Below are 72,089 nucleotides of genomic sequence, written 5' to 3'. Positions count from 1 at the left end.
TTGGCAAACTATTACCAAATAACAATCATCCAATTGAAACTAATGTATCCATTGCAAATGATAGAGCAAGAATCACCGACAAGATATTTTTTAACCTGTAGGCTTATCATTGATCCCTTCACCAATATAAGCATAGATAGAAAATGGAATAATCCCTCTTGTTCTCAAAAACTAAAGCTTAAAGAGAGTAAGAGACGGTATATAATGGTAGAAACCTAAAAAAGCTATCAAAACAAACAGAAATGAAGAATACCCAGATACCTCTAGGTCCTAAGGTGAGAGAGACAGCATCAGCCAGCTTATCAATCCCATCATTCTTTACCAAAAGATACCTCTAGGTCCTAAGGCCTCCCTGCATTCTTTACCAAAAGATACCCTCTTTGGGCCTGCCTTAGCAGCAATACTCCTCACAAAATTTGTGCTTCTCCACAACCCAGTTGCCCTTTGGTTCCAATAAAGGCTCTGCAACAATAACCCATTACTTCAAACACAAAATAATACAAAGAGAAAGACATACATACAGAGAGAGAGAGAGAGAGAGAGTACTTACAGAAAAGAGAGGTTTTTGACGGAAGAGCTGAAGGGAAGAGAAGGAAACAGACATATCCCTATAATAGTTGAAGAAATGGTTTTGCTTTGGGGCTTTGGTTTTGGGTTAGAGGGGTTTTGGTATACGACTCGGACCAGATAACGTGACTCAACTCAACTCAACTCAACTGAGTCAACTCATGAACTAGCTGCATCGTTGGAGCGGGCTTGGGCTTGGGCTTGGGCTTGGACCCAATTACCTTTTTGGGCCATCCTATAAAACCTAGCACAAACCAGCCTTTCACTTTTCCTCCAAATTATGGATATATATTTTTTAATCTCATTCTCAGTAAGTTATAAAATTCAGCAATCAACTATCGATTGGTAATAGAAAAATTAGTGAATTATTTTTCGAACCATCTCGATCAATATCTAATTTTCTAACAAATAAATCTTATTTTCTTGAATATATATGCTATATAATGTATTCCAATTATAAAAAATTTAGGGATGAATCTCGCCTATAAAAAAAAAAAAATCATTAGTATTTTGAATTAACGATAAAAAAAACAATAATTATGAATCAGTTATCATATATTCTAATCCTATTGTTTCTATATAAAAATTATTCACCATACAGATACTATAAAATGCCAAATAAAATCCGGTCTAAAAAATGAAAAACAAAAGTACAAGAATGAATTTTTAAACAATATGCTAAAAGACTGTTGAGATAACCATTTGTTGTATGCGCCACCAAATAATTATGAGACAAATATCCTCAAGACTGGACAATTATTTATATCGCGTAACAAACATTTTCAAGGAATAATCAAAATTATGTACTGATGATGGCCCAACGTCGTGAGGCACCTAGTACATTAAGAGCATTCACATCAATCTACGTATAATAGAAAATAATATGTAGAATTTATACAGTTTTGCTTAAAAATGACTTATATCAGTTTATGTATAATTATGTAAATTTACAAGTTTGTTACAATAACTATGTCAATTTACACTAACACTATTCATTTTGCATTTAGTTGTTTATTATTTTTTTATGTATCTCGAGAATAAAGGAATAGAGTGGATATTGGTTGCTGTGTGTGAATAAAGAGAAACAATTAAAAAATATTAAGGAAAATTGATATTTTAATAAAATATAGTTTAAAATAAACAATCTGATGTGAGGTGTTTTGAAAAATGAGTATGTAAAATAAAAAAAGCAAGTTCTTATGCCAAAATAAACTGAAATTTTTGCACAAGCTAATGCGAATGCTCTTAACGCACAACTAAACTCCTTAAACTTTTTTATGGTTCAAAACATGATTTTATTTAATTTAAGCTTAGAGGAACTACATTTATAGTAATAAAAAAAAACCATCATTGTTTTAAAAAATTCACATAACCAATCACATTTTTAGAAATCCCAATAATTGTTGATGATTCCACACTTTCTCATACCCCACACACAAGTACCATGAGCATAGCCAGTGCAAGCAACACAACCATGTGATGCATCGTGAGGAGGGATTGTCATCCTATCTTCCCCAGAAACACTGTCTCACCTTAAGGGTGTGTTTGTTTGGAAGTGAAATAGGATGGATGGAAAACTTTGGAGAGAAAATTGGAAGAAGAACTTTTTTGAGTATATTTGGTTGGGTGGAGAGGAAGAAAAATAAATGATGGGATCCGAGTGTTTTCTCCCCGGACCCACCAAAAAGTTTTCTCCCCAAAATGGAGAGAAAACTACAGGGAGAAAATGGGGTTGCTTAATGGACAAAAATGCCCATGTTCAATTCCTTTTCCTTTTTTTTTTCTTTTTTTTTGGTGTGTGTGTGCGTGTGCGTGTGCGTGCTGGGCACGTTGCCTCTTTTTCTTTTTTCTTTTTTTTTTCATGGACATTGCTTTCTTCTTCTTTTTTTTTTTTTTTTTCATTTTTTTGATTTCCTATGGGTGGGCACGTTGCCCTTTTTTTTTTTTTTTTTTTTTTTTTTTTTTTTTTTTTTTTTTTTTGTTTAACTAGACATGATTTTTTTTTTTAATAAATTGGGTGATTGCTTTTTTTTTTTTTTTTTTTTGGTTATTTGTCACTTTTTTGTTTTAATTGGCCTTCATTTTTTAACAAGGGTGTATGAGTAAACTTATCCAAATTTACTTTTTCCATCCCTCCACTTTTCCACTCCCTACCAAACAAAAATGATAGAAATTAAAATCTTTTCTATCCTCCCACTTTTCCATCCTCCCACCATTTTCTATCATTCTACTTTTCCACCCCTCCTACCAAACAACCCTAAAATTCATCATTGAAATCTTATAGGTATGCTAACTAGCAGGGTTCCAGTCCTAGGGTGATCAACAGGGGTCCCCCCCCCCCCTCTCCCTCCCTAAAACTTGGCCCCATGTTATAAGTATATTAGACATATTATATAATATAATGTTCAGCAACTGAATTCGTATAGTTTCGAACTTTTGTTGTTGTATTTTTCTACTTGGAAATAATAATTATTTATTTAATTAAAATAATGTTGGATGTATATTGATATAATATGTTTGTCTGCTTAGACCCCTTAATACAGATTGTTTAATTTAATGAATTAGCCAAGTGTTTACTTAGGTTAAGTATGAGATCTAGGTTAATCAACAAAATATCATATCATCCAGTGTGGAAAAATAAATAAGACAACGATATGATTACCTAGGAAAACTTATGAAATTGTTAGTTTCAGGGTAAAAAACATGGGGAGGATTTAACCTGACCTATCCTCAAGACAAACAAATCCACTATGATAGAATGGAAGTTTACAATAAATTTTCTCCCTAAAATCTAAAGCTACCTTATGTAGAACTTACTCACACGATCACATGCAGTTCCAAATCCACAGACACTTTTATCTTGAATCTGTTGCTCACAAATACCCACGTTTGTGACTTTGAAATCTCACTCAAAGATTTTAGATCATTAGCAATTGTTGATCTTGTTGCAACAACTTTAAATCTACTGGTTCTAATGGTATAAGAATGATATCTGGTAAGTGACTTTGAAAGGAGAAGGCACAGCACCTTAGAGTTTCCTTAAAAATACTATGTGAAATTGATTTGAAACCCTAATTTACTTATTTATAACCCCAAAATCCTGTGAGAGTAACCTGTGGAAGTGTACATACCTGTCATCTCTAATTTACTTAATTTGGGAGGCCATCTATCCTTTTGTGCATGGGTTTTTGACTACGTACACATATAGGGCCATGACCTTTCAATTTGTGAGAAAAAATCTTCCAAGTTCCATATCAACCACAATTTTATTGCGATAAGTTACATATGCTCACATAATTCTAAAATGTTAGATAAATATCGTTATAAAGCTTTATAGTTGTGGACCATGATGTGGTTAATGTAAGATACCTATTAAGGTGGATGAAAAAGATTTCAAGAGAGAGAAAGTGACTAAATTTTTGTTTTTTTGTTTTAAAAGAAAAAGAAATTAAGGAGAGATTGAAACTCATAAGAATATTATTGCCATTTATTTTTGTCGTTAACTTGATACAGTTGTTCTGAGATTACTAGATGAAAATTAGGTTGTAGTTTTCCTTTCTTTTCCAATATTTAAAAGGCCAAAAATGTATTGACTCCTTGTGATGAATTAATTGATTAATTAGCCAAGTTTATTAATTAATCAAATTAATATGCAAACGCGTGGTAGCACAAACAAATCACCAATTAAACTAAGTGCAGCGGAAAATAAATTAACACGGTGATTTGTTTACGAATGAAGAAAACCAACAAGGCAAAAACCCCACCAGGTGATTTTAAGGTCACCACTACCGAAATTCCACTATTATCACAATAAGCAGCTACAAGTAAAGGCTTAAGCCAACTACTCCTTATCTACACCCCCAAAATGCTGTGAGAGTCACCTGTGGAAGTGTACATACTTGTCATCTCTGATTTTGCTTAATTTGGGAGGTCATCAGTCCTTTTGTGCATGGGTTTCTGTCTATGTACACATATAGGGCCATGACCTTTCAATTTGTGAGAAAAAATCTTCCAAGTTCCATATCGACCACAATTTTATTGCGATAAGTTACATATGCTCACATAATTCTAAAATGTTAGGTAAATATCGTTATAAAGCTTTATAGTTGTGGACCATGCTATGGTTAATGCAGGTACCTATTAAGGTGGATGAAAAAGATTTCAAGAGAGCGAAAATGACTAAATTTTTGTTTTTTGTTTTTGTTTTAAAAGAAAAGGAAATTAAGGAGAGATTGAAACTCATAAGAATATTATTGCCATTTATTTTTGTCGTTAACTTGATACAGTTGTTCTGAGATTACTAGATGAAAATTAGGTTATAGTTTTCCTTTCTTTTCCAATATTTAATAGGCCAAAAACGTATTGACTCCTTGTGATGAATTAATTGATTAAGTAGCCAAGTTTATTAATTAATCAAATTAATATGCAAACGCGTGGTAGCACAAACAAATCACCAATTAAACTAAGTGCAGCTGAAAATAAATTAACACGGTGATTTGTTTACGAATGAAGAAAACCAACACGGCAAAAACCCCACCAGGTAATTTTAAGGTCACCACTACCGAAATTCCACTATTATCACAATAAGCAGCTACAAGTAAAGGCTTAAGCCAACTGCTCCTTATCTACACCCCCAAAATGCTGTGAGAGTCACCTGTGGAAGTGTACATACTTGTCATCTCTGATTTACTTAATTTGGGAGGCCATCTGTCCTTTTGTGCATGGGTTTTTGTCTATGTACACATATAGGGCCATGACCTTTCAATTTGTGAGAAAAAATCTTCCAAGTTCCATATCGACCACAATTTTATTGCGATAAGTTACATATGCTCACATAATTCTAAAATGTTAGGTAAATATCGTTATAAATCTTTATAGTTGTGGACCATGCTATGGTTAATGCAGGTACCTATTAAGGTGGATGAAAAAGATTTCAAGAGAGAGAAAATGACTAAATTTTTGTTTTTTTTTTTGTTTTAAAAGAAAAGGAAATTAAGGAGAGATTGAAACTCATAAGAATATTATTGCCATTTATTTTTGTCGTTAACTTGATACAGTTGTTCTGAGATTACTAGATGAAAATTAGGTTATAGTTTTCCTTTCTTTTCCAATATTTAATAGGCCAAAAACGTATTGACTCCTTGTGATGAATTAATTGATTAATTAGCCAAGTTTATTAATTAATCAAATTAATATGCAAACGCGTGGTAGCACAAACAAATCACCAATTAAACTAAGTGCAGCGGAAAATAAATTAACACGGTGATTTGTTTACGAATGAAGAAAACCAACACGGCAAAAACCCCACCAAGTGATTTTAAGGTCACCACTACCGAAATTTCACTATTATCACAATAAGCAGCTACAAGTAAAGGCTTAAGCCAACTGCTCCTTATCTACACCCCCAAAATGCTGTGAGAGTCACCTGTGGAAGTGTACATACTTGTCATCTCTTATTTACTTAATTTAGGAGGCCATCTGTCCTTTTGTGCATGGGTTTTTGTCTATGTACACATATAGGGCCATGACCTTTCAATTTGTGAGAAAAAATCTTCCAAGTTCCATATCGACCACAATTTTATTGTGATAAGTTACATATGCTCACATAATTCTAAAATTTTAGATAAATATCGTTATAAATCTTTATAGTTGTGGACCATGCTGTGGTTAATGCAAGATACCTATTAAGGTGGATGAAAATGATTTCAAGAGAGAGAAAATGACTAAATTTTTGTTTTAAAAGAAAAAGAAATTAAGGAGAGATTGAAACTCATAAGAATATTATTGCCATTTATTTTTGTCGTTAACTTGATACAGTTGTTCTGAGATTACTAGATGAAAATTAGGTTATAGTTTTCCTTTCTTTTCCAATATTTAATAGGACAAAAATGTATTGACTCCTTGTGATGAATTAATTGATTAATTAGCCAAGTTTATTAATTAATCAAATTAATATACAAACGTGTGGTAGCACAAACAAATTACCAATTAAATTAAGTGCAGTGAAAAATGAATTGACACGGTGATTTGTTTACAAATGAGGAAAACCAACACGGAAAAAACCCCACTAAATGATTTTAAGGTCACAACTCCCGAAATTCCTCTATTATCACAACAAGCGGTTACAAGTAAAGGGTTAAGCCAACTGCTCCTTATCTACACCCCCAAAATGCTGTGAGAGTCACCTGTGGAAGTGTACATACTTGTCATCTTTGATTTACTTAATTTGGGAGACCATCTGTCCTTTTGTGCATGGGTTTTTGTCTATGTACACATATAGGGCCATGACCTTTCAATTTGTGAGAAAAATCTTCCAAGTTCCATATCGACCACAATTTTATTGCGATAAGTTACATATGCTCACATAATTCTAAAATGTTAGGTAAATATCGTTATAAAGCTTTATAGTTGTGGACCATGTTGTGGTTAATGCAAGATGCCTATTAAGGTGGATGAAAAGGATTTCAAGAGAGAGAAAATGACTAAATTTTTGTTTTTTTGTTTTAAAAGAAAAAGAAATTAAGGAGAGATTGAAACTCATAAGAATATTATTGCCATTTATTTTTGTCGTTAACTTGATACAGTTGTTTTGAGATTACTAGATGAAAATTAGGTTATAGTTTTCCTTTCTTTTCCAATATTTGATAGGCCAAAAACGTATTGACTCCTTGTGATAAATTAATTGATTAATTAGCCAAGTTTATTAATTAATCAAATTAATATGCAAACGCGTGGTAGCACAAACAAATCACCAATTAAACTAAGTGCAGCGGAAAATGAATTGACACGGTGATTTGTTTACGAGTGAGGAAAACCAATATGGCAATAACCCTACCAGGTGATTTTAAGGTCACCATTACCGAAATTCGACTATTATCACAACAAGCGGTTACAAGTAAAGGCTTAAGCCAACTGCTCCTTATCTACACCCCCAAAATGCTGTGAGAGTCACCTGTGGAAGTGTACATACTTGTCATCTCTGATTTACTTAATTTGGGAGGCCATCTGTCCTTTTGTGCATGGGTTTTTGTCTATGTACACATATAGGGCCATGACCTTTCAATTTGTGAGAAAAAATCTTCCAAGTTCCATATCGACCACAATTTTATTGCGATAAGTTACATATGCTCACATAATTCTAAAATGTTAGGTAAATATCGTTATAAAGCTTTATAGTTATGGACCATGCTGTGGTTAAAGCAAGATGCCTATTAAGGTGGATGAAAAAGATTTCAAGAGAGAGAAAATGACTAAATTTTTGTTTTTTTGTTTTAAAAGAAAAAGAAATTAAGGAGAGATTGAAACTCATAAGAATATTATTGCCATTTATTTTTGTCGTTAACTTGATACAGTTGTTCTGAGATTACGAATGAGGAAAACCAACAACCAAAAACCCCACCAGGTGATTTTAAGTAACAAGATTCCGCCTCGGCGGATGCAAGTTACTAATGAAGCCAAAAACATGACAAAATCCCTAGAAAGGGTGTAAGTCAAAAGGCTAAGTGACAAGATTCCGTCTTGACGGATGTAAGCCACTGACGAAGCCATAAACGTAACAAATAGCCCTTGAATGGGTATAAGTCAAGTAACAAGACTCCACCTTGACGGGTGCAAGCCACTGACGCAGGCACAATCCTTTAGTAGGTGCAAGTGACAAGATCCCACGTGATGGATGCAGGTTACCGACGAATCCACGTAACAAAAAAAAGGGACAAGAACCTCGCAATAAATCAAAACAAAACTCAGGCTGTATCCAAGCCCCTTTGAAGGATTGTGAGTAAGTAGTAAATCATTGACGAATGGAGAGGTCACAGCCAAGTGCTAAGTACAAGATATGGACGAATGTAAAACAGCACAAGCATTTGATGAACAAGTAAGTATGTTGCAAATTCAATTAAAAGCCCAAAAACCAAGGGCAAATTACCATTGTTGTTATACCCAAAAAACCCATAAACACTGGGCAACACAAAAATTGTTCTCAAGACAGATTAAATTGTTCTAAAATTCGATTTACAAAAAAGCCGAAAACATGACGGGCTAACAAAAGAAAAGAAGAAATTTCCATAAGTATGAAGATTCAGGGGCCAGCGACAGCGTCATCACCTATAGAAGCATCATTCCTGGCAGCATCAACATCGTCAGTAGTAGTCTTGTCAGAGACATCATCTTCAATAACAGAAGATTAGGCAGCCTCGTCAGTCGCCATCTCCTGGTCCACCACCTCAAGATCCAAGTTTTGCAAATCAACTCCGATGGGATGCTTGAGGAGATACCGCCTTAAAAGCTTAAAGCCTTTGAAGTACCAACTGAAGAGCACAGTGTTGTACTCATCAGTCTACTGGAAAGCCTTGACGGACCTTGCAGCAATAGTTTTGAGCTTTTCCTTGGTTGTCAGAAGCTGTTCGTCCTTCTCCAAGGTCAACTAACGCTCAGCACGAAGATCGTCGGACAAAGTCTTGGTACTTTCCTTCAAGGTATTGACCTCGTGCATGGAATCAATGAGCTTTTTCTTCATTGTAGAATTCTCCTTGTCCAGGGCCACCATTTTGGACGTTATTGATGCCACCTTGGCCTCCTGAGTGAGGTACTCAGAAGCAATGTGGAGACTCTCCCCCAACACCTGAAAGGAAAGGTTAAGTCGTTAGTAAAAGACGGATAAATACCAAAAGCACACGGGCAGATTACCTGGACGAGCTTGGGACTTGTTGATTTGCGACCACGTTGAAAGGCACGTTGGCAAAAACCTTTAAGTCCTCGGCCGTAACAACTCCGTGTGCCCTGTCCACAGCTAGACCTTGATCTCCCTATACAGTGGATGAATGAGAATCAGCCTTCTCCTTCTCCTTGCCTGATATACGCTGCCTCTTTGACGAAGGAGTGGGAATATCTTCAACCGAAATGGCTAGAGAGATCGTCCTCACGGTCTCAGCACCGGAGATGACGGGAGTAAGCGAAACAACTGGAGTAGCGGGCGAGCCTTTCCCAGTCACGCACACTCCCTTCTTCCCGATATTGGACAAAGGCTCGTCCTTCTTAGACCTCATCTTGGCATACATGTCCTTGTTGAACTTAGTCGTCATCTCTGCAAGAAGGAAACACTTAAAAAAAAAGGGTGCTTAAAGGGAAGTTAACATTGACGAAGTTAATACTTACTCTTTTTTCCCTTGATGTCGATGTTGCGCAAGACGTAGGGAGATGGGTCTGGGCCTAAGCAATAGAATGCAAGTGTCCGTGGATCTACAAGGTCCTCCCAACTTTCAATCGTCCTGGCGTACTCTATCGCCTTTTCAACACGATCTTGGTATTTGCACTTTTACTTAGGACGTCTCTTAACTGCCAAAGAGATAACTACAAGAGTTAGAGACGAACACATAAGCAGAATGAAAATTAACAAACGAGGAGAAACATTGACGCACCTAAGTTCGGGGTTCCCCACCGACGGAGTAACCTTGGGATATCACCCCAAGCCTCGCTAGAAGGGCTTTCAAAATCGTCACCTGACATGAAAAAGAAACGAGACTTCCAATACCTGAATGACGAGGGTAAACCCTTGACGATCCTAGTCCTCCTCGCCCAAGGTACTAACTCATAATATCCATATTCTTTTGACTCTTTTAAACGGTAAAGGTAGACGAGCTCACTCACCTTGATCATATCCCCGTTAGCGGCCAACCATATTTCCATACAGTTGATCACTATCCTCCATGAATTGGGCATAAGTTGCCCGGGAGCAATGCCAAAATAACCTAAAAGCTCCATCACCAACAGATGGACGGGAAGCCTAGGCCCACAAGTGAAAGCAGCCTGGTAGAAGCATACCTCACTAGGGAAGAAGTGGCATGCCTGATCCTCACTACTGGGCCAACGAACACGAACCCGTTCAGGAAATTGAAATCTATCCTTAAACCTAGCCATGGTATCAGCGTCCAGCCCGCACGCCTCCTTGAGGGCGTAGAAAGCCCTAACTGAACGAGGGGCAGAGATGGCCGTATCACCCTCCACTGGGCCATCGCTAGATGACAACCCAATTTCAAGTTCACTAGATCTCACCTCCGACATCCTCTTCGCTTCACCCTCAAACCAAGCAAGTGATTGGTCTAATATTGGAGATAGCTCGCCTAAAACCACACTCAACCCACAACCTTCAAAAAAAATCCCTAACGAAAGGAAAAAAGTCACTAGAAACACCTAAAGCCGCCCCTAAGCGAGCAAAAAAGAAAGAGATCGAGGGGCAAGCTACCCTAACCTTAGAGGAACTGACCATGAAAAGGGGAATAAAATCCTGAAAACCCGAAAAACAAACATAATCACAACAAAACAAAGGGCAAAGAAAAATCAGGAACTCATAATAGGTTGTGAAGGAAAAGAGAATAGAAGAGGAGGAAAAGAGGAACGTACCTTGAAGAATAAACGATTGAATCCAGAAAAATTCGAAAAATGTCGTTGGAGCAGGGTCGGAATGATCGTAGGAATAAACGGGAAAAATAAAACTCAGAGTAAATGATTAAAGTGAAGGAAAGGAAAGTTTTGAAACCAAGACCCAAGGAAACTGAAAAATAGCAGGAAACCCAAGGATTATGCCATTAACTCCATCAATCAGCATGCGCCACGTGGCCACATTGCGTGTAGCGCCGCCACTATACATTAAATTCGGAGTAGAACCCCAAGAGTCATAGATAACTCAGGAAAACTTTTCATCTTCTATGGTCCTCATGACACATTATAAACGACCACAGAACTTGGGGGCAACTGATGGGAATGATGAGATTACATCTCCTAGACGAAGCCAACACTCATGACGAAGTTGTCCTGGGACGAAGAAACCAGTCACCATCGACGAAGATAGGGAAATCATTCAATATAATCAATCGATGACTTGGGCAGTTATAAAACCAGCCAAATAGACCGTTGGGAGCCTATTAAAAGCCTCATTATTAGGCAGGAGGCATTACTAAGAAAGGCATTAACGACCACAACAGCTAGCAACCAAAGTCACATATATAAAGCCCCCATACTGTCAACAGAAGGTACATACACACTCTGAAAAACACTTATTATTATCTTACTTATCTATTTCATCTCATAGAGCATTTTCCTATTCTAACTTTGGCATCAGAGGCGTCATGGTAGGCACCACATCGGTGACCATCTCTGAGGATACATTCACACAGACTGAAGGTTGGTTCCATCTGCCTACTTTGACTGACGAACTCAAGTTTCATCAGTAATTATTTAAATTCTCTTGAATATATTTGAATGTTCTTAAATTTTCTTATGTGTTTTTCACATGTTCTTGGTTGTTCATCACATATTTATACATAAACACTAGTTTTGATCCTAAATCCATATCAAAAATATGAAAAACATGTTTATTTCATAATTCTTTCAAATCTTCGAATCTAGGATATCACTATACACACACATTCACTAGAATTTATTTTTCAATCCAAATGCAATGCTTAATAAATTGAATTAGGGTCATCACATGCACGCACTTTAAATTCAACATGCAAATTGATTGATATCATATTGGATGATGTGATATGAATATTGGCCACTATAGTCTAGATGACCGGTTTTACTGGGCAAGGTAGGTGCTTAACACCTTCTCACCTTGTAACATAGCCTCCGAGCTTAGATCAAGGGTTAGTAGATCAAATGCTTATCCATGTAATTTTCAATTTCTAGATTGTAACTAGGAAACAAAGCAATGTACTTTATCTTAGATTGTATCTAAGACCAAGCCGTGTAATTTTCCAAGGATCAATGTAAATTCAATTTCAAATTAATAAAATGGGGAATTTTTCAATTATAGTTTTCTTATTTTTCCAATAATTAAATAAGTGGCGACTCCATTGTAAAACCCTTAATCTAAAGGGGAAAATATAACTAGTCGAATCTCCATTTTGAGAGGCAATATAACACGACTCCACCCATTCACGTGGGTTTAGTCCAATAACCTAAAAAAAAGTGGGCTGGGGGCGCGGTCTCTCACATCCACCAAAATGACTTGGCATTCAGAATGAATGCCTCGTCGAGAAAAGTTCTCTGAGAAGGCCTTATGAGCATCCTCATCACGGAAACGAATATATGAAGGAGTAGGATCAGAAGACGAAGATGCCCCAGAACGAAGAGTGTTCTGGGACGGAGTAGACTTACGTTTAGGTGCCATAGACACGACTAACGTAAACGAAAAGAAAGGGAGAGAGAGAGACAATCAGAAAAGTCCTAATATATGTTTGTTCATTTTGCTTTTAAATTTTTTAAAATTCTCTTCTTTGTTCCATATCGACCACAATTTTATTGCCATAAGTTTTGCTCACATGCTTCAGGAAAGTCAGAAAATACAACTGTATTGTTATCGTTAAAAAATTGTCCATGCAGCAAGGAGCAAGGTTCCAATTATTTATAAGTACGAGCCTCGGTTGTAAATATAAGTACATATAAGCGCATAAGCTTTTTCCTTCATGCTAGAGTTTGAAGGACAAGAGGCATCCATTAAAGGCTTAAGCCAACTACTCCTTATCTATAACCCCAAAATGCTGTGAGAGTCACCTGTGGAAGTGTACATACCTGTCATCTCTAATTTACTTAATTTGGGAGGCCATCTGTCCTTTTGTGCATGGGTTTTTGTCTATGTACACATATAGGGCCATGACCTTTCAATTTGTGAGAAAAAAATCTTCCAAGTTCCATATCGACCACAATTTTATTGCGATAAGTTACATATGCTCACATAATTCTAAAATGTCAAAAAAATATCGTTATAAAGCTTTATAGTTATGGACCATGTTGTGGTTAATGCAAGATACCTATTAAGGTGGATGAAAAAGATTTCAAGAGAGAGAAAATAACTAAATTTTTGTTTTGTTTTGTTTTGTTTTGTTTTTTTTTTTTTTTTTTTTTTTTTTTTTTTTTTTTTTTTTTTTTTTTTTTTTTTTTTTTTGTTTTAAAAGAAAAAGAAATTAAACAAAGATTGAAACTCATAAGAATATTATTACCATTTATTTTTGTCGTTAACTTGATACAATTGTTCTGAGATTACTAGATGGAAATTAGGTTATAGTTTTCCTTTCTTTTCCAATATTAATATTGAGGCAGAGCTTGAGTTTGACGGGTTCTGAGTGGGAGGAAAATACAACTTGATAATCTGAAAGGAAATATTGTGGGAAGGTAATTAATTAGAGGAAAAAAAAACATCCATGCAGGGAGGTTCTAAGTATGTGCCTCAGTTATAACTTGTGAATATTAGTGCATATAAGCGCATAGCTCTTTCATTCATGCTAATGTTTAAAGATTTTAAATTCTATAAGAATGTCGTGTAAAACTAAAATCTTATACCCTCCAATCCAAACATGTAACGTCATCTTATCACATATTAAAAAATAAACACAACCACATTTAATCAATTCTAATATCCATTTGAAAATCCAACTCCACCATGTTATCTTGACAACTCATATCAAGATTAGTTTAGATTGCAACTCAAATTTAAATTCACTTATCAAGTAATCAATGGGCCATACGCTATGAGTTGGGTCAAACTGACTCAATTACTAACACTTGGAAATCAAATTGATCATCTTGACATGAACTTTCTTAGATTTTATTTATTTATTTATAATAATGGGAGAAAAATATTTATTCTGAATGTGAAATTGCACATGTACCAGCTGTCATCTCCCACTTGCTCAATATGTCCTTTTGTGCATGGCTTTGTCCACCGACATGTAGGGATTTGACATTTCAATTTGTGAGAAAACCACATAAGAGCATATAATTCTAGATAAGAGAGAATGACTTTTGTGAACTATTCTTTTACACGTATTAGGTGAGTTAGTAAGCTTATCTAATTTGCATTCTATATAGAGGTAATTAATTAATTAGCAAAAAAAAAAAGGTCTATGAATGGGAGGTTCTAATTACGTGCCGCAGCTGTATCTATAAGTACCTAAGCGCAGAATCTCTTTCGTTCATGCTAGTGTTTGAACTTTGTAGGACAAAAGGCACACATTAATAAGGCTTAAGTTATGCCTCTGCTCCATTTCCAGACATCATGGGGAGACCATTTCCTCTCTTATTATAATGGCTCCGAGGTGTGTGTATATATATATTTCATGAAAAATTATCATTAATTAAGTACATATGTAAAATAGGCTTGATAACAGTTGCTTGTGTTTTTGGATAAAATAATAAGATAAGGTATGTAACCAAGACAAACTGTTTTGCATCTAAAAAATGAAGATGTTAAAAGTGACATCTCTTTTGACAAATTACCGATTGTAGAGTAAAAAAATGAATCGAACTCAAGACTCTCTTGTTTTAGTATCATGTTAATTTACCCATCATCTGAAAAGTTTAAGCTATTAGCAATAATTCTAACATCTTTACATTCAAATTCCTATACTAACTTAGTTTAGTATGAAATTCATGTAAACCATCTTCACATATATCATTCAGATGACATCAGAAAGGAGAAAACTATGATTCTCAACTCAAAGATAGAAGAGAAAAGGGGAGGAGCTAGCTGTCACTGATATATGTTTGTTCATTTTTCTTTTAGTCCAAGAAAAATTGAAAAAATCTCTTCCAAATTTCATATCAACCACAATCTTATTGCCATAAGTTTTGCTCACATGCTTCTAGAAAATCAGAAAATACAATAGTCAATTGTATCATTATAAAGCTTCATAGCTGTGGTTAGTTAATGCGAGATACCTACTTAAAGGTTGAAAAAAAAAATCAACCTTCATTAAAAGTTTCAAAATAACACCAAAGATAATCTATTAAAAAAGAAAAAAAATGAAGGAATGCATTCTTAAATAGACTTACCCTACAAAACGCGAGGGCCTTGGGCCTCGTTTTTTAAGGCGCGGCTATAAAAAATGCGGCCCAAGATAGACTGAAGTCGCGTTTTATAAAAACGCGGCTTAAAAAAACCTTAAAGTCGCGTTTTTTACGCGGGGCCATAGAAGGGTGCTTAGGCTGCGTTTTTTTGAGCTAAAAACGCGGCCTAAGGACCTCCATATTTAATTTTTGGGCAAACTTTTTTTTTTTTTTGTTTTCCTTAACTGTGGCCGAATTTTAAAAATGCGGCTCTAGCATATCTGAAGTAGCGTTTTATAGACGCGACTTCAAATTCCTGCGTCTTTAAAACGCGGCTTCAAACCAAATTTGAAGCCGCATTTTAAAGACGTGGCGTCAGACCAAACTGGGGCCGCGTTTTAAAAATGGGGCCTCAGATTTTGCCTATAGCCGCATGTTAAAAATGCGGCTTTAGGCTTTGTTTATATACCATTCCTTCAGACATTTTCAACCCTAGCCTCTCAAGAGCCCGATCTCAATCCTCACTCTCCAAGACTCGATCTCAATCCTCACCCTCCATCTCCAATCTCACCGTCACCCTCCATCTCTCCGATCTCTAGGGATTGTTTAGTGATAAAGAACCCTTTCTCTAATTCAACAAACCCTCTATCTCTCTCAATTTCTCGCTCTCTCTGACTAGCTAGGGTTTCAGCTCTTACTGGCAACGAAGGACACCAAAGGTACTACAATTTCTAGGGTTTTTCCTTCTCTCCACGCCCACAATCAACAACCTTCCTACATTTTTTTCCTCTGATCGTGGAAACCTCAATTTGAATTTTCTGCAGCACCGCAACAAATTTCTGCTTCCGAGCTGGATCGTCGTTCCGGCCAGAATTTCGTCGTCGATTACATTCAGGTTTTTGCTTCTCTACTTTGATTGTTTCATTTTTTTGGTTTTGGTTTGAAATTGGGGTTCGAGTTCCCGGGTTCTAGGCTCCTCTAGTGAATAACTTATAACTATTAAATAAATACATTTGTAACAAATTTATATATAATATAAAATTGAATAATTTAATTTATTTTGTTAGGCTTCACAAAAGTTTGTCACATTAGTTTTGAAGCCTCATAATTTTCTACATCACGATATTTTTTTTAATAATTTTTTACGTTTTAATTTACTTTTAAAAACTATTCTACTGTTTCCCTCTTTCGATTCTTTGCTTCAGTGTTCAAGAGCCCCCCTCTGGCCCTCTCCCTCTTTTTCATTGCAGATAGATGATGTCGGTAAAATGGGAGCAGTGTAGGGATATATTTAGAAAAAAGAAAAAGAAAAAGGAGGGGGTGGGGGAGGGTGTGGAAGTTAATAATTCTTGCCAAGCATATGCTTATTTGGTTTTGTGATCACAATGTCTATGTTTAGTCTCTCTAGATATTTCAAACACAAATTTATTCTACCTTCATACTTTCAAAACAGGTTAATGGCAAATTTTGTTAGAATTATTGAAATAGGTAACGAACTACATCTAACCCTCAATTTCTTTTCAAAAGGTCTCTATACTAAATTTGGTATGATAATTTAGTTGGATGTATCTTTCAGAATACATATTCATCATCCAAAATATTGTTTAATTCATGAGTTTGTTGTATATTGTACTTATATTATTTGAAAAAAAACATAAGTTTTGATTGTGACTAATTAAAAGTCACTGAAAATAATTGCCCAACAAAAAGAGAGGTTTGGGGCACGTGCATGGTATCAGGTGTCATTAGTTCAAGAGGCATTTCCTTTGACTAGTATTCTAAAAATTCTAATCCTAATTATACAGATTTCGCAAAAATCAACCAACTAGCAATCAAATTAGAAGCAATGCAGCAAATGGATGAAAATTATGGAATACGAGTCTCATCACACGTGCTTAGAGGCTTTTCTTTTTTTGGTTTAATGTCAAAACTTGCATTTCAACCCAATTAAGGTATATGCATTTGTCCCACAATATTTATGCATTTTCCAATCACTAATATTACTAGGAGTGTGATTATACATAGCACCACTCACCCATACAAATTAATAATTACCAGACGTAACCAAAGTGCATGCCTCAGCTATATCTATAAATACCTAAGCACATAAGCTCTTCCTCTCATGCCAGTCTTTTGAAGGACAAGAAGCATACATTAAAGCTTTTGCTAATTGCACCATTTCAACACTAAGTTGTTCTCTCACCTCCCAAAATGTCTCACCAAATTTCCATGGCTACTACTCAAACCCAAAATCCAGATGCTAATGTACATCGTCGCTTAGCAAATTATCGTCCAAGCTTATGGGGAGACCATTTCCTCTCTTATTCTAATAAATCCGAGGTATATATGTCTTCCACCTGACATGTTAGGCTACATAATAAAATTAATATTCTAATATAAATTGTGATTCATTTCATAGCCAATATTCAAATGTCATGTTCTTAAAATACATCATCTTTAAATGACAAATGATGCTTATAAACAGTGGTAACATGTTAATTTTTTATTTCAATTTCCAATTTTAGGAAACCATTGATGACTTGGAGCAAGTTCAACGGTTGAAGGAAGAAGTGCAAAGAATGTTGATGGCTCCCATCGATAATCTTCTAGAAAAGTTGGAGTTGATTGATGCAATCCAACGCTTAGGAGTGTCTTACCATTTTGAAGGTGAGATTGATGAAGTATTACAACAAATTCACAGGAAACATCATACGTGTGATGTCCAAGAAAGTGATGATGCTCTTTACACCGTTGCACTTCATTTTCGATTACTTAGACAACAAGGTTATAACATTCTAAGTGGTAAGCACTCTTTTGGTTAGTTATTTGTTTATTTAAGAAAACTCAATCTATGTTTGGATAAAGGGAGATGAGAGAAGTGAGAAGGTGATTGGAATTTGCTAAATTTTAATATATTCTGGCTTCCTTAAATTCTTCCCCTCTATTCTCCTCACCTCTCCCTCCATCTCTTTTCATTCCAAACATATCCTTAAACAAGCTAAAAGTTAATTTTCATGATCAAGCATTCACTTCCATCATTATTTTCATATCATCTACTAATGGCTCATGCATGTCTTGTGTTGGGTGGTAAAGTAGATATCTTCAACAAATTCAAAGACAATATGGGAAACTTCAAGGAATCACTTACTAACGATGTGAATGGAATGTTAAGCTTTTATGAAGCTACACATATGAGGGTGCATGGAGAAGATATACTTGATGAAGCACTTAAGTTTACTACCACTCACCTTGAATCAATGGTGATTAATTTCAGCCCTCCTCTTGCCACACAAGTAAGCCATGCTTTAAATCGACCTATTCGAAAGTGCTTGCCAAGGATAGAGGCTAGGCAATACTTTTCTATCTACCAAGAAAATGCACCACATAATGAAGTTCTACTAAAATTTGCAAAATTGGATTTTAACATGTTGCAAAAACAACACCAAAAGGAACTTAGCCATATCTCAAGGTAAGTTCATTAACTATATCTCACTACATTGGTGTTTTTCTTAAGCTTTCATAAGACATGATTTGACCAGCCAATTTTTGTTGAAATTGTAATTTAGGTGGTGGAAAGGTATAGATGTTGCGACAAACCTATCTTTTGCACGAGATAGGATGGTGGAGTTATACTTCTGGGCTTTGGGAGTATACTTTGAACCCCAATACTCTCTTGATAGGAAGATGCTAACCAAAATAATGTGCATGATATCAACCATAGATGACATATATGATGCATATGGCACACATGAAGAACTCGAGCTCTTCACAGACGCAATTAAAAGGTTTAATGCAAGCATATAGGATCCTCTTCATCTCCATTTGAAATGGAATGATATCATGATTCAAATTAAATATTATAAATCTAAAGATATATTCAAAACGACATCACTTAAAATTTTAAATGATGGAGTACTCTATGCACTATCAAATTAAAAAAATAAAATCGTAACCATGAAATGGATTTTCTCAATTTCTATTAGAATGGAGAATATCATTTTTCAAGGTCGTATCTTTACCAATAAGGATGTATCTTTACTTGCAAAAATATTAATTAAGCCCATATTAACCAATGGATGAAAAATAATGTTTTTAAAAATTAAAACGCTAAAACTATTACCACTTTTTAAAAAATAAAAATAAAAAATTATCTTCTTTTAATGTATAACTGACTGTTTTTTTTATTCATGTGAAAGTTTTAGAGTATAAAACTCATAGTGTTCCACACACAGAAGCTAGAAAATCACTTACTCTCTCTTTTCTATCTCAACAAAACAAAATTGAAATCTACAAATTAAAAAAAAAAAAAAAAAAAAAAAAAAATCTCAAACCTCATTTTTTTGGGTACATATTGCTGGGATTTTTGACACTCTCTCCATTTAAAGAATAAAAAGTAATTTAAGCTTCTTTGTAGCTACATTGGACCTTCTTTTTTGTTCCTTTCAGGTTTGGCTCAGCTTCAAATCTCTCTCTCTCTCTCTCTCTCTCTCTCTCTCTCCTTGTTTTTATAGGAGATCTTTTACTTTGTGTTTATTTTATCCTGATAAAATAAATTTATTTAGTCACTCTTGTTTAGCTTAGCTTTAAGCTTTCACATAGTCCATATTTATTATATTGTTCATCATTCACTATTTTTGACATAGCCCATTCAGCCATTCATAGTTTTGGGGGCGATGTAGCATGAGTTTCATAGTAGTTGTTGACAAATTTAAAAATTAATTTTGTGAAAAAATCAATTAAATATAACATGTTAAGAAAGATTAAGTGATTTAACTATATTATTAATTTAAAAATAGATGTTAGAAAACTTGAATAAAACAATTTAATTCATAATTTTTCATCTAATTAAACAAGCAAGTAGAATAATTTTATATTAAAAAATTATTACTTAATTGATAAATAAATAAATATATATATATATATATATATATATATCAATTTAGTTATTGTCTTAAGCCCCAAAATACATGAAGCCGGCCCTGTCCTATTTTTAAAATTTTGGGGTATAAGTCAACATTGCAAACATGATTTAAACGTTTAAATTTCAGGTGGGATATAAGTTGCATAGACCAACTCCCAAAATACATGAAGTTGTGTTATAAAGTACTCTTGGATGTTTTTGAAGAAATTGAAGAAGAGATGTGCAAGGATGGAAGATTATACTGTGTTTACTACGCAAAAGTTACAGTAAGACACTATTAATTCACTTGAAACCACTCTATTTTTTCCCATTAATTCTCATTTTATAGTGATCAATATTTTATATGTTAATGTAACTAGATGAAAAAACTTGTTCAAGCCTACTTTGAAGAAGCCGTATGGTTGAAAGAAAAATATATTCCCACAATGGAAGAATATATGAGTAATGCACAAATATCTTGTGGTTACCTCACGATTAGCACCATATCTTTTATTGGCATGGGAGATATCGTGACCAAGGAAGCATTGGAATGGGTCATCAAGGAGCCGAAGATTGTTAGAGCAGCATCAATCATAAGCAGGCTAATGGATGATATTGTTTCCAATGAGGTACATTTAGCAAATGTTATATAGCACACATATTATTAGTGGATCTTATTGAGCATTGTGACTAAAATCAAGGGACGTTAATTATTCTATATTAAAAAAAAAAATTGAGAAAAATCGTTAAGTCACATTTGTGCTACACCTTAAAATAATTAGTCTATTCACAATTGAGTTTTTTGTTATTATCATAAATTCCAGATTAACTCAATATATATATCTAATGTGGGACTCAACACACATCTGCACAACACATAATTAATATTCAATCAATTTGGGGTATCACAATTTTAGTCCAATTAAAAGATCCTCCTACATGTAGTATGTAAAAAAATTATAAAAATATATAGAGAATATACAAATTCACTCGTAATAACTATCTTCTTTCTTTTTTCAGTATTTTTACTTCAACAGTGTATATGAAAGACTAGTTCAGTACTACAAGGAATTAGATCCACGTCTGCAGATTTATGACATGGTTCAAATTTTGTTTTTGAATCTAGTAAATAACAGTGTACATATTGTTAGGTCTTAAATAATGTGGTATTAGATACACCTGTAAATTTTTACTATTTAAAGCAAGAAATTGATTCATTTCAAATGGATCCACAAATCCATTTAGGCCTAACAAAAAATGACACTCATTACATATTTTGGGAATTTATTTTTTTACAGTTTGAGCAAGAGAGAGGGCACATTGTCTCGGGCATCGAGTGTTACATGAGGCAACATGGTGTCTCAAAGCAAGAGGTACATGAAGAATTTCGAAAGCAAATCGTGAATGCATGGAAGGATATAAACAAAGAGTGTCTTAGACCTACTGAAGTGCCAGAACCTCTCCTTACACGTGTTGTCAATCTTGCACGAGTTATGGATTTACTCTACAAGGATGAAGATGCATACACACATCTTGGAGGAGTGATGGTAGAGGGTATCACCTCAATGCTTGTTGATCCAGTACCAGTTTGAAGATATTGATGCCAGTGCTCATTATGAGCACAAAATTATAACTAAGTTGGTTCCTTAAATAAAGATTTGATAAACTGTCCTACGAAGTTAATATAAAATGAATGTGTAAGTGTCTAGAGTGAAAATTTTACTTGAACTCCAAATTACTCTAAAAATTAGGAGCCCAATGTTTTTTTAGAATAAATATTGTTTCAATAGGTGATTAATGTGTGAGAATTATTTCTACATTACTTTTCTCATACGGTTCCATTTTGTAGAACTCTGCTTTGTTAATCCGCAATAATTAATATATGTTTCTTGTGCATGTGTTCTAACAATGAACAAATTATTCAATGCGACAACGCACTCTGTCTCTTCTATATATTAATATTTATCGTTTTTTTTTATTTGCAATTTTAAACTTGTTTTTATTTAGTTTATATTTGAGCTCTGAATTTCAATAAGCAATTTAGAAAAAATAAGGATTAATTCTTTTAATTGTAGATATTGAAAATCCCAAAAACCTAAGGTGATAACAAAAGAAGTTATTTTATTCACTTATTCATTATTCTAATAGCTCCTCACAAATGTAGATTTAAACTCTCTGCACCATGAGCAGCTCTAGGAAAGTGTTGTAAAACTATTGTGGAGATAACACTTCTCATATTTTATTCTCTTGTTAGTACGTATTATGGACAAATTTATAATAAAGAAATCATGTAAATCACAAGATTAATTTCTTTTTACCCAAAATGCATCTTCTTATTGAGCCCCTAAAAATATATCCTGGAGTCGCCACTGCTCCACACTAAGTGAGGCCTAAATTATGAAATTTTTAATTTTTGAGTAGGAGGTAGAATAGAGACAAGATTCAACTCAACATCATTGCTTTGACATAATAATGAAATATTAGGAAAAAAAGGTAGATGAAAAGGAATCATTGATGAAATTAACGTGATTCAGTCACTAAAAACTACGTACGTTCACAACATTTCATTGTTTCATGTAATCTTTTTAACATTAAGCATGTGATTTCTTTTTTTTTTTTTTTTTTTTTTTGTTAATGATATAAACATGTGAATCTGGTTATAAAAATTGGAAATTTGACTAACTAGCTAATAAACAAGTACAAAAGTCATCAATGGCGAAGTGAATCATGAAGCATTGATAACAACACTTTCCAAACTAAATTAGAAATGTAACGTATCCGTAGCAAATGTACATTTATTTTTGAGATAGATAGAATTCTACTTTAGTCTAAACTAAGTGTATATGTGTATGAAGCTACCTTTGGAAGACTTAAACCCTGCCCTTGCTCCTCACACCCTACAAACATTTATACTTATGGAGTGACCACCGCAATGGTGTAGCACATGTACATTGACACTTAGAGATTGATCGATATGATTGAATGGGCGGTGCTATGTATTGTTTAGGGGTTCGAATGAACTGTTGGGCTGGCAATTGTTTTTTAAAACATATAATTTATTTATTTATTTTTATTTAACCCTCATAAAATAAAAATTTTAACATCTTGGCCTTAAATTTTTTTTTTTTTTTTAAGCCTAACTGAAATAAGCTTAAATTATATGATCTTCTTAATAATATTTTGGTCTTTTTAAACGCAAAATAAAAATTCCAACAACAAATCAATTTTATCTAAAATTTGGAGGGTAAAAAATAGTAAGTCTAACAATAAAATTAGAAATTTGTTCATCTTAAAACTTAGAAAAAACTCATTTAAAGCTTAACAAATTTGAAATAAACTAATGAAAAATTCTTAATTTACATTGTATTATCAATGTAAAATTTACATTGCCTCTAAACAAATACGTATAACTTTGTACACTTTTATGCAAATGTGTATAATATTGTACACTTTTTGCAAATGTGTAAAAAAGTGTACACATTTATTTAATCTATAATGTAAATCTTACATTGATAGTACAATGTAAACACATAATTGTCCTAAACTGATATGATTAATTTAATTTTTAGTAACAATAATCAGTATAGTCATTGTATAAAGAAACAATATGCTTAATGAACTTGTAGTTTATCTCTTATTCTCTTGCTAGTACATACTATGGAGAAATTTGTAATAAGAAAATCACATAGACTGTAAAATTTATATATCTCTAACCTAAGATTCATTTTCTTACTGGCCCCCTTAGGAAAAAAAAAAAAAATCCTAAAATTGCTATCGGTTGATAAATGAAGCCTAGTGTTTCATCGAACTCTTCACTTTCAAAAATGTAAAACATGTTTTTATATCATCTACTAATGGTTAATGCATGTCTTGTGTGGGGGTGGTAAAGCAAATGCCTTCAATAAATTCAATGACAATATGGGAAACTTCAAGGAATCTCTTATTAAAGATGTGCAAGGAATGTTAAGCTTGTATGAAGCCATATGATGGTGCGTGGAGAAGATATGCTTGATGAAACACTTAAGTTTACTACCACTCACCTCGAATCAATGGTGATTAATTTAAGCCCTCCTATTGCCATACAAGTAAGTCATGCCTTAAATCGGCCTATTTGAAAATCCTTGCCAAGGGTAGAGGCAAGACATTACTTTTCTATCTACCAAGAAATTGCTTCACGTAATGAAGTTCTACTAAACTTGGAAAAATTGGATTTTAACATGTTGCGAAAAAAAAAAGAAAAAAAAGAAAAAGGATTTTAACATGTTGCAAAAACAACACAAGAAGGATCATAGCCATATTTCAAGGTAAGTTCATTAGCTATATCTCACTATGTTGGTGTCGAAATTAAGCTTTTTGTTGTGAAATTTTAAAGTATTCACAAGTGTACAAACTGTACCTAAATATAATTTGACAAGAACGAGGTTGAACCCACAAAGACTTGTATGAACGTAGGAAAATTAATCAAATCTTAACCAAATTAATCCTAATCTAGTTTAATAAAAATTGATTGTTTTGAAATTAAATAAAGCTAAGCAAATAATTAAACTAAGCAAAAGATATAATACAAAAGCAGTAAAGAGTTTAAACAATCTAAAGAAATGAATTAAGGTTTTAGAATCTGCCTTGTAAGTCATATCAGCATATATTTATGATCATTAATTTTTCTCAATTACTGCATGATAATCTAGAAATCAATCTTGCTATCATGGAAAATATTCTCATTAAAATTCTTATTTAAAAAAATCTATTTTTTGCTTCCTATATATAAAATCAAATCATCAATTGTATCTGTAGCTAAACAAATCACAAAAGATATCTAATTTTATAATCAAGCAATAATAAACCAAGCATTCAATTTATTAAGATAAATCAAAAATCATGAGAAAAACATGATTGAACTCATATTAAGAATCATATCTTAATTGATTGTAATGAAGCAAGAACAATTTAAATCATTAAAGAACAACTATTTTGGAAAAAATCAAATCACATAAATAAAATTGATAATCTTTAAGAATGTTTCATCTTCTACCTTAATTGAAAATTTAGCTACTCATGGTAGCTGAAATAAAACACACAAAATAAATATTGAACATTAAACTAGACAATTAAACTACTAACTAGAATGAAAGAGAAAAGCTACAGTGCTAGCACTGAGAAAGGGTGAAGAAAAAAGCCACATGCGTTTCAGCCTTCTCCGTCCTCTGTTTCAGCTTTCTTCTAGCCTGCGTTTCAGCTCTCCTCTAGCCGCCCCCAATATTTCTTATTTCCCTCTATTTATACTAAGACCTAAAAGCTCATTATTAAAACCAACGTGGCCCAAAAGTAAGTACTCCCTAAGTAGACGTTTTGGTGAACAAATCAAGAGGCCCACAACAACAATTCAATTACTGATTTGGACCCTAAAGCCCACCACGTTCACTGTGTAAGAATTGCTTGATTTGAGTTTTGTTTCCTTGCACACTTCATTCACGTTGGATTGAATCTTGGGCTTCTTTTTCTTTTTTTCTTTCTTTGTTTTTGTCTTCTCTTGAATTCACGCTTGGGCTGGATCTTTACTTTAGGCTGAATCTTTCCTTCGTGCTTCACACCTGGGTCATAAGTTAGCTTGACAATTGGCCTGGTGCTACTTTGTATGTAAAGCCTTTATTACCTATAAATCAAAGACAACTTACCATCAGTCACAAATTAATATAAAAGTGCAGCTAAATATGCAAATAGAAAGTATTTTATTGTATACATTTCATGATCATCACTTTCATAAGACATGATTGACCAGACAATTTTTGTTGAAATTATAATTTAGGTGGTGTAAAGGTATAGATGTTGCCACAAACCTATCTTTTACAATAGACAAGGTGGTGGAGTTATACTTCTGGATTTTGGGAGTGTACTTTGAATCTCAATACTCTCTTGCTAGGAGGATACTAACTAAAACAATTTGCATGACATCAATTATAGATGACATATATGATGTACATGGCACACATGAAGAACTCATGCTCTTCACAGATGCAATTAAAAGGTTTAGTAAAAGCACATATGATTCTCTTCATTTGAAATGGATTCATGTCATGGTTCATTCTAAATATTATAAATTTAAAGATGCATCTAGTGCCATGTCATTTAAAATTTTAATTAATGTGGCATTCTATACATACTGCCAGATCAAGAAAATAAAGTATTAACTGTGACAAAGATTCTCTCAATTTCAAGTTAACTGGGGAATATCATGTTTTTATATTTGGGAGGGGAGGGGAGGGGAGGGGGGCACGATCATGGGGTTAAAGTCAACATTACACGCTTCATTCCAACGTTTAAATTATAGGTGGGATATCAATTGCATAGACCAACTTAGAGATTACATGAAGTTGTGTTATAAAGCAGTCTTGGATGTTTTTGAAGAAATTGAGGAAAAGATGTGCAAAGAAGGAAAATTATATATTCACTATGCAAAAGTTGCGGTATGACACTATTAATTCACTTGAAACCATTTTTTCCCCATATATGTTCATTTTATAGTCATTATATTTTATGTTTTAATGTAACTGGATGAAAAAACTTGTTAAAGCCTACTTTGAAGAAGCCATATGGTTGAAAGAAAAATATATTCCCACAATGGAGGAATATATGAGTAATGCACTAATATCCTGTGGTTACCCCATACTTAGCACCAAATCTTTTGTTGGCATGGGAGATATCGTGACCAAGGAAGTGTTGGAGTGGGTCTTCAAGGAGCCAAAGATTGTTATTGCAGCATCAATCATAAACAGGCTAATGGATGACATTGTTTCCAATGAGGTATGTTAGTGTATCATACTCTCTGATTTCACAAATGTTATATAGCATATATTGTTAGTGGATCTTATTGAGCACATGTTAGCTCTTGATTGTGACTAAAATCAAGGAACATTAATTATTGACCCGAGGAAAAAAGCTAGTTACATCTGTGTTGTACTCTAAAAAGATTAGTCTAATCACAATTGGAGCCTTTTGTAGTTGTTAATGAATCTCATATTAACCCAATATAAGCGTGATGTGGTGTTAATGAATCTCATATTAACCCAATATATGCGTGATGTGGGACTCAGCAAAACCCTACACAGTGCAGAATTTTATTCCAATTAAGAGATTCTTCACATGTAGTCTTATCAATGCCACATGTACTGAAATTATATATAATATAGAAGATATACAAATTCAGTCAAAATAATTATCTTCTTTCTTTTCCCAGTATCTTTACTTCAACAAGGTATATGAGACATTAGTTTAGTACTGCAAGGAATATGATCCTTGTCTATGGACTTATTTCATGGTTCAATTTTTACTTTATTGAATCTAATAGTGTATAGAGTGTAGTGTATTTTAAAATTTTAAATAACATGTTATTAGATACCCCTTTAATTTATACTATTTAAAACATGAAATGGATTCATTTCAAATGGACCCACAAATCCATTTGGGCCTAGAAAAAATGACACTCATTATATATTTTGGAATTTATTTTTTTTTACAGTTTGAACAAAACAAAGAGCACATTACCTTAGGCATCTAATGCTACAAGAAGCAATATAATGTCTCAAAGCAAGAGGTGCATGCCGAATTTCAGAAACAAACTGTGAATGCATGGAAATGGAAGGATATAAACAAAGAGTGCATTAGACCTACTAAAGTGCCAGTACCTTTCCTCACACATGTTGTCAATTTCGCATGAGTCATGGATCTACTTTACAAAGATGAATATGCACACACAACTTGGAGGAATGATGGTAGAGCGTGTCACTTTAATGCTTGTTGATCCAGTATCAATTTGAAGATATTGATGCAATGTCTCAATATGACTTCAAAATTATAACTAAGTTGGTTCCTTAAATAAAGGTTTGATGTCCTACCAACTCAATAATAAAATAAATGTGTGACTAGAGTGAATCACAAATTTATGTGAACTCCAAATTACTCTTAAAATTAGGAGCTCAATGCTTTTGAACTTTTAAGTAAGTGTTCCGTGGATTATATATGTATGTGTTGGTACTTTAAAAAAGGTATAATTTCCATAAGTGATTAACTTACAAGTATTATTTCTACATTACTTTCCACTTGTGCATGTGTTCTAACAGTGAAGAGATTATTCAATGTGCCAAGGCTTTCTCTTCCACGTATTTATATCTATATTTACTTTTGTTTGTAGTTTTAGCTTTGTTTTTATGGGTGAGGTTTGGATCCAGTGTTCAATTGCACTAGACCCGTTGAGATTATAACACGTGTCCATTTTTGAACACATGTCACCATCTTAACGGGTCCAGTACATGCTCTGTTTTTATTTACTTTTATTTTAAGCTCAATATGAATATACAATCTAGTTTTTTTTTTTTTTTTTTTTTTTTTTTTTTTTTAAGAAAAAAAGAAAAAGAAAAGGACTAATACTTAAAATGGGAAGTATTGCCAATTCCTAAAGCTTGATAAAAAGTATGAATTTAATCACAAATCATTGTTTTAATACTCCCTGACACTTGGGTATAAGCTTCCTTCACTAAGTGAGACCTAATATGTGAAATTTTTAATTTTTAAACGGGAGTTAAAATAGAGACAAGATTCAAACTCAGTATCATTGCTTTGATACAATGATAAAGTGAAATATCCTGGGAAAAAGAAGTAGATGGAAATGGAATTGAATAAATTAATGTGATTTGGTCATTAAAACCTAACACCAAATTTGGGAGAATGATACCACTGACAATATAGAAAAATGGCAATACAGGTTGCAATTAGTGAACGATGATATTTAGCCAAAATGATTTAATTCCAAAGAATATAAATTTCTTTAGCATCCCTTGACATCCACCTTCTGAACTTCATGTAACTAACAAGAGAAAGTGAATAAGAAAGCGTTCTACATGCATCAAGAAAATGAGATCCCATATGTTGAATAAGTATTCAACTCAAACGAATATTATGAAAATGGTTCTCAAACCACAAATGCCTAAACAGCACCAATAGATGAAACTAAAAACCCAGAATGATTATTTGCTTAAGAAATCCACTAAATTTATAGCTCTTAGGTAACAAAAGAAGAACCGTGAAAGCACACGTTTGGATAAAAATAGAAAGAAAGATATGTGCACCACACACTTCAAGGATTGTGTAATTTATCGTGATTATCCATGAACAACCCCTACATGAAAATTGCTCAAAGTTCTTCGTGGCCATAGTCACTCAGTGAATATTATCTTCTTCACAGAACTTGGTGTACTTATCTGCATCCATCAAGCTCTTCAATTCACCACTATCGCTCACCTCAACCTTAATTATCCATCCTTTGTCATATGGGCTTGAGTTAATCCACATCAAGACAGATACATCAGAAATAAGCATAAAAGAAATGAAGGAAGAAACATATTCTTGATGGCAGCAAATATGTCAAACTTCACCAATTAAAGGAAACTGGAATTGTGAATGAATTTTTTAACACAATGAAGGTGGTTAACCAACATTTTCAGAGACATAAATTTATTCAGATGATTACCAGCATCAACCTTAAGCTCAATAAGTTTAGTAGCATGAGAGTTTCCCTTATGGTCTATTCTGCTCTTGATTGTGTTCCAAATATTGGCTACTAGGGACATTGCCTAACAACTTGCATACTAGAAGGAACTATATTTAACTATAGGCCATTTAAGGTAACTAAAAAAAAAGTTTCAGGAAGAAGAAGGAAACTTGACTTAGAAGCCCTACCCAAAAGGAGAGAAGAACCATGCACACCAGACAAAAAGCAACATGGGGACAAGATATGCAGGGCAAGATGAAGACAACAAAGAGAAATAGTAAAATATGCCCAGCTATAATAGCTAGCACACAATTCAGGAGGCAAAATTTGTTCATAGTCAGAACTCTCTGAATTCAGAGCATTTAAATAAACAGAGACAAAATTTGAGCCTTTGACATGTTTCGTTTATGCATTGATGTCAAAAGATGAAGATTGGGCACGGTTCAAATCAGTTCATAACCACTCCTCCCCCAAAATCTCAACTCTTAAGTGCATTAGCACAAAATTCAATTTTGAGACATTCAGTTTCAGTCAACCATGAAAAAGAAAATACCGTTATCATTTCTCTCCTGTTCCAATCTATGACTTTACTTGTTGATCCAGACCCAATACACCAAAAAAAAAAAAAAAAAAAAAAAAAAAAGCAAAACAAAACAAAAAAAGAAAAAGAAAAAACATACAGCACTGAAACTCAAATTAAAAAAGGAGACTCACCAGACCAGGGGAGTCATTGAGCTCTTCGTTTACTTCAACCACTTTCCCTGAAATGGGAGAATTAATATCATTAGTAGCCTTGACACTTTCAACGACACCAAAGCTGTCGCCCTGTGATACTGGAGCTCCCACTTCTGGTAATTCAATGTACACAACATCACCTAAATGATCCTGAGCATGGTCGGTTATACCAACAGTAGCAGAATTCCCCTCAACTTTCACCCACTCATGAGAGTCAAGGTACTTAAGATCCTTCAAAACCACATGTAACATGGAGAAAGCAGATCAATTTTCTAATAAACCAAAAAAGATCCCATCTCAACAATTAATATTTTGAAAGACAAGAATGCTTAATTTAAAAAAAGAAAGCATAAAGTAGCCAAAATAATTATGCCAAAAAAACAGAAGCTATGTACAACAAGAAAGAGACTCAAAAAACATGGGAATGGAATCACTAGATGTGAATCCCTAAGCATGAGACCAATCAAACAAAGAGTCTATAAATGAGGCAATGAGCTTGTCCCCCATACTCTCCAAATCCTCAAATGTACGCCTGTTTCGTTCCTCCAGATTGTCCACATCAAGCATAATGGCACCAAGTTCCTAATACCCGAGGAGTGCTTCCCCAACCAATTGCACCACCCAAACAAAAGGTCAACCACTCTCTCAGGTAAAACAAGAGACACAAAAAGATCTCAAAGCAAAACTCCACAATTGGTACGCAACCTTGCAGTGAACCAACAAGTGATCCACTGCCTCTCCACAACACCGACACACACAACACCACTCCACTATAGTAAAGCTTCTTCCCCTTAAGTGATTCTATATCTAGAAACGAAAAGATATTGCTGCATACTACAAAATCAATGAACTAGATTGTCATTTGTATTGGAGAACCATCTTTATTCCATATGGATATATCAATTAGAAATTTAATCAGATAACTTCCTATGAGAAAACAGAACTCCAATAAAAGCATTAAGAGAGAGAGAGATGAGCAATGCACTGACAAATTAAGAATTGGCGTGTTAAGCTTCAAAAGCATTTAAAACCCTTTTACATCTATACAATTCCTTCTTTGTTCTTAGAAATTCTCTTAAAAAATGAGCCACTAGTATCTTAGTCCCATGACCTTTTTTTTTTTTTTTTTGATAAGTAGTCCGATGACAAATTTAAATCTCAAAGAAGTGAGTTCAATAAGTCAAATAATAATCATGGTACTAGTGTGTTCAACAATCATATTACATTTGAGATATCACACAGCCTATATTTCATATGATTTAATTAAAAAAATACACACCACACTTTCCACCACTATAGCAACAGATCATTGTCCATACTGACAGCAACTACCTCCAAACAATCACACTTGGGTTTGAATTTTCAACAAATTATATGTGACAGACAATGGCTTTCATTAAAAAGAAAAAAAAAAATTATAGGAATAATCGACCTAAGATTAATCACAATTCCAGCACAACAAGAAACTGACAACAGTATAGTATAGCTTTCACATACACAGAGTATGTTGATTTATGAATGCCCAAATTCAAGAACCCATTGACCTCAGCAGTAATTAAAAAAAAACATGGTATATATGATACCAATGACAAAAACAAACCAACCCAATTTCCAAAAACGAAACATTCTGATCAAAGAATCATAGATCAACCATTTTAACAAACTAACGCATATATGAGAGATGCAAATCCAAATCTCAGCTTTTCTAATTGATATGGCATTGGGTTAATGTTGATGTTGGTGCATTGCAGGATGGTAGTACATTACTCAATTTGATCTTGATGGAATAGATGATATAAGAGGAAATGCCCTTGTACACAGACACACAAACGTACAGAGGCTTGCTAAGATCCACTCCTAATGATGGCAATCGCAATTCCTCCAATAAAACCCGAAAATTCAAAAATCCCAAAATCAAAAAGAGTCATAAAAAATAAAGCCAATTAAACTAAACAGTCAATGAAATAAATTAACCCCAGAAACCCTAATACAAAACCATCAAGCTGAACCCAATTGCATAATAAAACCCATAATATTATGCCTTTAACTGCAAGTAATTTATCACGAGAACAATTGAGAAAACTAGAAATGAAAGGCAGAAAACTTAATTGTAACATTAGTTCTGTTTTAGGGGCAGTGGTACCTAGCACAAGCATGGAGAAAACTAGTGCTGGTTTGACCTGCCACAAGCATTTGCACCCCAGTGGCACCTCTCCCCCTTGATGGGAAGGCTATAGATAGGCGGAGGGTTTTGATAAAAAGAAGATAGGTGTAGGATTGAGCTACTTGCATTGGAAAGAGAGACAAGGAGGGGTAGGGAAGGATATAACAGGCTATTAGAAAGCGATCGTGTTTCAATGTTTCAACACATGTGAAGAAAAGAAGAACCTTCAAAAGAATAAAAGATGAGAGAGTCAGCTTGATGTGGTAAGTAAAGCTTGTTGACTGACTCTACAAATTTTGATTGGGAAAGAAAAAAAAAGGCTCAAGAGCACTTGTGCATGGATTCTCATGTAAAATAAATGAACATAACATCAGGTATCACATCCTTAACAAATGCAAAAGCAAGTTCACATTGGTTGGTAATGTACTGAAACTTTAGTGTAGCTTCTAGATGATTAGCAATATAGAGACATTCAGTTCCAGTCAACAATGAAAAAGAAAATATGGTTATCTTTTCTCTCCAGTTCCAATCTATAAATTTCCTTGTGGATCCAGACCTCCCCCTCCCCCCCCCCCCCCTCCACAAAAAAAAAAACCCCTACATAAACATAAGGATCTGAAACTCAAATTAGAAAAGGAGACTCACCAGATCCAGGGAGTCATCGAGCTCTTAGTTCACTTCAACCACTTTCCAAAAAATGGGACAATAAATATCACTTTCAACCACACCAAAGCTGCTGCCCTGTGATACAGGAGCCCCCATTTCTAGTAATTCAACAGACAACATCACCGAAATAATTCTGAGCATGGTTGGTTATGCCAACAGAATCAATATTCCCCTCAACGTTAATCCACTCATGAGAGTCATGATACTTAAGATCCTTCACAACAGCACATAAAATGCAGAAGAAAAGTGTAAGCACAATAGGTCAGTCAATTTTCAAGGAATCCAACAAAGACATGATATCAACAATTCCCAAAATCAATATTAAATAAAGTGATTCTGTAACTAGAAATGAAAAGATATTGCAGAATGCTACAAAATCAATGAACTAGATTATCATTTATATGGGAGAACTATCTCTATTCTATATGGATATATCGATTAGAAATTTGATTGGATAACTTTATTAGAAAACGACTCCAATAAAAAAATTGAGAGAGAGAGAGAGAGAGAGAGAGCTAAGTAATGCAATGACAAATGAAGAATGTTGCTTGTTAAGCTTGCAGAAGCATTCAAAACCCTTTTACATTTTTTTTTTTTTTACAATACTCGACACCCCACATACTGTTGGAGCATCATAAATAAAATAAGCTGCTTTTTCATATAATTAAATAGTTGAATTGAGATGGAGAGGTCCTTGAAATCAGAGTATGACCACTTAAAAAATAACAGCCTATATTGAGATGAACTATATTGTAAGCAGACTGTTCAACCTGAGTAGAATTCACAATAATAAGAATATCACAATGATAAGAACCCACTGGTTCTTAAGAGTTTAGATGATCTATGGTACTAATTGGCCTAACATTAACCACAATTCCAGCACAACATGAACTAACCTCACACAGAGAGACAATATATTGATATATGAATATCCAGATTCAAGAACCCACTGACCTCAGCACTAATCAAAATCAAAATTTGGTAAATAAATATGATACCAACGACGAACGAAAAAAAAAAAAAACCATTTCAAGCAACTAATACAAAAATATAAATGAGAGATCCAAATCCACATCTGAGTCTTTCTGATTTATATATAAAAGGCAAATAAAGAACAACCCATCAAAGCAAAGTCCGATAAATACCAGAAGCAGAGCCTCGGTGGAACACAGAGATCCTGAAGCCATGTTTGAATGAAAACTTTGAAGTCTGAACCCCCCACCCAAAAAAAAAAGAAAAGAAAAGAAAAAAGAAACCTGTTTTTTTTCTGTTTCTCTCTCCCTCAAGAGTCAACAGAAACATGCAACACTAAATATTTTTTGTTTCTCTTATAATAATATACTTGGTGGGGTTAGGAGAGAAGAATTTTGGAGGCGGTTGTGTGTTCTGTAAGGAAGGGGAGACCATCGGATCGCCATGGCCATGCTCATCTTCAATTCTGAATTGCACAAATTGGATATGTAGACAAAGACACAATTCCTCCATTAAAACCTTAAAATCCCAAAGTCAAAAACAATACTAAAAAATAAAAATAAAAATAAATAAAGCCAATTGAAGTAAACGGTCAATGAAATAAAATAATCCCAGGAACCCTAATAAAAAAAATCATCTAAAAGTAATATTGCGCATTTTTTGACTTCAACACGCAAAGAAAATAAATAAATAAAATTCATTGACAAGTCGCAGAAAAATATTGGAAATTTGGATCAGGAAAGGCATTGTTAATTTTCAGTCTTGATTATTAAACATGAAGACTGAAAAAGAAAAAGAAAAAGAAAAAGAAAAAGACAAAATGCGCAATAATACTTAACTCGACATAATTAATTGTAGCATTTGATTGTGCCAAGACGTGAGGACATATGCTTATTTTCGTAAGATCCAACTGTCATATTTAATAATATATTAACGGATTTTTTTTATATTTAAAAAAAGAACTATTTGCATATTAAGCCCTCCATGCTAAATTGTTTGCCAACAACAACTTTCACGTCCACCAAACCTCAAGTCCTAGCTTTCTAGTTCCAGTAAGCTCAGACTCATTTTCCATGCTTCGATCACTATTTTATTTCTTTTCAATTATACTTGCTTTATACAAAACTTGACTCTTTTTTTCTTTTCTTTTTTTTTTGCTTGACAGGTTTGCCAAAGAGATCATTGACAGAACCCCAAATGGCAAGATTTCTTTTTATGCTCCATTAATTACAAACAAATTCATGGGATATGATTAACATAATGATCTTGTTGGAAACGATATATATATATATATATATATATATAATACATGGGGTGTACTTTTAATATAAAAAAAAAAAAAAAAGGAGTATTTATTTAGGGTTTTTTTTTTTTTTTTTGGATAAGGGAGTATTTATTTAGGTAGATTTCATATATTGTAACTACCTGTTGATATGATTGATTTTGATTTTCCTATTACAGTTATTGTAACTGATGCTTCAATAACTGCTAGCATATACAAATAAAATACAAAAGTACTAAAAATGAATTACCCCTAAATGTAGCACTATATACAATTACAAATATCCCTTCAATTCCAAAAATACCAACTTTGTTTTTTTTGGTAACTTTGAGAATTATCTTATATTTTATAGTTGACATTTTCACAGTCCCCCCACTTTTTTCTTATTCTTAAATTAGACTTCTTATATGCGTGTGTGTGATTTTACTTTCATTCTTACTATACATCAAAATCCTGAAATGAAATGGTAGTTTTTTTCTTCCTCTTGTTAAAGTTTTTTTTGGAAATGCACATGTTTGTAACTCAAATTTAGACCACTTTCATAAGACTGTCCATCATATTGATCTATATTTCTAATCATGTTAATTGAACCAAAATGCAAATCTAAAAAAATTCATAATAAATCATTCTTTAAATGCATATTGATAGTTGATTAGCTTATCTTGTGCTCACTACACCTCCCTAAATTGTTTCTTTGCTTCTATTATAAATTGAAATTTGTGTATTATTCTCTATTTACTACAGGAAAGAGGTACACTAGCACATGAGTACGAAATTTGAAACTCTGGTGGAGATGTTTGTCCTGGCTCCTTCAGTGGTGTTTGTGCATCATTTATTCAATTTGATAATACTGAAAAAGCTCAAATGAGCAAAAGACTTCTCCAAGGACTTAGAACTGGTGAATTTGTTTATCCCCTCATGGTTATAAGTAAACCCAACGTTTGGCTAGTGGTGCAGAAAATAGATTCCACGTTAGACCAATTTAAAAAGAAAAATACTGGGATTTGGTCTTGTTATCAATTGGACGAAAAGTACAAGATCATTGTAAGGTATGAAATAGCTTATAATTTATTTTCATGATCTTTGTAAAATTATCACGTCATATAATGATTTATTAATTACTTTTTTTTTTTTTTAATTTCATGTTTGAAGGGACCTTATTGCTGGTGCTATTCAATTAGTGAATCAAAGATATATGGGAGAACTAAAGATTCAAGACATTGCTAATATTAATGGTCGTGCCAAATTGATGAGAATCTCAAATGAACTTGGAGTGAGTAAGCTAAGGGACCAACTACAAAATCTATTAGAAGACTTATTGGGAAATGATCCTAACAATAAGGAGTTGGTCGATTTCTACTCTCATTTGAAAACAATGCAAATGTAAGTACTCATTTACATTACCCGTTTGGCTTTGTATAAAGTATTTTCTTGAAAATATTTTTCTTATTTTTCAATATTTGGTACACTGAAAATCATAGTCAACAAAAACATTTTTAGGATTAATTAAAAACACCAATAAAATCTTAGAAAATGGTAATGCATTTTTTTTTAGATAGTGATCTTTTATCTTCATGTTGTAAAATTTTTCAACCAAACAAAATCAACTAGAACTCTTCTTCCACTTGAGAATAACTTATTTTCCTCATAAAATTTTAGTTGAAAACTCTTTTTGAAGGGAAATATTTTATGTTGAAACATATAGTTTTTCTTATGTGCATAAAATTATGTTTTCAATGTCTAAGTCAATTTCTTTTCTGATTATTTTTACATTTTACTTTTTAAAGGTGCAAACTTATTCATTTGAGAGATCATCCGATGCTGTTGATCGACATCTCAAGAGAGACTTCAATTCCCAGTATTATCACTTGTGTCGCTTAATTATGAGAAAAAGACACCAGATTGGAAAGGTAAATATGATGATCTATATAGAGCTGAAGAAGTTAACAAAGCGCAAAGACTTGAGGAAGATCCAGAATATAAGGTGGTGTACGAGTACAAAATTTACCAAAAGAGAAAAGTTAAATTAGTTAATTACATAGCATCAAAAGCTGAGAAAGATCAAGCATATAAGAAGGTGTACGAGTACAGAAGTTACTCAAATAATGCATCGAGCCAGATTTATTTCTCTCCGAATGTCATAATACACATTAATGATGATGGGCAATGTGTATGTACTCTTATATATCTATCTTCTCTCTTTTTTATTAAATGCATATTAGTTGATTACCCTTTAACTTTCTTTTACCAATTTCTATTGTAGAACTAGTCATATGTAGGTTAATATTACATGTGGCAGTGAGAGTGAGAGAAGTTCTTCAAATTTTTTATTATTATTAACTAAATGCATATTATATGATTGTCCTTTAACTTTCTTTTAGCAATTTCTTTTGTACAAGCCATATGATAGATTAATATTACATGTGGCAGTGAGAGTGAGAGAAGTCCTTCAAATCTTTTTTTGGTTGCAATAAGGTTTCGTTTGGGAGTTCATAAGGGAATGAAATGAAATGACAAAAAAGGAATGATTTATACTTAGACTATATTTAGTAATAATATTTTTTTTATCATTTTTTAATGCATGTTTATCACTTAATAAATAGGCAAAAATGCAAAATTGACTCTCTAACTTTTAGTCTTTTTCATTTCAGTCCTCTAACTTTCAGTATTGTCATTTCAGTCTTTTAACTTTCAATTGTTGTCAATTTGGTATTCCGTTAAACCTCAATTATTTACTGCCATTAAGTGAGTTAAAACGACGCCGTTTTGACTTTTTCTAATTAAAAAAATTAAGAAAACTGTTATTAAAATTTAAAAAAAAAAACATTCTTTTTTTTTTCTCATTTTCTCTGTCGTCGGACTCTCTCTCGCTTTCTCATTCTCTATCACTCAATCTCACAATGCCGTGGTGCAAGGCCTCACTGCCGCCACCAGCCTCCACCCACAACCTCCTTGTCACCGCCGGCCTCTACCTCTCTCTCTTCGTCACTCACTCCACCAAAATCTGAAACCCAAAGTCTCATACCCCCTTTCCACCAAAATCTAAAAGCAATGAAAATAATCTCAAACCCAAACTTCATACCCAAACTCCCATGATCATCTCCTTCACAATCTAGGTAGTACTGACCCCAGCCCTAAATTGTGAATTTTGGGGGAAGAAATGAGAGTCCGTCTGGGTGAAAGTAAGTAGACCCATCTTGGAGATTCCATGGACTTGGAGAACCCAAATTACAAACAGAGAAAAACCCATCCCGTTTATCATCGAACAGATGGATTCCTTTCTTCTTACCCATTTATAATCAGAAAGAATTTGCTTTGCCTTTTTTGTTTGGGGTTTTAGTAACCAACAACAGCAACTAAAGCCATTGTTTTCATGAGCTTAAGCGTTTGCTGGGAGGGAAAGATTCGCTTTTGGCCAAATGAGTGTTCAAAAATTCCTTCTTCTTTTTTTCTCAATTTTGAGAGAGAAATTGATATAAACAAAATGAGAATAAAGCAATGAAACAGGGTTTTTGAAGAAATGGGTTATGTTATTGGTTTGGAGACAAGGAAAAAGAGAGAAAGGGAGTTTGAGATGGAAGGGAAATCAAAGTCTCAGGTAGGAGGAAAAACTAGAACAGACAAGTAGAGAGAGAGAGAAGAGGGGAGGGGGTAGGTAAGTGATGAAAACTCTGTGTGTCTCTCTCTCTGTTTCTGTGTTAATGTTATTAGGTTGTGGGTGGAGGTCGGTGGCGGCGGTGAGGCCTTGCACCATGGCACTGTGAGACAGAGAGATAGAGAATGAGAAAGCAAGAGAGAGTCCGACGAGAGAGAAAATGAGAAAAAAAAAGAATTTTTTTTTTAATAACAGTTTTCTTAATTTTTTTTTAATTACAAAAAAAAAAAAAAAAAAAAAAAGTCAAAACGACGTCTTTTTGGCTCACTTAACGGCAGTAGATAACTGAGATTTAACAGAGTACCGAATTGACAACCATTGAAAGTTAGAGGACTGAAATGACAAAACTAAAAGTTAGAGGACTAAAATGAAAAAGGCTGAAAGTTAGAGGGTCAGTTTTGCATTTTTGCCTAATAAATAATATACATTGAAGTTTGTTTATATTGTTATAGAAAACTAGTGAGCAAGTTGAGAAAGAGTTGAATGATTACTTCCCAGATTTGTGGATGAGATTGTTCTAACTTATGATTGATGAAGGAATAGATGTTTGGGATCAACACAAGTAAGTGTTCTCGTAATTAATTGTAAGAAACATGATTCAATATTTATAGATTTATATGTGTATCAAAAGTGTTTTGTAATATATACGGTCTCTTGAAGAATACCTTCCTAGGAGATAGATAAATGTACCCACTGTTGGAAGAACAAAATTAGTAAGGGGTTAAATCCATCAGATTGAGTTATGAGATATTCTTTAATAAAAAGCATTTGTTTTCTTGTACTAATTAATTGATAATTGTATATTAATATATTAGTGAGAAGTATGGAGGAGATCTACTCAGCCATTGGAGAGCTACTTTGAAGCTTTGCATCCTGGAAAAAGATGATTTGGCAACAGATCATTTCTTGAAAATTTGCAGATCATTTCTTTCTCTTATAGCTATGGTAGTTCATCTCTTGATGATACTTTGTGATGTGTGTGCGCCATGTAATACATCCTCTTTGAAGTGAGAAAGACGCAATGACAGTTAAGTAATCTTTCTAACCCAAAATGGCCTACTAGGAAAATGACAAAATTAGGAAGGACAAAGCTATGTAACAAGTTATTATAGAAAACAAACAGAATTGAGTTTATTATGGTTTGCTTATTTATCTTCCTTCACCAGGTGTTTGAACTTTGAACTTATATGACAGATAGTAAAAGCAAGAAGTAGACTCTATCTATATCTATGCATTTTGGTGTATGAATTCTGAAAGTTCAAATAGTGTGTAAAACATCTATGAACGTTTAGACCCTCAAATATAAAAATACCAACACAAGCTTATACACAAACAATATATGTGTGGAATTATGAATATAAGCTAAACCCAAATTGGTAAAACACTCCAAACCGAAATTAATCATAACCACAGCAGTAATTAAAAGGTAAAGAGTAAGGAAAGAGAGATGCAAATGCAAAGATAACACTGCAATATGTTATCGAAGAGGAAACCGAAGTACTCAGCGAAAAACCTATCTGCCGCCCTCTAAGCGGTCAATAATCCACTAAAGAATAAAGTTGGGATACATGAATAGCAAAAGACCCTCTAAACCTAATCTATCTAGTGCACTTAAGCTCTCAAAGTTTCTTACTCCAACAGGGTTACGCCGAACCTTATCTTCTCTAGCTTACCGAATCCCGCAATAGCCCATTGCATCAACCAAATGAATTGGTCCCTTTTGAACTACTTCCTAAGTACCAAAATACCTCCTCACTAATATGGGTATGGTGAGATAAGGATTTAGCTAAGTGTACCTCTCAAGGATATGTCAATGGAGAGAGTGAGAGTAGAGAAATTTGAATAATCAAAGGATGAAGATTGTGGATGAGTCAATTTTGTTTTTCTCTAGGGTTTCTCTCTCAAAATTCTCTTTGGAAGCTCTCTACATTTCGTGGGTATAAGGGTATTTATAGTGGTGTGTATGAAGAATGCGAAAAGTCATTTTTAACCAAACAGGACATTCTGGCGACTCGAGCTCGAGACTGGAATGAGTGGCGAGTTTGAGTCGTGAGCTAACTGCCTGGCCAGATTGGAAGTTTTGTCCTGTAGTGCTCCAGCTGTCGTGACCCTTTAGCTCCCCCTGCATGCTTCACACGTGTGTCATTCTAGCGACTTGCCAGTCGCAAGCTAGTTGCGAGACTCCTTTGAATTGCACACATCTTGAGTTTTCTTCATACTCTCTCACACACTACCCTTACATAATTTACACCTAAATACAGGGTATCTAATTGCTAAATTATAAGCAAATTTGGCACGAAATAAAGACAACATATGATTGAATAAATTCAACCTTACAAATTCCTTGAGGTTGAGGTTGCATTGATTCAAACTCTATCTTTATCCATGTGACAGATATGAAGGCTGATAAAAGTGAAGCCATTTCAAGTCTTGTGACCATGATCAAGGACCAAATTCTTGTAAGTTCATCCCATTGACTATTGAAGCTCAAATTATGGATCTAGATTTAAGCCAAAGATCAATAATGTGATGTTATGTGGACAATTTCACTGAATGCACTTTACCGAAAAGTCTTATATTACGTTGTTCTTGTTCATATGGCCAACTCATTTTGCATAGCAATTTGTCAAGCATATGATTGGTCCACCTTGGCCCTATGAGAAGCATCAAACCATATCATGCCAAATACATCCTATTATTTCTTATTCCAAAAGTATTCTATTAATTTCTTCTTGTATCAAACTCAAAACCTTCCGTGAAGCATACTCATCTGTTATTTTTGTTACCAGTCATATCCTACATTAATTAGATCAGCTCTAGCAAAATGCCATTGATAGAATATAAATGAACAATCCAGTCAACCACCAGTGGAACTCCACTAAACAAAATTGATCCTTTCATTCACCATTGAAAGAGTTGAGTGTTAGTGTTCTTCCTTATTGCAGACAGTGGAATCAAAGTTTCTACAAGATCAATCCAAATACAGAAAATTGGAGTGGATATTCAAAGATGACTATGTCTGCAGCACGTCTACAAATTGCATCAATTTTTTAATGAGGTAACTATGGTTTGCTTTTTGCCTATACACGCTCATATAACACTTATAATATCTGTAAAATATTTCAGGTTTTTAAAGTTCATAGCACTTTTTCTAGACAATTATGCTCTGAATGCTGATGGTGATGTAAAAGGAATGTTTGAAACTGCCTATAGCAGCTTATTAAAGGCCCATCCAGACTTGAAAAGTCTAACGAAACACAGTGTATGCTACCATCGAAATTCTATTCCTAACTGTCCTCTTTCCTAGTGTACCTATCTAGCATTTGTCTTATCATTGTATATATTGACTTTGCAGAATTTACTTGAAAGTGTTCCTAGTAATGAAGAATTCAAGTCATTGCTGGGCAATCCTAAAAACATCAAAGATTGTGGGAAAAGTCTAGCAGAATCCCTTATGATTTTGCCAAATCGTTGGCATAAGTTATCAGTAAGTCCTACTTTATTGGTGTAGTGTCCTGTCTTTCTTAATTATACCAATTTATTCGTCAATCTATAAAATGAAATTATTTAAATGTTTTAAATGTGTGTGAATTTTTCTCTTGAAAACTTGAATCCCGACCCTTACTATCCACACCCCACAAATACTTATACTTGTAGAATGACCATCGCACTAAAGGTGTGCGATGGTTGCATCAACTTTGATAAATTTCTTCCCTAAAGTATTATGCCTACACAATTTTACATCCCATTGTTTAGTTAGCGGATAATTTGGAAGGTATTTAGACTCACGTGCAAGTACCACGAGAGCTACAATGGCAAAAGACTGAATTGCCCCCATTTTAATCTCTTAAAACATCATAAGTCCCTCACTCGATATTTAGTTCCTCTCAGTCTCTCGCATCTTCTTCTACCTAGTGTCTGTTTGGAATAGCTTATTTAGTTGAAATTAAAAACTTTTTGCTGAAAGTACGGTAGATAAAGCTAAAAAGTAGCTGAAATAGTACAATGGGCCCATAAATAGTGCCAAAGGTGTGCAATGGTTGCATCAACTTTGATAAATTTCTTCCCTAAATTATTATACCTACACAATTTACATCTCACTGTTTAGTTAGCGGATAATTTAGAAGGTATTTAGACTCACGTGCAAGTACTGCGAGAGCTACAATGGCAAAAGACTGAATTGCCCCCATTTTAATCTCTTAAAACATCACAAGTCCCTCACTCGATATTCAGTTCCTCTCAGTCTCTCGCGTCTTCTTCTACCTAGTGTCTGTTTGGAACAGCTTATTTAGTTAAAATTAAAATCTTTTTGCTGAAAGTATGGTAGATAAAGGTAAAAGGTAGTTGAAATAGTACAATGGGCCCATGTAGGGGTGTGCAGAAAACCCACCGACCCGCCAAACCCGACCCAACCCAACCCGACCCACCGGGTTGGGTCGGTTTTTAAGGCTTGGTGGGTTGGGTTAGGTTACAAAAATTTTTTTTATAGTGGGTCGGGTTGGGTTTGGGTCATAAAATTACAAACTCGCAAAACCCGACCCGACCCACCCGTATTTAATATATATTTAAAATATATTTTATATTTAATAAATTATTTTTTTAAATCAATTGTAGGGCACTTATATATAAATATATATATATATATATAATATTATATAATTAATAAATTTTTTTAAATAACCAGTTTTTCTTATCCTATATAAAAACCAATTAGTTTACACAAATCCTAATAAATTACTATTGTTGTTTAGTCATTAGTGTTTTGCCTTTAAGGAGTTACATTGATACTAATCTTTAGGTTTTTTTAATATATTAATATTTATATTTTTTTCTACTCAATTTAATAATAATAATAATAAAAATTTGTCAAACCCATGGGTTCAACCCGACCCATGTGGTTTAGGTTGGGTTGGGTTGGACTTATGTGATGGGTTGGGTTGGGTTGGGTTGAATTTTTTTTTGACCCACTATGGTGGGTTGGGCCAAAAAATTCCCTCAATCCGACCCATGCACACCCCTAGGCCCATGAATAGTGCCAAAAAGTGCAATGGAACCCATAAATAGTAGCAAAAATAAGAAAAATAGTAAAAAAAATGGTTTTTTAAGTAATCCTACACGCACACCTAATCTCTCACTTTCACAAAGGTAAACCATCTAACCAAACCCAATTGTATAGTAAAGCCCATAATATTATATACCTCTTTGTTTTTTTTTTTGAGAATCATATTATATACCTCTTGATTTCAAAACGCCAACAAACGCCAAAAAATTCAAGAATTGTTGGGTTCCTATGAAGAAGGCTTGGGTCAAATGATAAACAAGAGCAAAACCACTCTCTTTTTTAGTAAGAATACTGATGCACAGACTATGGAGGAAATAAAGATGTCCTTACGTGTCTCGGCTATTCAGCATTACGAGAAGTATTTGGGGCTGCCTTCTTTTGTTGGTAGGGGGAAAAAAGCTTGCTTTACGCAAATAAAGGAGCGGATTTGGGCAAAGATGCAAGGGTGGAAAGAGAAGCTGCTATCCCAGGCTAGAAAGGAAGTTATGATAAAAGCAATAGTACAATCTATACCTACCTATTCCATGAGTGTGTTCAAATTACATGTTGGTCTATGTAAAGACATTGAAGCAATGATCCGAAAGTTTTGGTGGGGGCAAGGAGAGACAAAAAAAATCCAGTGGGTGAAGTGGAGTGCTCTTTATTCGTCTAAGTCTGTGGGTGGGATGCATTTTCGAGATATTCAGAATTTCAACAATGCTCTTCTTGCTAAATAGGTTTGGCGGCTATTACATCATAAAAATTCTTTACTTTATAAGGTCTTTGCTGCAAAATATTTCCCCAATGGTAGTATTTTGGAAGCACTGGTTCATCCACGGTGTTCTTTTGCTTGGAGGAGTATTTTACAGGCGAGGGATGTCATTAATAAATGCGCGGTGTGGAGAGTGGGGAATGGGGAATCTATCAAAATTTGGGAGCATAAGTGGTTGCTAGAGCTTTCAAACAGTTATGTTGTTTCCCCAAGAATTGATACTGAGGTTAGTTTGGTGAAGGACCTATTTGTGGCAGGTAGAAGGGTGTGGGATCCAAGTCTTGTACAGCAGATTTTTCTGCCTTAGGAGGCTGAATTGATCCAAAGAATCTCAGTGTGTGAGGAGTCTGTAGTTGACCTGTTGACTTGGCCTCTCACTCCAACTAGGGACTATAGTGTGCGGAGTGCCTATCGTATGTTGGAATCTAATGCAGGGAGTGTCAATCCGAGGTCAACTTCAGGGGATGGACAGAGTAAGATTTGGAAGAAGATACGGAAGATCAAAACTCCGAATCGGATTCGGCATTTCATTTGGAGAGCTGCTCGTGATTCTTTACCAACAAAGCAAAATCTTCGATATCGTCACGTACCTGTGAAAAACTCCTGTCCTACATGTGATGAGTATTCGGAATCTTTAATTCATTATCTATGGTTGTGTGAACATGCCCAGGTTGTGTGGAAGTCCAACATTAATTTTGTTCGATTCTATAGGAAACAGTATAGAAGTTCTATTGATTTATTGGAGGAAGTATTGGATAATGCATCGGAATTTTAGGTTGCCCTATTCTCGACTATCTCTTGGTGTCTGTGGCAGAGGCGAAACAGAGTGAGGGAGAATCAACCCACTTGGTCGTTGTTGGAAGTGGGCGAGAGGGCAGTAGCATTGGTTCAGGAATTTATGGACCTTAGCAAACCAAGTGCGTTGCCGAGAAGCTCTAGTGTTCAGGTGGGTTGGTCTCATCCTCCAGTGGGGGTCTTCAAGGTGAATTTCGACGCTGCCTTGTTTGAGAATACTGGTAGTGCAGGCATTGGGGTGGCGATTAGAGATTCTGATGGTGAGATCATTATGGCATTATCTCAGAGGATTCCACTTCCTTTTTCTGTGGAAATGGCAGAAGCCATGGCTGCCTATAGAGCACTTCTTTTTGCGCAAGAACTGAGTATCAAGGTGATGTTGGAAGGTGATTGTCTCAGGGTGGTCTCAACGTTGAACTCTTCGGCCAGCTACAACACGATGTATGGAAATGTGGCTGAGGAAACTCGTCGTCAAGCTAGCAAGTTTCTTTTTTGCAGTTTTTCTCATGTGCGTCGGGGTGGGAATCAGTTAGCCCACGCCCTCGCTAGAAGAGCAGTTTCATCTGCAGGTTTAGATGTTTGGGTAGAAGAACTACCCATTGAGTTGGAAAGTGTGTTCCAAATTGATTTCCTTAATTTATAAGAGCTTACCTTTTTTCTCAAAAAAAAAAAAAAAAAAATTCCTTAACAATGGAAAGTTTTCAAAAATAAATAATCGAACACCCATTGTTAGCCTGACTCCTAACTTAAAAACAAAATAAAACAAATGTGACACTCTCAATACCATTTGATAACAGCTTATTTAGAATAACCACGTCAAAAACTTTCAGGTGTCACAAAAATTAAGGCCCCATTTGGTAGAGTTGTTAAAAAACTCATTTTCAGTTTTTAAACAACATTACACACATTTCCACATACTTTTTCACCCACACATATTTCAAAAATCTACAAACAACATTACTCAAATTCCTCTAACAAACAGCCCTAACTATTTAGAATAGAATATACAGTATATACTATTTTAGATTATTGTATACAGAAAGAAAGCCGGAAAAAAAATTATATATATATATATATATATAATTTTTTTTTTTTTTACTTCCTCACCAACAAATTCATTGTTTTGACGCTGTTGACCTCACTAGAAAAAAATCCTGAAGCCACTGTCTGGTTCTCAAAAAGAGGCTTCAACATCAAGCTCTCCAAGTGCGAGACAACAGGAAATTAAGAATGAATCTCCAGAATTTTCGAAGCCTTCAATACCTTTGTCAACCTCTTCGAGTAAGCTACCGATTTAGCCATGGCTTTTCCTTTCAACTATATATAGACTTGCTTTATAGAAAACTTGACTATCATTTTGTTTCTTTGTCTTGACAGGTCTACTTGAGACTTCATCGACAGAACCTGCTGTGGTAAGATTTCCTTTTATGCTCCAACATAACAAAATTTTCATTAGTGTAATAGGTTGAGAAAGATATCAACAAAATTTATGATTCACATAATGATCTTGTTTGGACATGATGCTACTTAGTTTAAACTATTAAAAGAATTTGGAAAGAATCACTAAATCAAATTGTTCGTAAAAGAAAGATCAATTGAAGTGGATCGGGGTTTTAAATTATATACAACATCCCTTCAATCCGTTTGGGATGTGATGCGCTTATTTGAATTTTTAGCTTCTGTTTTGGTATTACTCATAGGTCTCAGTGCACTTTTTAGTACCATTCATGCCTCTCTTTGTACTGTTCAACTAACTTTTTTTTTTTTTTACATTTTCAGCAAAAAGTTTTCAATTTTAATTAAATAAGTTGTTCCCAAACGGACCCATTATAGTTCACGTTTTCACAATGCCGATTTTCAGGGGCGGAGCCACGTTGTGGCTTGGGGGGGCCCCGGCCCCTGCAATTTTTTTTTTTTTTTTTTTTTTTTTTTTTTTTTTTGTTTTCATTAGAGTAGGTAGAAAAAAAAATTGGGCCCCCCAATATTGGACAGCCGGCCCCCCCATGCCCAATTCTCAACTATTCTCCCAAGCCCAGCTCAAATATTCTCCCAAGCCCAGCTTTAGTTTTAGGCCTTATCACCTTATGTACTCCAAATAAAACAAGCTGGCCCGCTCAAGTCCAAACACTAAAAACAAAACTTCACTTTCTCTTCATCTCAAAAAATCCACCCACTGACCCACGGAATCCCTTTCTTTACTTCTTATTCTTTTGTTTTGTCTTCTTTGATACACTTTCATTTGCACTGGTACCGTTGCCCACCTACCAGCCCCCAAAACTCCAGTCCTCTGTACTCACAGTCCGAAAAAAAAAAAAAAAAAAAAAAAAAAAAAAAAAAAAAAAAAAAAAAAAAAAAAATCTTGACCAATTTTTTCTTTCTTTATCAACTTTAGTTTTGGAACTTGGTGACTGGTGAGTTTTCTTCTCTTTTTTAAGCATTAGACATTCATCTCTTTTTAGTGTCTTTTTTTTATTTTCTCAACTATCTACACCTAAATATTCACATGCTCTTTATATTTTCATAGATTTTTAGAGAAATACATGATTGAAGGCATGGGGAGATTGTTTGTGATGGGTCTTGAAGGGAAGATCTAAAGTTGGAGGCAGTCAGGCAGAGGCAGTAGGCATTGCCACATGGGAGACCCATCTTTGTACTTTGTAAAAACAAAGTTTCTAAGATAAAATTGTTTTGATTTATTACCTATTTTTGATTAGTTAGATATCATGTGGTTGTGGATGTGGCCGTGAGTGTTGTTAAATTGTTTGGTTTTGTGTACCAATATTTGTGTGTTTAATTTTTGTTTTTGTTTGAGGGGTTATTATTAATTAAAGTCGTATTAAAAATGGGTTGTATGTTTAAATTATAGTGGAAATTTTGTTTTTTCTTGAGTATGAATAACATCCATATAACTAAGTAAAAATTTCTAATTAAAATTTTATTTTTTAAACTTCTTTTCAGGTTAATTTTTGAGTCATATTCTTAAAGTTAAAAGAATTAGGAGCAAACGAAAAACAATTGATGCATTCTTTAAGAAAAAAGATGTTAGCAATTCAGAAATTAGGACACCTGTGGCTGTAGAAACAAATGTTGATACTTCGATGCCTGATGAGCATCTTGACCCCTCCAAATGTTCAAGAATTCAATCTGAAGAGATAGATCGTGATCCAGGATCACGTAAACAAATATGTGAATTCCCTATCAACAAACAAGATGAAATCTGACGAGCTTATCTCAAAGAAGGTCCATATCAACCTAAAAATATACACTATCCATACAACGATGATATTCATCGTTGTCGATTTCAACCTTCATGGTTCGAATCGGCCCCCCCATGTAAAAATTCCTAGCTACGCCCCTGCCGATTTTTTTTGTACATGTTCTTGAATTACACTTCTTATATGCATGTGTGTGATTTTACTTTCATTCTTACTATACATCAAAATTCTGAAATGAAATGGTAAGTTTTTTCTTCCTCTTGTTAAAGTCCTTTTTTTGGAAATGCACATGTTTGTAACTCAAAGTTAGCCCACTTTCATATGACTGTCCATCAAATTGATCTATATTTCTAATCATATTAATTAAACCAAAATGCATGTCTAAAAAAATCATAATAAATCATTCTTTAAAAGCATATTGATAGTTGATTAACTTATCTTGTGCTCACTACACCTCCCTAAATTGTTTCTTTGCTTTCTATTTTAAATTGAAAGTTGGGTATTCTTCTCTATTTACTACAGGAAGAAGGTATAGCAGCACTTGAGTACGAAATTTCAAACTCTGGTGGAGATGTTTGTCCTGGCTCCTTGAGGGGTCTTTGTGCATCATTTATTCGATTTGTTAATACTGAAAAAGCCCAAATGAGCAAAAGTCTTCTCCAAGGACTTGGAACTGGTGAATTTGTTTATCCCTTCATGGTTATAAGTAAACGTAACGTTTGGCTAGTGGTGCAGAAAATAGATTCCACGTTAGGCCAATTTAAAAAGAAAAATACTGAGATTTGGTCTTGTTATCAATTGGATGATAAGTACGAGATCATTGTAAGGTATGAAAATAACTTATAATTTATTTTCATGATCTTTGTAAAATTAACATGTGATATAATGATTTATTGATCATTCTTTTTTAAAAAAATTTCATATTTGAAGGGACCTTATTGCTGGAGTTATTCAATTGGTGAATCTAGGATATATGGGAGAACTAAAGATTCAAGACATTGCTATTATTAATGGTCGTGCCAAATTGATGAGAATCTCAAATGAACTTGGAGTGAGCAAGCTAAGGGACCGATTATAAAACAATTGGAAGACTTATTGGGAAATGATCCTAACAATCAGGAGTTGAGCGATTTCTACATTCATATGAAAACAATGTCAATGTAAGTACTCATTTACATTTAAACCCGTTTGGCTTTGTATAAAGTATTTTCTTGAAAATATTTTTCTTATTTTTCAATATTTGGTACACTGAAAATCATAGTCAACAAAAACACTTCTGGGATTAATTGAAAACACCAATAAAATCTTAGAAAATGGTAATACGGTTTTTTTTTATAGTGATCTTTTATCTTCATGTTGTAAAATTTTTCAACCAAACAAAATCAACTAAAACTCTTCTTCCACTTGAAAATAAGTAAATAACTTATTTTCCTCATAAAATTTTAGTTGAAAACTTCTTTTGAAGGGAAATATTTTGTGTTGAAACAAATAGTTTTTCGTATGCGCATAAAATTATGTTTTCAATGTCTAAGTCAATTTCTTTTCTGATTATTTTTACCTTTTACTTTTTGAAGGCGCAAACTTATTCATTTGAGAGATCATCCGATGCTATTGACGTCTCAAGAGAGACTTCACTTCCTAGTATTAGCACTTATGTCGCTTAATTATGAGAACAAGATGTCAGATTGGAAAGCTAGATTTGATGGTCTATATAAAGAGCAAAAGGTTGACATAGCAAAAAGAGTTGAGAACGATCTAGAATATAAAATGGTGTTCAATTACGAAATTCTCTCAAATAGTGCATCGAGCCAGATTATTTTCTCTCGGAATGTCATAATACACATTAATGGTGATAGGCAATGTGTATGTACTCTTATCTGTCTACCATCTTTGTATTATTATTAAATGCATATTAGTTGATTATCATTTAACTTTCTTTTATCAATTTCTTTTGTGGAAGTCATATGTAGATTAATATTACATGTGGTAGTAAGAGTGAGAGAAGTTTTTCAAATTTCTTAATATTATTGACTAAATGCTTATTAGTTGATTATCCTTTAACTTTCTTTTATCAATTTCTTTTGTAGAAGTCATATGTAGATTAATATTACATGTGGCAGTGAGTGTGAGAGAGTTTCTTCAAATTTTTTTTTTTTTTTTGGGTTTGCTTATGACAAAAGTAGATTGATGCTTATCAAATTTCCAAGAGATGTCTAGGTTGATTTGGGTGCGTGTAGAAGGGTTGCAATAAGGCTTCGTTTGGGAGTTCATAACGAAATGAAATGTATTTGATAGTGCTTATTATTCTCATTTTCTTGACTTTCTTGAATCTATGTACTTTTAATTACAATTCTTTAAGAGATTCTCTCGTACACTTCCTTTATACTTAGATGGTGTATTTTTAGTAATAAGACTTTTTTTTTTGTAAATAATTTTTTAATGCATGATTATCACTTTATAAATACTATACATTGAAGTTTGTTTATATTGTTACAGAAAACTAGTGAGCAAGTTGAGAAAAAAAAGTTGAATGATTACTTCCCACAATTGTTGACAATGTTGTACTCATTTATAATTGATGAGCGAATAGATGTTTGGGATCAACGCAAGTAAGTGTTGTCGTAATTAATTGTAATAAACATGATTCAATATTTGTAGATTTATATGTGTATCAAAAGTGTTTTGTAATATATATGGTCCCTTGAAGAATACCTTCCTAGGAGATAGATAAATATACCCACTGTTGGAAGAACAAAATTAATAAGGTGTTAAACCGATTAGGTTGAATTATGAGATATTATTTAATAAAAAGCATTTGTTTTCATGTTATCATAATTAATGGATTGATATCATAATTCAAATTAAATATTATAAATCTAAAGATGTATCCAGTATGACATCACTTAAAATTTTAAATGATGGAGTACTCTATACACTATCAAATAAAAAAAAAAAAAAATCATAACCATGAAATGGATTTTCTCATTTTCTAGTAAAATGGAGAATACCATTTTTCAAGGTCGTATCTTTACCAATAAGGATGTATCTTTACTTGTAAAAATATTAATTAAGCTCATATAAATAGATAAAAAAATAATGTTTTTAAAAATTAAAATGCTAAAACTATTACCACTTTTATAAAATAAAAAAATAAAAAAATTATCTTCTTTTAATGTATAACTGACTACTGGTTTTATTCATGCGAGAGTTTTAGATTATAGAACTCATAGTGTTCCACACATAGAAGCTAGAAAATCACTTACTCTCTCTCTCAACAAAACAAAATTGAAATCTGCAAATAAAAAAATAAAAATAAAAATCTCAAACCTCATTTCTTTGGGTACATATTGCCGTAAATTTTGCCACTCTCTCCATTTAAAGTATAAAAGTAATTCAAGCTTCTTTGTAGCTACATTGGACCTTCTTTTTTGTTCCTTTCAAGTTTGGCTTAGCTTCAAATTTCTATTAAAACTCTCTCTCCCTCGTTTTTATAGGAGATCTTTTACTTTGTGTTTGTTTTACCCTTGGTAGTGGTAGGAGATAAAGAAAGAGACCAATGTTTTATCCTGATAAAATATATTTATTCAGTCACTCTTATTTAGCTTATCTTTAAGCTTTTATATAGTCCATATTTATTATATTGTTCATCATTTACTGTTTTTGACATAGCCCATTAAGCCATTCATAGTTTGGGGGTGATGTAGCATGAGTTTTTATGGTGGTGAAAAAAAAAATATAAATATATATATATATATATATATTTATATTTTGGGGGCCGGATAATCAATAAATTATTAAAATCGTGTTAACTGGGCCTGTGGCCCATCCGAGGACGTAAAACCGTCCGAGGAGGCCCATATCAGGTCATAAAGGTAACCAAATGAAACGGAGAGTAGATATCACGTGAGGTGAGTTCAGTATTCGTCCGAGGACAAAATCCTTCTCGGCAGTATGAGTCCGAGGACGACCTGAATGCCACATTGTTACAAACACACCTCAGAGCTACATTACCACTGAAGGTGGGACATGAGACCAAGGATAAGAAAGAAAAGGTAAACAAATATCTTTAACAACAGCTGCCTCCACATTAATTGCCTCTCAACCAACTCTCTAGCCGCATTAATGTGGAGGTGATACCTGAACAGTGATGGGACAGTCTTACAGCTGTTGGTTAGAGGTTCCAGGAGGTGTTGGATGGGACAGGAAGGGATCCCCCGAACCCAACTTACATGTGTGTGGTGAAGATGACACCAAGAGGGCAGTATATAACATGGAAGAACGCATTGAGAAAAGGGATCGGAACCTCTAAACAAAGAGCACTTAGAAGAAAACCTTATCAGAAATAACTGAACTTGTTTCAAGGAGAAATTGATCGTTATATTGGTGTTAATTCATCTATAAATGTTAAGTCTAATCGTTTTTCTTTTGGAGTTAACCTAGTTCTTTGAAATCCACGCTCTACAAATTTATTGTTTGGGCCTTTAACATTCGAACCCAATACAAATTTGGGATCGTTACAAATCGAGTCCTTACAATTGGCGCCGTCTGTGGGAAGAGCTTGATCTAACTTAAAAGAAATCTGATGCAACGTTCATGATGGAGGAAGCGGGTTCACATCACTACGCAGCAGGACCACTTCAGGTAGATGCCAACCCACACCAAGCAGAGTCAAGGGGCTCCCAGCGTGGTGATCCCTACCGGAGTCCCGAGCGGAGAGAAGACCGTGAGGGGAGTGTGTGCATAACTCATACCACCAAAAGTCACTCTCGTGGGAAGAGTCATGTTTCCCATGCAAAAAATGACAGGATCCTGCAACGTGAGATTGACAAGTTGAAAAGAGAGTTGCGCCATGCCCGGCGACAACGTTCCCCACCTTGCTCCGAACCATCATCCGAGGAGACGGATGGAGCCAGTTATAGGTGGAGATCCAGAATTCCGCCTAGTGAGACTTTCTCCTATGAAGAGGAGCACGACCATCGACATAGGTACAAAAGCCCGCCTGGCAGGGGCTTGGGGAATGACGCTATGAACAAAGCGTTAAGCCAAGTCTCCAAATCACCCTTGACAAGGAATATAGAAGATGCGATTCTTCCTCGGCGATTCCACCAGCCTACATTCACCCTGTATGATGGCCGGTCAGACCCAGTAGAACACGTTAGCCATTTTAGCCAAAAGATGGCTATCTACTCCAGGGATGAGGTTTTGATGTGCAAGGTCTTTCCATCAAGTTTAGGTTCGGTGGCGATGAGATGGTTCAACGGTTTAAGGGCCAATTCTATTGAGTCCTTCAAAAAGCTTACCCGGGCTTTTGGCGCTCGCTTTATCACTTGCAATAGGGTCCCTCGGCCTTTGGGATCCTTGCTGTCTATGTCCATGCGAGAAGGCGAGACTCTCAAAACTTATTCAGATAGATACTGGGAAATGTTTAATGAAATAGAGGGAGAGCATGATGATGTGGCCATAAGTACTTTCAAAACTGGCCTTCCAGCTGATCATGATTTAAGGAAATCTCTAACTGGTAAACCTGTTACCAGTGTACACCAATTGATGGATAGGATTGATAAGTACAGAAGAGTGGAAGAGGACCAACTTCAGGGAAAAGGAAAGGTTAAGGTAATCCCTTAGGAGAGGAGGGATTTTAGGTCGGACCGTTACAACAGTAACCGACCTCGGAAAGACTTCGTTGGGCAATCAAGTTTTGCTGACACCCAGATAGTTAATGCAGTGTTTCGGGAGCTGGTGCAGCAGGTGTTGGAGAAGATAAAGAATGAGCCCTTTTTCAAATGGCCAAACAAGATGGCGGGACAGCCTAAGAGACGCAACCCAAACCAATATTGCCACTATCATCAAGATCATGGGCACACGACGAAAGATTGTAGGAATTTATGGAACCATTTGGAGCAGTTGGTCCGAGAGGGGAAATTGAAGCAACTCTTGCACCATTCCAGTGGTAGGGTAAGCCAGGCAGGCTCAAAAATGCGTAGGGACGCTTCTTCAAGACTCCCCCTTAGTATGATAAACGTTATTTTTGCTGCCCCGGGGAGGACTGGATCTTGTCCTTCTAGGGTACTGTCGATGTTCTGACCTCCGGCCGAGGATCATTGCCAAGCGTCGAAGAGAGCCAGGGTGGACGTCCCCCTGATTCTAGGCTTTTCGGATGAGGATAAGGTTGGAACCATACAACTCCATGATGATGCTCTGGTGGTCACGCTAAGAATTGGTGGGTATGATGTCAAAAGGGTGATGATTGATTAAGATAGTGCTGTGGATATTATGTACCCAGATTTGTATAAGGGGCTAGGTCTGAAGCTAAAGGACTTAGCAGCCTACAGCTCCCCTCTGGTGAGTTTTGAGGGAAGGATGGTCACTCCGAAAGGATAGATCAGACTACCTGTGCAAGCCGGTATAGATGTGGTGGAGGTGAACTTCATTGTTGTAGACGTTTTCTCTCCATACACGGCTATTATGGGCAGACCTTGGCTTCATACCCTGGGAGCAGTCTCATCTACGCTACGTCAGAAAGTGAAGTACCCATCCGGAGGCCAAGTATTGGAGATATTAGGGAGCCAGATTGCAGCTCGGCAATGCCTGGTAGCGGCTATACAATATCGGCCAGAGGTAGAGACCTCAGCTACTGCCGATAATGGATTATAGCAATTAAAACCCCCAGCATTACCCTTGGATGTACCAGTCGACGAGGTAAAGTGTGAAGATTTAGAGAGGGTAATTGTTGCTGATGATCCGGAAAGATTCTTCCAGGTTGGGGCTAAACTGCCTTTGCAAGAGAAGGAGAGATTGCTGGAATTCCTCAGAGCAAATGTAGATGTGTTCGCATGGAGCCCATATGAAGCCCCGGGTGTAGATCTGAATTTCATTTGTCATCGACTCAACGTGAATCCTTCTGTTATTCCCAAAAGACAGCCACCTCGGCGACCATCAAAAGAGCACGCCGAAGCTGTCAGGAGTGAGGTGGCCAAGCTCAAGCAGGCTGGGGCTATCAAAGAAGTTTTTTTTCCTCAATGGTTGGCCAATACGGTGGTGGTAAGGAAGAAGACAGGAAAGTGGCGAGTGTGCGTGGACTTCACGGACCTCAATAAGGCTTGTCCCAAGGATCCATTTCCCATGCCGAAGATAGACCAGTTGGTGGATGCAACCGTTGGTCATCCTAAGATGAGTTTCTTAGATGCCTTCCAAGGATATCACCAAATACCGCTAGCATTGGATGATCAAGAGAATACTGCTTTTGTTACCCCTATTGGAAACTATCATTACAAAGTGATGCCCTTTGGTTTGAAAAACGCCGAATTTACCTACCATCGAATGATGACTAAAATGTTCGAACCACAACTGGGTAGAAGCATTAAGGTCTATATCGATGACATGGTAGTGAATAGTAAAATGGTGTCCGAGCATGTGGAAGATCTTATGAACATCTTTGGAATACTGAGAAAGCATAAGCTACGTTTGAATGCTTCAAAGTGTTCCTTTGGGGTAGGCTCCGAAAGGTTCTTGGGATACATGGTAACTCATAGAGGAATTGAAGTGAACCCAGATCAGATTAAGGCCATCAACGATTTACAAGCACCTAGGAATCCAAAAGAGGTGCAGAAACTGATTGGAATGACTGCTGCTTTGAACCGATTTATCTCTAAATCGGCCAAGAGGTGTCGTCCCTTTTTCCTTCTACTGCATAAGTGGAAAGGATTTGAATGGACGGAGGAGTATGCTGTGGCGTTTCAGCAATTGAAGTAGTACCTGTCCAGGCCGCCTATCATGTCTAGTCCTGAGGTGGATGAGGTACTGTTTGCTTATCTGGCAGTTGCCCCTCATGCAGTTAGTTTTGTCTTAATACGAGAGGACAGCGGCGTTCAAAGACCAGTTTACTACGTAAGCAAGTCCCTTCATGAAGTCGAGGTGAGATACTTGTCATTGGAAAATGCCATCTTGGTAGTGGTCCATGCAACACGCAAACTTCCGCATTACTTTCATGCCCAGATTGTGGTTATCTTGACTCAGTTATCTCTCAAGTCCATACTAAGAAGTGCAGACTACACTGGGAGAATTGCTAAGTGGGGCACAATCCTAGGTGCTTTCGACATCAAGTATATGCCTCACACCTCTGTGAAAGGCCAAGTCCTTGCCGATCTGGTAGCTGAGTTCGGCAAGTGTCTAGAAGAAACTAATATGAAGCAAAGTGACATGGATGAAAAATCGGTTGGTTTGATATCCACACATGGCGGTTCCTCCTGGAGGGTATATGCGGACGGAGCAGCAAACCAACGGGGGGCAGGATTGGGGCTAGTTTTGATATCCCCTGAAGAGATCATCATTGAGAAATCCTTAAGGTTGGGATTCTCGGCTACTAATAACAAGGTAGAATGCGAAGCTTTATTGATGAGAATGAGTATGGTCCAGAAAATGGGTGGAAAGATAGCAGAATTATTCTCGGATTCAAGATTGGTTGTCGGCTAAGTGGAAGGAGAACTGGAAGCCCGAGATCCAAGAATGCAGGGGTATTTGAGTCAAGTTAGGCGTATGCAAACGAAATTTGAATCTTTCGTCTTGTCACATATCCACGAGGTGAAAATACCTATGCTGATTCCTTGGCAACCCTTGCCACCTCTTCAACACAGAATTTTCCTCGGATGATAATCGTCGAAGATTTGTATACATCCACTTCACCGGAAAAGGACATACGTCAGGTTCATCAAGTCAATCTAGCGCCGAGCTGGATGGATCCCATATTGAAATTCCTCGAAAGTGACATCTTGCCCGAAGAGAAAATAGAGGCTGATAAAATATGGAGAAAAGCTCCTCAGTTTTGGTTATCCGAGGACAAAAAGTTATATAAACGGTCCTTTTCTGGGCCGTACCTACTTTGTGTACATCTCGAGATGTTAGAGACACTCCTAGAGGAGCTGCACGAAGGCATTTGTGGAAGTCATACAGGAGGAAGGTCCCTATCACACCGGGCCATTACTCAAGGATATTGGTGGCCAAATATGCAGAAGGAAGCGCAGGATTATGTAAGAAAATGCGACCAGTGCCAAAGATTTGCCCCAAATATCCACCAGCCTGGAGGAATTCTTAACCCTCTGTCCAGCCCTTGGCCTTTTGCTCAATGGGGGCTAGATATTGTCGGTCCTTTTCCTAAAGCCTTGGGAAACAAAAAGTATCTGCTGGTCGACACGGATTATTTTACTAAGTGGGTCAAGGCTGAGCCTTTGGCTAAAATCAGAGACGTAGATGTTAAGAGGTTTATTTGGAAGAATATTGTCACGCGATTTGGAACTCCGCGCACTCTTTTCTCGAATAATGGCCTTCAATTTGATAGTAAGGCCTTCAAGCAATACTGTTCAAACTTAGATATAAAGAATAGATATTCCACTCCGGCCTATCCTCAAGGGAATGGGCAAGCTAAAGCTGTTAATAAAGTAATAGTCAGCGGACTTAAGAAGAGGCTAGATGATGCAAAAGGAAAATGGGTGGGGGAATTGCCACATGTTCTTTGGACCTATCGAACACGCCTCGACGATCAATAGGGGAGACTCCTTTTTCCATGACCTATGGAGCCGAGGTTGTCATCCCTCTAGAAACTGGATTCCCAACGCTAAGAACTAGTACATTTTCCTCGGACAGTAACGACGAGTTGTTGGGGAAAAGTTTAGACTTGATTGAAGAGCGAAGGGAGAGTGCAATGGTCCAATTGGCTTACTACCAGCATAAACTCAAGCAAGGCTATGATATTAATGTGCAGCTGAGACCGTTAGCCGTAGGAGATCTGGTGCTGAGGAAAGTTCTGGGAACCACCAAGAATCCAGCTTGGGGAAAACTGGGGCCTAATTGGGAAGGGCCTTATTGGATCACTTCAGTAGCCGAAAATGGAGCCTATTATCTGGAAGACCTAGATGAAAAAACTATACTTCACCCTTGGAATGTAAATAATCTGAAGAGGTATTATTATTAATAAAAGTAGTCTAGTTTGGGTTTTTCCTTTAATTTATGTTAATCATGCATCTTTTGTTTCCACATCTAATGACATCTATTGAAGTATTAAACAGAAACTAAGTTATGTTAGGTCCTCGAACCACAAACTTAGTGGAAATTAATGCCCTATGACATCTATTGAAGTATTAAACAGAAACTAAGTTATGTCAAGTCCTCGGACCACAAACTTAGTGGAAATTAATGCCCTATGACATCTATTGAAGTATTAAACAGAAACTAAGTTATGTCAGGTCCTCGAACCACAAACTTAGTGGAAATTAATACCCTATGATATCTATTGAAGTATTAAACAGAAACTAAGTTATGTCAGGTCCTCGGACCACAAACTTAGTGGAAATTAATATCCTATTGCATCTTGTGAAGTATTAAATAGAAACTAAGTTATGTCAGGTCCTCCGACCACAAACTTAGTTGAAATTAATACCCTATTGCATCTTGTGAAGTATTAAATAGAAACTAAGTTATGTCAAGTCCTCGAACCACAAACTTAGTGGAAATTAACACTCTGTGTAGTCTATTAGGTCACTAAGTGGGTTTCTTGGAAACTAATACAGCCTCTTGATATTAAAGTGCTTGGGCCACTTGGGCTTATGCATTCCAAACCCCACTAAGCCTATGAACATCATCTAATGTACAATTGAAGTACTGTAGGATCAACTTTATTCAACTTTTGAGCATTCCCTAAAGTTTCAATTGATTAGAAACAATACGTATGTATCCAAGATGTCTCCTTGAGACCTCATAGTATTAATGGTTATCACCCATTTTTAATCCCCGATTGTTAATATTTATAAGTTATTTTTTCTCTTGCAAACAAAAGATAGCCAAAATGAGTCCATTCAAATTAAGATAACACAGTGAACAAGTACAAAAATAAGATAAAACGGCAATAACAATAAGCAAATAGACATAAGAATCCTTACAAAATTCCTAATCAAACTACAAAATAAGTCCTATTTTTTCAACTTGATTTGGAGCTTTGGAGCTTGGCTGGCTGGTTTGTCTGCCTCCGAGGTGGTGACTCCCTCTTTATCCTTAGTTGCTTCTCCAGCTGGCATGACTGTGGAAGCCAAATCCTGTTGGAAGCCCTAAGAGGCCACCTCTGCCTTGGAAGCAGCTGCAGTCTTGTTCGAGAAGGCTTCTGGTAGGGCGTTATTATCTTTAGCTGGTTCTGATTGGCCAGAAGGAGGAAGACTTAGAGGCAAAACCTCCTCATTAGGATTAATGGTTGAGAGAGTGTTTTCAGCTTGACTGGATGGAGGGGTTGAGGTGCGGATTGCTTCAGGGTAGAATACATTCTCTGGCCTTCTTAACTCAGATGAAGCCTCAACCCCAGCTCGGTTAAGGGCTTCATTCCAAGTTTGGGCGCAGTATATACGGCATACCATTGGCACCTCTGCCCTTAGTGTATCCTCCGTCTCAGCCACGCCGATTTCATAGCCTTTCTGCTTGGCCTCGTTCGTTGCCTGTTCGACCTTGGCTTTTGCTCTCTCAGCCTCCTCCCTGGAATTCTTAGCTTGCTCCCTCAGCTTTTAGGTTTCCTCCAAATGCTTCTTAAGGACTGCAACTTGTTCCCAGGCAGTCTTCAGTTCTGTATTTGCCTTACGCAAGCGCTTTCCCTGGTCCTCGGCCTGCTTTTGATAGCCTTCCAAGGCCGAGTCAGCGCTCTTGCGAGCTTGCTCCTCAACAAGTAGTTTTTTCCTCACATCAGCCAAGTCATGCTCGGATTGTGTCAAAGTCTGTACAACAGTTGCCCGTTTCTTCTTTTCATTGTCTAGCTGACTGTAGCAGATGTTAAGCATCTCATCCAGCTTGAAAGTATTTTGGATAACCTACAAGGAAGAGATTAATACTATAGTCTGTAAAAAGTACACATCAATGAGTAATGATCACAAAAAGAAAAAGAAAAGAGTTAGCATTATACCATGCCCAGATATCTTTTATTATTGAGGATGAGTTCACTCTTCCTCGCATTCTTTATTTCAGCCATGTCCTTAAGGAGTAACAAGGCCTCCTCTATAGCTGAGGCTATGTGACACCCAATGCCACCGTTGAAGTCCTTAATGGATGCATCATCTCGTAGGGGCTCCCCACCATGCATGGGTGCTGGCAGCTAGGCTTGAGGCTCAGGAGGTTGAGTTTCAAACCTCTCCTGGCCTCGCTGAGGAAGATGGCTGGTCTTCTGCTGCTTTGCAGCTCTTTGAGCATCTTCCTCGCGGGTCGGACGGGACTTGCCAGCATCCGCCACGTCTTTTCCTTTCTGTTCCCTGCGCCTTTTTAATTCGGCCGCATCAGCTCTGACTAGCTGTTGAGGTTGATGAGAAAGTGGATGAGGAGCAGGAGGTGGAGACCTGGAGGGAAGAGAAGGAACCTGGGATTGCGTTGATTTTGCCGGCGCATTCTTCCCGGGCTGATTCTCAATCAATTCCATCAAACTTTTTTGGGGCTTCCTTTGTATCCCCATCTCGTTAGGATCTTCTTCGGAGTGTACAGGTTGATCAAAAACCCCAAAGTCGTCCGAGGAGTCTGAGAGTTCTACAACTTCTTCCTCTTCCTCCTTCTCTTCTACTTCCTTTTCTCTGAGGATAGGCTGGGATGAAAAGGCTCCTGTTGAGACAACGGCCACAAAAAGGGGCACGGTAGGGGATGTATCATGGGGAAGTGGGATACCTTCTAGAACGATGAACCCCTTGAAGGCAACACTAATACGGTGAAGCCGAGGGTCGCGGGCTCTGATCACGCACTTCGGCGCCTGGAAAGCAAATGAAAAGGGGGTGTAGCCGAGGATTAAATGGGCTGCCCGGAGTTGGCCGTCAGCTTCGTTCACATATATCTCGGCTTTCACTACCCTATCCAAGCTTGCTTTATTGACTAACTTAAGGTTGGGCTTCGTGAAACGTCTATCTGCAAAACCATTGAATTGAATTGAAATGAAGCGTCATTAGGGATAGGAATACTAAGACTCAAAACAAAAAAAGAGAAAAAGGGAAAAAACATGTATGTGTAAACCAAATGTTATGAATCTATGACTACATTCCCACCTGGTACTCCTTCCTCCACGGGGCATGGTAGACCATCATGCCATTCCCCAGAGAAGATAAGGAAATCCTCCTTTAGGTTCTTGTTTGAAGTGGGAAGGCACTAAATTAGCCTCACCTCGGGATATCTTGACTTGAGATAGTACCCTTGCCCCTTCAAGTGATGGAGATTGTACACCCAGTTTACGTCATGATGGGTCAAGTTTAGATCCATTTTCTCGTTCAAAGCCTCTATACTTCCTAGGACCCTAAACATATTTGGGGCACACTGAGTTGGGGATAACCTAAAGAACCTAAGGTAGCTCCTAGTAATCTTACCCATGGGGATGGTCATCCCGCCTTCTATGAAGGCAATCATGGGAATAACCACTTCCCCTGTTTGTCTAGCGTCGGCCCATTCCCCTTGGGTTGCGTACCTCATACCTACCGTAGAGGGAATCCTATACTTAGAGCGGAAATTTCTCATACTTTCCTCGGACTCAACTAGACATTGAAACTTACCCTCCTTTTTCCCCATTTTCCTAAAGGATTTAGTAGAGAAATTAACGAGTTTAAGATGAAAGCGGTAAAGGTTTTGAGAAAACTTACAGGTTTGAAAGAGGGACCTGGGACAAGATTTAAGTATTTGTAGACGCCAGGAAAATGACAAAAAAGGAGAAAGATAGGTTCAATGTATGATCTCTAGAATTGTGTGATCGCTGAAGGTAAGAAAGAGAATTGATTTGAGAATTCCTTTATAGTCGTGCAGAAGTTATGAGCGGGAAAGTTCCCGCTCGTGAAACAAGATAGACCCCCTATCGTTCGATTTACATCTTACCGTTGAAAGTGGGAGACAGGGGCGTCGCCAAAATTTGATGCTGCCACGCTCGAGATGCTGAAGCGTCAGGAGCATGCCCAAAACATAAAAGAGTATGGGCTTGTGACATCAAAATCAATCTTTTCTCCCGAGGAGTCGAAAAGCAAGATTTTGAGGGGTTATTGTGGGGGCCGGATAATCAATAAATTATTAAAATTGTGTTAACTGGGCCTATGGCCCATCCAAGGACGTAAAACCATCTGAGGAGGCCTATATCAGGTCATAAGGGTAACCAAATGAAATGGAGAGTAGATATCACGTGAAGTGAGTTCAGTATTCATTCGAGGACAAAATCCTTCTCGGCAGTATGAGTCCAAGGACGACCTGAACGCCACATTGTTGCAAACACACCTCAGACCTATATTACCACTAAAGGTGGGACATGGGACCAAGGATAAGAAAGAAAAGGTAAACAAATATCTTTAACAACAGCTGCCTCCACATTAATTGCCTCTCAACCAACTCTCTGGCCGCATTAATGTGGAGGTGATGCCTGAACAGTGATGGGGCAGTCTTATAGCTGCTGGTTGGAGGTTCCAGGAGGTGTTGGATGAGACAAGAAGGGATCCCCCGAACCCAACTTACACGTGTGTGGTGAAGATGACACCAAGAGGGCAGTATATAACATGGAAGAACGCATTGAAAAAAGGGATCGGAACCTCTAAACAAAGAGCACTTAGAAGAAAACCTTATCAGAAAGAACTGAACTTGTTTCAAGGAGAAATTGATCGTTATATTAGTGTTAATCCATCTATAAGCGTTAAGTCTAATCGTTTTTCTTTTGGAGTTAACCTAGTTCTTTGACATCCACGCTCTACAAATTTATTGTTTGGGCCTTTAACGTTCGAACCCAATACGAATTTGGGATCATTACAAATCGAGTCTTTACATATATATATATATATATATATATAGTAGTTGTTGACAAATTTAAAAATTGATTTTGTGAAAAAAAATCAATTAAATATAACATTTTAAGAAAGATTAAGTAACTATATTATTAATTTAAAAATAGATGTCAGAAAACTTGAATAAAACAATTTAATTCATAATTTTTCATCTAATTAAACAAGAAAGTAGAATAATTATATATATAATTTAAAATTAATTTTGTGAAAAAAATCAATTAAATATAACATTTTAAGAAAGATTAAGTGATTTAACTATATTATTAATTTAAAAATAGATGTTAGAAAACTTGAATAAAACAAATTAATTCATAATTTTTCATCTAATTAAACAAGCAAGTAGAATAATTATATATATATATATATTTTTATATATATATATATATATATATCAATTTAGTTATTGTCTTAAGCCCCAAAATACATGAAGCCGGCCCTGCCCTATTTTTAAAATTTTGGGGTTAAAGTCAACGTTGCAAACATGATTCAAATGTTTAAATTTCAGGTGGGATATAAGTTGCATAGACCAACTCCCAAAATACATGAAGTTGTGTTATAAAGTACTCTTGCATGTTTTTGAAGAAATTGAAGAAGAGATGTGCAAGGATGGAAGATTATATACTGTGTTTACTACGCAAAAGTTGCAGTAAAACACTATTAATTCACTTGAAACCACTCTATTTTTTCCCATTAATTCTCATTTTATAGTTATCAATATTTTATATGTTAATGTAACTAGATGAAAAAACTTGTTCAAGCCTACTTTGAAGAAGCCGTATGGTTGAAAGAAAAATATATTCCCACAGTGGAGGAATATATGAGTAATGCACTAATATCTTGTGGTTACCTCTTGCTTAGCACCATATCTTTTATTTTCATCGGAGATATCGCGACCAAGGAAGCATTAGAATGGGTCATCAAGGAGCCAAAGATTGTTAGAGCAGCATCAATCATATGCAGGCTAATGGATGATGTTGTTTCCAATGAGGTACATTTAGCAAATGTTATATAGCACACATATTATTAGTGGATCTTATTGAGCATTGTGACTAAAATCAAGGACCTTAATTATTCTATATATTAAAAAAAAAAAAAAAAAAACTGGAGAAAAATCGTTAAGTCACATTTGTACTACACCTTAAAATAATTAGTCTAGTCACAATTGAGTTTTTTGTTATTATTATAAATCCCAAATCAACCCAATATATGTCTAATGTGGGACTCAACACACCTACACAATACATAATCAATATCCAATCAATTCAGGGCATCACAATTTTCGTCCAATTAAAAAAATCCTCCTACATGCAATATGTACAAAAATTATAAAAGAAAAATATAGAGAATATACAAATTCACTCGTAATAACTATGTTCTTTCTTTTTTCAGTATTTTTACTTCAACAGTGTATATGAGAGACTAGTTCAGTACTACAAGGAATTAGATCCACGTCTACAGATTTATGACATGGTTCAAATTTTGTTTTTGAATCTAGTAAATAATAGTGTATATATTGTTAGGTCTTAAATAACGCGGTGTTAGATACACCTGTAAATTTTTACTATTTAAAGCAAGAAATTGATTCATTTCAAATAGATCCACAAATCCATTTAGGCCTAACAAAAAATGACACTCATTACATATTTTGGGAATTTATTTTTTTATAGTTTGAGCAAGAGAGAGGGCACGTTGTCTTGGGCATCGAGTGTTACATGAAGCAATATGGTGTCTCAAAGCAAGAGGCACATGACGAATTTCGAAAGCAAATCATGAATGCATGGAAGGATAAAAACAAAGAGTGTAACACCCCATAATTTTGATACCAATTTAATTCTTATACGTAAATTAAAAAGGAGGCCTACAATTAAATGGATTTAATTGATTTGGGCCTAAGATATTAAAAATAAGATAAATACTATGGTATATGAAGCCCAAGTGAGGTGGTATAAGTAAATATATAGGTCTTGATAAGCTTTTAAAAACTCTAACCTTTTACCTCTTAAGTTACACGTGTATATATATAAGAAGGTTACTTTTGTTTCAGCCGCAACACACAATTAAGGTTTTCTTTTCTTCTATGCGGCTGTGCGTGGAAACCTGCAGGTATGATTTTCTCGTGCTCTAAATTTAAGAAGTTTGAATATTCAATAGCTAGCAATTGTCATAAACCTAGACTATCATTATATTAATAGAAAAAGGGCTCCTATAATTGTTATTATATTAGATTAGGAATGGTCAATATGGCTGTATGTCAGGAAATGGTACTCCATAGGCTTTGAAATTGTACCTAATAGAGTAATAGGCTTGGACCTTATCAATTCAAGTCTATCACCATGTGAAAGGGAAAAGGTTGCTTTATGGTTGATATTTATCTTCTTATCATCCTTCTAGTGACGTGAATTCAACTCTAAATTATTGTAGAAGGCAGCAATGCTTTTCAAGCCTAGAATATCTTGTTAGCCCCTATAATGTAGGAATAAGAAATTATATATTATTTAAGTTAACCAATTTGCCATCCACACACTACCATTGTTCAGAAAATTGACTAGCAATATCTTATGTTTTGTGGCATCAAGGGATTTATGGTGGCAGCTATAGGCGGACACTATAATTAGAATAGTTGTGAAAATTTTGGAAACCTAATTGACAAGTTCAGGAATCAAACGGGGCATTTCAATGCTCCCATTTATCAATTTAATAACTGCAATCCCAAGTAGTGATAGCCATGAATTCAATAGCCAAGCCCACTGACAAAGCTGAAATGTATTTCAAAGAAACTAGACACCTCCGTAGGCCTTAATGATGATAGGTTAAACTATTTAAGTGTGAAAACTGATTTTAAGTGGGAAATTGTGTATTGATGGACTTATCTTTGGTGTAGCTAGGTTCTAATTCTACTAATTTTTTGTGATTTAAGGGAGGTTGGTTTCATATTTTTGTAACTAAGAGGTAAGTGGTGTTTACTAATTATTTTAGGGGTTTTCCCAAAACAGTGTTGATTATTAAACTATTCTATATCAAAGAAATATGTTGATATTCTATAAATATATTGATATCCTATAAATGTTTGATGTACATATTAACTATTCATTTTATGAAAAACTTGTGGGACAACCTAAACTTATTTAAACTTGTATGTGTGAATATACCTTTATATTGTTGAGAATTATGAATGGATTATGTTTGTGAGCATATTGAATATGTTTTGAAAACCTATGGCAAGTCGTGATTAGAAGTTCAGTATGGTATTTAGTCCTTAGTAAGGGACAATCATACTGCAGCTAGTCCTTAACAAGGGGCGGTCCCAGAAAAGGGGACAGTGCACATTTGATAGCTCCTTAGCAAGGGAGTATACTATTGAGGATCCAAAAAGGAAGCTCCTTAACAAGGAAGTGCACCTTTAGATTCCAAAGGAGCCATCCTTAAGAAAAGAGATGAAAAGGAGGTTCTAATCCTAAAAGGGGACAGTACAACCCTGTCAGCGGGGCGTAAACGTTGACCACGAGAAAATCCTAGGAGATTGTTTATATGATAGTATTGATATATATATTATGATGGCTCACAATATAAAGATATTTTTTTTATATGAAATATTTGATGATAAAATATTGATGAGTTACAAGTTATGAATTTGTTATAAGAGTTATTTATTTGAAAGGTTTGTTCTCACACCCCAATATTAGTGAATTCTACTTATTGAGTTATCTCACCCTCCTTTATTTTCCCTTACAGATACATTAGAGGGATTATTGGAGTAGAGGTTCTTAAAAGACAACAATTACGAATTATTTTGTAGGACTAAGGATTTTATTATTATTTTTATAGGTATTAAACATTGTACTAGAGAATTATTTTGAGGATGTTTTATTTTTGGTGGATTAGAGCTCTGACATTTGTGATGAGATTTTAGGTTGCTAGTTGCTTTTATTTAATATTTTTTTTATGAATTATTTAGATTGAATAGACTTTTATTATTTATGATTTTGGGGCATTACAAAGAGTGTATTAGACCTACTGAAGTGCCAGTACCTCTCCTTACACGTGTTGTCAATCTTGCACGAGTTATGGATTTACTCTACAAGGTTGAAGATGCATACACATCTTGGAGGACTGATGGTAGAGGGTATCACCTCAATGCTTGTTGATCCAGTACCAGTTTGAAGATATTGATGCTAGTGCTCATTATGAGCACAAAATTGTAACTAAGTTGGTTCCTTAAATAAAGATTTGATAAATTGTCCTACGAAGTCAATATAAAATAAATGTGTAAGTGTCTAGAGTGAAAATTTTACTTGAACTCCAAATTACTCTAAAAATTAGGAGCCCAATATTTTTTCAGAGTAAATATTGTTTCAATAGGTGATTAATGGGTGAGAATTATTTCTACATTACCTTTCTCATTCGGTTCCATTTTGTAGAACTCTGCTTTGTTAATCCGCAATAATTAATATATGTTTCTTGTGCATGTGTTCTAACAATGAACAAATTATTCAATGCGACAACGCACTCTTTCTATTCCACATTTAATATTTATCTTTTTTTTTTTTTTTTTTTTTTGCAGTTTTAAACTTGTTTTTATTTAGTTTATATTTGAGCTCTGAATTTCAATTGTAGATATTGAAAATCCCAAAAACCTAAGGTGATAAAAAAAAAGTTATTTATTCACTTAATCATTATTCTAATAGCTCCTCACAAATGTGGATTTAAACTCTCCGCACTAAGTGAGGCCTAAATTATGACATTTTTAATTTTTGAGTAGGAGGTAGAATAGAGACAAGATTCAATTGAACATCATTACTTCACTGGATCAAAAGTAGATGAAATATCAGGGAAAAAGAGTAGATGAAAAGGAATCATTGAAGAAATTAACATGATTTGGTCACTAAAAACTACATTCACAACATTTTATTGATTCTTGTAATCTTTTTAACATTAAGCACATGATTTTTTTTTTTTTTTTTTTTAATTTGTTAATGACCTAAACATGTGAATCTGGTCATGAAAATTGGAAATTTGACTAACTAGCTAATTGACAAGTACAAAAGTCATCAATGCCGGCGAAGTGAATCATGAAGCATTGATAACAACAATTACCAAACTTAATTAGAAATGTAATGTATCCGAAGCACATGCACATTTATTTTTGAGATAGATAGAATTTTACTTTAGTCTAATCTAAGTGTATATATATGTGAAGCTCCCTCCAGGAGACTTAAACCCTACCCTTGCCCCTTACACCCTACAAGCACTTATACTTGTGAAGTGATCACCGCACCAAGGGTGCGCAATGGTGTAACACATATACATTGACACTTAGAGATTGATCGATATGATTGAATGGGCGGCGCTATGTATAGTTTAGGGGTTCAAATTAACCCTTGAGTTGGCAATTGTATAACCCATAAGTTTTGCTCACATGCTTCAGGAAAGTCAGAAAATACAATTGTATCGTTATCGTTAAAAAATTGTCCATGCAAGGAGCAAGGTTCCATTATTTAGAAGTACAAGCCTCGGTTGTAAATATAAGTACATATAAGTGCATAAGCTTTTTCCTTCATGCTAGAGTTTGAAGGACAAGAGGCATCCATTAAAGGCTTAAGCTAACTGCTCCTTATCTACACCCCCAAAATGATGTGAGTCACCTGTGGAAGCGTACATAAACCTGTCATCTCTGATTTTCAATGGGAGGCCATCTGTCGTTTTGTGCATGGGTTTTTGTCTATGTACACGTATAGGGCCATGACCTTTCAATTTGTGAGTAAAAATCTTCCAAGTTCCATGTCGACCACAATTTTATTGCCATAAGTTACATATGCTCACATAATTCTAAAATGTCAGAAAAATATGGTTATAAAGCTTTATAGTTGTGGACCATGCTGTGGTTAATGCAAGATACCTATTAAGGTGGATGATAAAAATTTCAAGAGAGAGAAAATGACTTCTTTTTTTTTTTTTCTTTTTTTTTTTTTTTTTTTTTAAGGAAAAGAAATTAAAGAGAGATTGAAACTCATAAGAATATTATGTAAGGTTGAATTTAATCAACCATTTTGTTGACTTTATTCCGTGTCAAATTTGTTTGTATTTCAGCAATTAGTAACCCTGTATTTAGGTGAGTTTGTTGTAAAAGTAGTGAGTGAGATAGAGTGTTGAATGCTGAAGAGTGTGCAAGAAAATAGAGTCTCGCGGGTGACTCGCGGCTGCAAGCCACCAGAAGCAGCACACGTGCCAAGCATGCCAGAAGTTGAAGCGTCATGCTAGCTGGAGCACTACAGGACAAAATAGGACAACTGGCTGTTCTGTTATCGCACGGCTGGATCTCGCGACTCAGTCAAGCCGCGAGGCCAAACCGCGAGCCAGCCCTGTTTTGAAAAACCTGACGTTTCACATTCCCTTCTCACCCCAGTATAAATACCCCTTATACCCACAAAAAAAAAGAGCTTCCAGAGAGAATTTTGAGAGAGAAACCCTAAAGTAAAACAAGATTGATTCATCTACAATCTTTACATAAGAGTCTCTTCAAATTCCTCAATTCTATTCCTCTCCATTGTTAAATCCTTGAGAGGCCTTTTACTAAAACCTTTTCTCACCATATCCATTACTGTGAGAGGGCTGTTTGGTGTTCTGGGAAGCAGTTAGGAAGGAACCAATCTACATTGGTTGATGCTATGGTCAAGTAGCGGAATCCGGGAAGCTAGAAAAGAAATAGATTCGGCGCAACCTCGTTGGAGTAAGAAGCTTGGAGGGTTTAGGTACATTGGGTAGATTAGGCTTGGAGGGTCTATTGCTGTTCATGTATCCTAACTACATTTTCTAGTGGATTACTTACCGCTTGGAGGGCGGTGGAGAGGTTTTACGCCGAGGGCTTCAGTTTCCTCTTCGATAACACATCGTGTGTTGTCCTTGAGTTTGTATCTTCCTTCCCTTTTATCTTTGCCTTTTATTATCTGCTGTGGATTGTGATTTTAATTGGCTTAGATTGTTTACCGATTCTGTTTATAGCTTTTATTCATTTTCCGCACACTAGTTGTTTGACATAATGCTTGAATTGGTTATTTTGTAATTGGGGGTCTAAACGTTCAAGGGTGTTTTACACACTATTTGAACTTTCAATTGGTATCAAAGTGGATACACTTGTTGTGGTTTAAATACCTAAGTGTGATCCTTGACCCCTTGTGTTTATTTGCCATGGATTGTGCTTTGTATGTCTCTTTGTATGATTTGGTTGATGATAAATGTAGCATGTCACGTGTTTGTGAAAATGCCTCTATGAGTGTGGATCCTCATGATTGTGATGCTATGTTGCATGAATCATTTGATGTTGTTGATATTCCAAATGACAAACTCTTGAAGAAAAATGCTAAGAAGTTTCAAAAGAATTTGAGCAAGTTATTTTATGAAAATGATGATTTGATTGCTAAGCTCAATGAATTCAACAAATTGGTTGAGAAATATAAAAAACTTGCTGAAGGTTCTCTTGAAAAGCTAAAAGAGTTTGAATGTTTGAATATAGACTTGGATGCTAAACTTGTTTTGTCTAACAAACTTGTTGATGAGTTAAAATGTGAAAATGAATCTCTTAAGATGCATGCCAAGTGTTTGATTGCTGAACTCATTGATAAAAGGGATGATAATATTTGTTACAATTATGTTGTGGTACCCGATTTTGTGCCTATTGTGTGTTCTACCTCAAAAGACAAATCGGTGTACATTCCTCCACATAAAAGAAATCAAAAGGTGGAGAGAAAAGCTGTTAAGTTAAAGCCTCTGTTTAGGTCTCAACCTAAGGCTTTAGATGGATCTAAGTTTGTTCCAACTTGCCACCATTGTGGTGTGATTGGTCATATAAGACCTCAATGTCATAAGTTGAAGAGGGAACAAAACCATGTTACTAGATCCCTTCCCAAAAAGCCTAGTGGACTTAAACACATTGTTTGTCACCATTGTGGTGCCTTTGGTCATCTAAGACCTCAATGCTCTAAGTTTCATGCTGTTAAAAGAATCAAAAGACAAGAAAAACTTGAGCTTTTTGGAAGTTGTGCTAAAAAGAGTAAACTAGTTTTGAGTGAAAATAGCATGTTGTTAAAGAAAATATTTAATGCTCTTAACTCCTTTACTATGTGCATCTCTGGTTCTCATTCTTCCAAC

At 35.3% G+C, this 72,089-nt stretch overlaps 2 protein-coding genes, 3 long non-coding RNA genes and 1 pseudogene across 8 annotated transcripts in view; 3 read left to right on the top strand and 3 right to left on the bottom strand.

Annotated features, from left to right (window-relative positions):
• Nucleotides 1-314, top strand: part of LOC115968188 — a 2,367-nt gene extending 2,053 nt beyond the window's left edge. Inside the window, exon 2 of the long non-coding RNA XR_004086698.1 lies at nt 1-314. This exon is cut by the window's left edge and continues 961 nt beyond it. This is a non-coding gene — a long non-coding RNA (uncharacterized LOC115968188).
• Nucleotides 1-3,809, bottom strand: part of LOC115968184 — a 3,880-nt gene extending 71 nt beyond the window's left edge. The window contains exons 1-3 of the long non-coding RNA XR_004086694.1: nt 3,389-3,809; nt 551-1,049; nt 1-462 (exon numbers count right to left, since the gene is read on the bottom strand). The exon at nt 1-462 is cut by the window's left edge and continues 71 nt beyond it. This is a non-coding gene — a long non-coding RNA (uncharacterized LOC115968184). The remainder of the gene's footprint in view (nt 463-550; nt 1,050-3,388) is intronic.
• A 4,647-nt stretch (nt 3,810-8,456) lies between these two features.
• LOC115968186 lies at nt 8,457-11,690 on the bottom strand. Its single transcript, XR_004086696.1, has 3 exons — nt 9,721-11,690; nt 9,253-9,649; nt 8,457-9,187 (listed from the first exon to the last, which is right to left on the bottom strand). It is a non-coding gene; the product is annotated as an uncharacterized LOC115968186 (long non-coding RNA).
• A 5,767-nt stretch (nt 11,691-17,457) lies between these two features.
• On the top strand, nt 17,458-22,052 carry LOC115968176 ((-)-germacrene D synthase-like). 3 transcript variants are annotated; one of them, XM_031087489.1, is made up of 7 exons: nt 17,458-17,733; nt 17,919-18,195; nt 18,487-18,862; nt 18,960-19,178; nt 20,442-20,580; nt 20,674-20,922; nt 21,592-22,052. In XM_031087489.1, the coding sequence occupies exons 1-7, from the start codon at nt 17,605-17,607 to the stop codon at nt 21,883-21,885; spliced, it is 1,683 nt and encodes a 560-aa protein (XP_030943349.1). In that variant the 5' UTR covers nt 17,458-17,604; the 3' UTR covers nt 21,886-22,052. The 3 variants fall into 3 exon arrangements, with proteins under 3 accessions (XP_030943349.1, XP_030943352.1, XP_030943351.1); XM_031087491.1 differs by having other exon boundaries at nt 17,605-17,733; nt 18,490-18,862; nt 21,592-21,885; XM_031087492.1 differs by lacking the exon at nt 18,960-19,178.
• Nucleotides 22,053-24,154: 2,102 nt separating this feature from the next.
• Nucleotides 24,155-68,120, top strand: LOC115966473 (annotated as a pseudogene).
• On the bottom strand, nt 29,278-35,118 carry LOC115968182 (glycine cleavage system H protein 2, mitochondrial-like). Of its 2 annotated transcripts, XM_031087499.1 has the most exons (3): nt 34,548-35,114; nt 30,552-30,803; nt 29,278-29,621 (listed from the first exon to the last, which is right to left on the bottom strand). In XM_031087499.1, exons 1-3 carry the CDS (start codon nt 34,587-34,589, stop codon nt 29,613-29,615), a joined length of 303 nt encoding a protein of 100 aa, XP_030943359.1. In that variant the 5' UTR covers nt 34,590-35,114; the 3' UTR covers nt 29,278-29,612. The 2 variants fall into 2 exon arrangements, with proteins under 2 accessions (XP_030943359.1, XP_030943358.1); XM_031087498.1 differs by lacking the exon at nt 29,278-29,621 and having other exon boundaries at nt 30,378-30,803; nt 34,548-35,118.
• Nucleotides 68,121-72,089: the final 3,969 nt, after the last annotated feature.

Source organism: Quercus lobata, chromosome 11 (genome assembly GCF_001633185.2).
Source record: "Quercus lobata isolate SW786 chromosome 11, ValleyOak3.0 Primary Assembly, whole genome shotgun sequence".
In the NCBI taxonomy this organism is placed as follows: domain Eukaryota; kingdom Viridiplantae; phylum Streptophyta; class Magnoliopsida; order Fagales; family Fagaceae; genus Quercus; species Quercus lobata.
The sequence above is the reverse complement of the archived record's forward strand: the minus strand, read 5'-3'. Positions and strand labels throughout refer to the sequence as shown.

Excerpts from the sequence above, each read along its gene's own strand:
- LOC115968176 (XM_031087489.1), top strand. The coding sequence starts at position 17,605 with ATGTCTCACCAAATTTCCATGGCTACTACTCAAACCCAAAATCCAGAT. Across the intron at positions 19,179-20,441 it reads TTCACAGACGCAATTAAAAG|GTGGGATATAAGTTGCATAG; the intron begins GTTTAATGCAAG and ends TTTAAATTTCAG. Across the intron at positions 20,923-21,591 it reads ATGATATTGTTTCCAATGAG|TTTGAGCAAGAGAGAGGGCA; the intron begins GTACATTTAGCA and ends ATTTTTTTACAG.
- LOC115968182 (XM_031087498.1), bottom strand. The coding sequence starts at position 34,589 with ATGGCTTCAGGATCTCTGTGTTCCACCGAGGCTCTGCTTCTG. Across the intron at positions 30,804-34,547 it reads CCACCGAGGCTCTGCTTCTG|GATCTTAAGTACCTTGACTC; the intron begins GTATTTATCGGA and ends GTGGTTTTGAAG.